We start from the raw sequence: 72,089 nt of genomic DNA on the forward strand, positions 1-72,089 counted from the left end.
GAACACATATATAGTAGGATCTGGGTGGGTCAGTTTGACCTGCGTATAAACATGAGATCCTTTTTGAAAAATAACTAAAGCTAAAAGGGATCAAGTGGTAGAGTACCTGCCTAGCAAGCGTGAGTCCTGAGTTCAAACCCTAGTATCACAGGACAGAGAGAGAAAAAGAAAGAAGGAAGAAGAAGGGGAAGAGGAAGGAGGAGGAGGAAGAGGAGGAGGAGGAGGAGGAGGAGGAGGAGGAGGAGGAGGAGGAGGAGGAGGAGGAGGAGGAGGAGGAGGAGGAGAGGAGGACAGCTACATTTAATCTTAAAAGAAACAATAATTATACTGATAAGCAAAAGTTGTTGAAAATTAAGTAATCCAGGCACAATGCCATTAGGGAGTCACTACCCAGTGTGAGGAAGACAACAACACAGCATAGCTTGAAAGTAATTCTTAGAAACAAACATAAAGCCATTTCATATTTATGCTCAACTAGTTGAGATTTCCCATAAGTCACTTACAAATTAAATTCATATCAGGAGGGAAATAAAGATGCAAAGAAAATAAAAGTAAAGGGAATAGAAAAACAAAATAAAATGTCAGGAAGAAAGAAGTCCAAATACCTCAGTACTCACAAGAAACCTATATGATTTAAGCTTGGTATTAAAGGAAGTGACATTTGACACAGTGACCATTTCTGCTTTCTTACAATGTGTGCTTTCTTGGCTTCCAGTCCTGTCTGGGCTTTCCTCTAACATCTCTGCTTATCCCACTCAGCCTCCTTTTCTGGATACCTCTGTTTTTCTCTAACCATGGTTCAATCCTCTCATCTCGTCTACCTTGTCAACTGTACCCTCTGAGGTGAGGTTTGAGGGAGTTCCTCAAGGTGGCTCATGTTGGAAATTCATTGCCATTGTGAATACTATGGAAGTGGAAATGTAATCTGACTTTGGTGTTGAGAGGCAGCATCTTTGGGAGGTGATTAGGGCTAGGTAAGTACGTTAGAGGAAATCTGACCCGATGGGAGTCTACTAGGAGTAAGGTCACTGTCATGTGCAGCTCTGGACATGGCATCTTCATGATTTCTAAACAAACAAATCTCTTTTCTTTATAACTCATTCAGTCTGAGTTATTAATTAGCAAAAGTAAAAGGACCCACAACCCCCTACCAATCCCACTTTAAACAGCTTTAAATAGTACCAGATAACCCCATACTCCTCAATTCAGCCTACATGTCTTCTTTGGCCTTCATATTTACTTATCCAATATCTTGCTTGACGTCTGCTCCTCATTTTCTAGTAAGCCTATCAAAATTGCGGAAAATAAACTTGAAATTTTGTAAGCTGTTCCCCAATCTTCCCAAGACTCTCCCATCCAGTAGGCAACACCACCCTCTTCTATTTCCTCAGACCAAAAGAAGATAATTATCCTTAATCTCTCTTTATGCTCACATGATCATGGCACAGGCCTATACCTAATCTCATGTCCTATTATTTTGCCTTTGCTCAATCTACTCCTGGAAGTTTGTCAACACATTAGGACCTTTGGCACATGTATTATTCACTCCTTTTCAACATCAGTTAAGTATTTGGTCTAATCTTCACACAGTCCTACTCTCATTTTGGACTCCTACCGAAATAGTTCTCAGGAGGCTCCTTCCTGACTCCCTTGAATAAAACAAAGCTTTTCCCTCATGTCACTCTTATTTCTTTACCCAATTTTATTTCTCTAACACTTTCCACTACTTCAAATTACATATCCCATGAATTTGTTTACCAGTTTTTCAGTCATCTTCTTAGTAATATAAGTTTTATAAAAGCAAGGATTTTCTTATTCACAGCCACATTTCTAGTCACTAGCACAGTGCTAAGGACATAACTTTATTTCATGATTTTCAGATGAGTGAATGAATAGATTAATGAATTAATGAGTGAAAACAGGCAGATCTATTACGAGTTAGGGGAAAAGTCCTGGTGAGAAAGACCCAGTGTAAAATAGTTAGGCTGGTGAATTTTTATGTGTCAACTTGGCTGGACGACCATGCTCAGAAGCAATGAACCATAAATCTGGATGTTCTTGCAAGGGGGGTTCTAGATGATATTTATATTTTTGTCAGTAGACATTAAGTAAAGCAAATACCCCATACAGTTTAGCAGATAACTCCTACAATTTGAATAGGCCTCATCTAACAAGTAGAAAACCCAAGGAGAGCAAGATTAACCTTCCCAAGAGGAAATTCTCCCAGCAGATGCCTTTGGACTTGAATTGAAATATCTCTACGTCTCTGCCCTATAGATTTTGGACCTGTCAGCTAGTATTGCAGTGTGAGTCAATTTTTAAATGACCCTTTTCCTCTTCCTCTGTATCTACTTGTCTATGCATATATTTATCATCTATATCCATATGTCCTATCATATCTGTTCTGTGTAATTATGTACAGGTTCCATTTCTCTGGAAAACTCTAATCTATGAGGCCTGTCCAGTAGGAATGGAGAAGTGAGAACAGATATAAAGAATTACATAAAGATCTGTACAGAAACATCCAATGAAGTTCTTAGAACAGTACGTAGCATGGGAGACTTAGGTGTGCTATTGGCAGTACATACCAAGACAGAAATGGGGGTACCCTAAGCAGCTGTCTCACAGGCAGGTGGATTCCTTCACCTGTTAATACCTTCATCTGGTCACACACCTGTTTCATGTATAAGGTACCCAAGGGCTGGAGAGAGGAGAGGATTTTCACGGGTTACACTGCAAGTTGTTTTAGACTGAAGGTTTGTTTATTTATATTTTCATTACATCTCTGCTAAAGAATTATTTTTTCTTGATTTTTTTTCTATCACAGCTCAAAATAAATGAGGAAGTTTTCATATGCCCAGGAGTCTCCCGTATTCCTAGTTATGGACTTCGTCATTTTTCAGAGACTTGGCTGTCCAGTGGAATTGAAGCCACCCTTTTTCTCCTCCAGGCTTCACCATTGCTGCCTAGACTCAGTTTCTTCCTCAGCAGGAAATGGGCTGAGGGACTTGAGAGTGTTATGATGATATCTCAGTAATGGCAGGCTGCACCTTGGGAAAGCAGAAGGAGGCTGAATTAGTATCATTAGCCTTCTTCAGAAGTACAAAGAAAGGGATCCTATCTCCTTGGAGAAGTGTGGGCTATGCCAGCTGGATTGTTGGTGATAATGACCCTCCCCAGGAGAGATCTTTAACATTCTACCATTTATCTACTATGCACCTTACTAAGTGTTTTAAAACCTATTGTGTTATGGGAAAACAGACTGACGAGAAACCAAGCAACACTTGAAGAAGAGAATTTGGTTTTATTCATACCAGCCAGCTCAGAGGAGTTTCTACTCCAAGCTCTGAGCCCTGACTGACAGTACAATCCTTTTCTTTTTTTTTATTAATTAAATTTTGTTGACAAGGTGTTGTGCAAAAGGGGTACAGTTACATAATAGGGCAGTGAGTACATATCTTGTGATATCTTACACCCTCATTTTTCTTTCCCTTCCCTAGATCAGGTAGGCATATATACAATACCCAGTGCACCAAAATCATATACAGTTGCCATGTGGCATACGCCAAAGGAAATTCACCTAGAACTTTAAATATAACATCAACAATAGAGTTTGCTTATCCTTGTCTTATATGATCATATATACATAGCTGTTGAGCTATTGTGATCCACTAATATGTCTATTTTAGACCTTTATTATGTTTAGTAGTTGTTGGGTTTTAGATACATAATGTAAGGTCGCTGACCCAAACCTGTGGAGTACAATCCTTTTCTCAGGAAGAGCATGGGGCTTGAGTTTTGGTTTACTCCAATGTCTACAGTTTCTCAGAAGTTATTTGCAAGCTAGTTCTTACATCAAGTTGAGTTTGTTCTGTTAATGGCAGGTTTTCCTTATCAATTAATTGTACTGGAGTCTGACAAACACACTTAGAAGCAGAGTTTTTTCTTTCTTTCTTCTTTTGGCCAGTCCTAGGGCTTGAACTCAGGGCCTGAGCACTGTCCCTAGCTTCTTTTTGCTCAAGGCTACCACTCTACCACTTGAGCCATAGCACCACTTCTGGGGGTTACTGTGTATGTAATGCTGAGGAATCGAATCCAGGACTTCATACATGCTAGGTGAACACTCTACCACTAAGCCACATTCCCAGCCCCTAGATTTTTATTTTATAAATCCACATTTACCAAAAGAGAGAGAGAGTGTGTGTGTGTGTGTGAATGATTTTCCCAAATTCAATACTTAGTAATTCACTAAACAGAATTCAAACCCATGTCATCCGGTTTCTAATCTCAGACACTTCTCTTTTGACCAACAGGTTCCAAATATCCGAACTGGGCTGGCCACATAGCAATGATTTGTGGAATTGGTATAAAATGCAGAGCTCACATAGATTAAGACTTGTGGTATTCATAAACTATTTGTTGAATGGCAAATCCTTTGTACAACTGCTTAAAGATAATAAAGGTGTTTTTTTTTAAAATGCTGAGTTCATCCACCACCTCTAAATGCCTCTGATTCAGTAGGTAGAAGTCCCCTATATATACATTTCTAATAAAAAATACCCTATGCAGCCAGGGTATTAATTATGCCCTGAGTATAATTAGTAAACCATGGTAGATATAAAAGCCACACCAAGGGATAAAATAGTAAAGAACAAAACTGATGTCATTTTAGCCCTTAATAAATATCTACTCTCTTAGGTCAAATAATATATACAATAATCATAAAAATGAGTATTTAAAAATAACATATAGGGAAGGATAAAAAGGGATGCATCTTGAATTACCCAATATAAATAGGGCAGCAAGGAAATGTGCTCTAAGAAAATAATATTGAAGCAGAGGCTAGAAAAGATAAGGGGTTGAGCTGAGCTGTGTCAGCTTCTCATCACGGTGACAAAATACCTGCAGAAACATCAGGGTAGAAGATTTTATTTTGGTTCACAGTTTCAATTTAATGTTTGTCTATTTGTCTTAATTATTCACTGAACTATAAGTTCTTCAAGTTGGGGGGAGGGGATGATGGTATTATAGCTCAAGTTTTCAACTGAATTTCACTGTCAATTTTTTCCCATGATTAATGTGAAATGTTCTCTCTCCTTTAAAATGGGGAATAAAGTAAAATTCATTGCATGGGAGTAGATCAGGCACAGTAAAAGCCCAGGTTCTCTATCACTTAACACATAAGCAGTAACAAGGAAATATCAGTAAACCATGAGTTGGTTCTGGAAGCCAGTTTTAATAATACGGTGATGTTAGTGTGGCCCTTTAAGAAGCAACTCACTATACTGGATGACTAAAGTGAACTATGCATCCTGGCAAAAAGCTTTAGATTCATTATATCTCTATGTGCACCATAATTAGAGTATTTTCCTTTTACAGAAGGGCAAACTTGTGCCCAGAGAAATCACATGATTTGAGCGAGCTCACATGGCTAGTAAATGGCAGGTTCACATCATTTAGAATCAAAGCCTATCAGATCTACACACATGGTCTTCAAAGTCCGGTGAACAAGAAAGCTTTTCCCATGCCTTGGATAAGTGTCTTTGGTGCTTTTTATTGAACAGAAAATTGCATTTGATAACATCCATTTTATCAGTCTTTATGGTATGATGTATGCGGTATACTGTTTAAGTGATCTTTCTCTACTTTGATGTCATAAAATATGATCTCATATTTTCTGCAAAAGTTATTAAAGACTTTTTTCCTTTTGTCCATCTAGAATGTAATTTTGTAAATGAGGTAAAACACTGAGCCAATTTTATTGTATTTATATATGTCTACATGTATAAAATATGAGTGCTTATATACATACATGCATATACATACATATGGGGGTGCAACAAACTGTCCCAGGACCATTTCCTAAAGGTTTTTCACCCCAACTAAGTTATAACATGATACATGATATTCATACCTATCTATTAAGAACCATTTTATGTCAGACACTGTTCAAATCACTGGGAGAAATGTTAAAATCCCAAAGGCCAAAGAGGCCCAGGCAGAGTTGCTGGATCTGATAGGATGTTAGCATACACAACAGCTATAAGCATTTTTAATGTATCTTAGAGTCACTTTGTAACAATATAGAAATAAATAAATATGCAAATTCATTTTTAGGATCAGTTTAGGGAGTACTGATTCTAGGAAGTCCTTATTCTAGGAAATTCTGATTCAAGAGTCATAAGCTAAGTTGTTACCCTCAGTTTTTTCTCTTCTTTTGATGCTCTTTATTTACTTATGAAAATTTTTCGTGTCATATTAATGGCATGATGTCATTGCTTATGTATGCATTTTCCCCAATGAAAAGAATAATAACCAAAGCATCTTGAGAACAGAGCCCCTGCCTTGGATGGGAGCTTAGTTTGGGTGCATATTTGTTACATGAATAAATTAATATATAACACTTTAATAATACTTGCTGGGCTTCAGAGGTGTGAAGAAGCAATATATAGAAGAAGAAATCTTACCAGTAGAAAACTGCAAACTCAAAGGGAATCCAGAGGATAATATAAAGAGAACACTTATAAACACACACATACAGACACACAGATAGAGAGACAGACAGACACACACCCCAAAATTACTTTTTAAAGCATTTGCTCAGGAAAAAAAATACAATGATGGTGAAACCTGAAATTCAAACAATAGAGGACTCCACCCAGGAGAGCAATGAGAGAATTCCCCAGCTGGGCAGTAGGCATGGAAAACAGGCAGGACTTGTGGAGATGTCTCCACGTTGAAATGAAAAAGAAGATGTCATGAGACAAAGGAACAAAACTGTTGTAAAACAATAATCGATGAAATAAAAGCTAAAGAAATTTATTCACACAGTTCTGATGTGAACCTTATTTCCAATCAAATTTAAACAATGACGTGTGACAGATGGGAAACAGAAGTATGGCAGAAAATGCTAAGTGATCAGATCAACATAGACAATGACTGGCATTTTTGTCAATGTGACAAAAAGGGAATGGTGATAGGAGCACGTTATTTAGAAGTCCAGAGATGGTTGGTGAAGTAGGTTGCCAGTAGACAGTGGAACCAAGGGATGGAGAAGGGCTAGGTGCGTTCCACGTAGGTAAGTTCCATGACACAAAAATGATGTGCATGAATTAATTTGATGAAAATGTTCAAAAACTACTGAGCCACTGATTTACAAAGAATTTTAACTGAATTGACTTTTTCTACCTATGAAAGAAAGCAGATAGCTTACTCATTTGGAGAGGTGATGCATTTTAGGCAGCAAAGCTATTCTCCCTATTCTTCACTCCTTGTGGAGAGGTACAGGGAAGGCCAAGTGAACACTCAGAGCAACGGAAGTGGTCCCTGAAAGTGTCTGCAACGATCATGCTAATCTTGTGACAGGAGCTCTTCAAAATAAATGTTTTGAATTCCATGTTGCAGGTGAAGAAGCTGGAAATCAGGCACTGCCTTCTTCAAGTTATTGACCTTGACTTTCCCAGTTGTTGCACTAACGGGCTGGTTAGTGATGGAGCAAGGATTTGAACCCAGGTTTGTTGACTCTAAAACAAAAGCAACTCTGGATAGAAAACGAGCTCTAAAAGGCATGGCTATCCCATCCAACCTTGCTTTTTACACTGCCACAATGCTTCTTCCAACTGAATGCAGTCCTTGCCTGCACATCTTGCTTGCACCTGAGCAGGGCGGTCCCAGGCCTGCCTCTGCTCTCCACTCACAGACAACACTGGATATACTCCTCCCATTGCTCTACCTGGATACAGATAGATCCCTTTAAAAAAATAAATAGAATCACAGGGTGCATCTGTGTTCTTTTTCCTTTTTCTCAGCTGAGTTGTCTCTGCTGATGAGTAGAGACAACAGAAATACAATTCTCAATTCTTTTTCTAGACCATAAGGTTAAAATATTTGGGAAAAATACAATTAGGCAATTGACTATCTCTCTAAAACCTGCTGCTAAAATATTGTTCCTTACTACTACGTAGATTCCATTAGCTGCATCTGTAACACTCAGTCCAGGAGACACACACACACACACACACACACACACACACACACACACACAAACTTCTGTATTCACTGAGACAGACCCTTTTACCCTAGCCACAGAAGCTCTCAAATGCCACTACCTACAACAGTAAGTGTAATTTGAAAAATCTGGGAGGTGAGAGAACTGTTTTTAAAGCCAGGTGATACAGAATTAAGAATATGAAAAGAAGCTTTGCTCTGAGCCCTGGTCATTCCATCTGATGGCTTTGTCATCTGGAACAGGCCTCCTTCCATCCACTCATCCATCCATCCATCCACCCAACGTTTAGCAGGCACTTCCTGTTTGACTGGTGCAATGATATGTTAGACCCTAAAGGTAGAGAGGAGCTATTTGAACTCTCAGCAATTACAGCCATTGGGAAAGAAAACAGAAGAATTTGGTATCTAAGTGATAGGCACTAATGTGAAGTACAACATGTTATGGAGTTAGTAATGTGTTGTGTTTTTGCATGCGTTTTGCATATGTTGACTTATTTATCCTTCCAACAACCTAAGTTAGGTAATATCAGTAAGTCCACTTAGGTAGGAAGAAACTGAGATACACAGTTTCCCAAGGTCACATACCTATCTAGTAGTGGAGGTAGATTATATCTGGACCTTTCAGACTAGATGTCACAGTATAATAATGGCTAGAAGGATTCTTTGTTATGTGTCCTATCTGTTTCTATCAGCAAACCTAGAAGTCTCTAGCTCCTCCCTACCTTTAACATTGAAAATCACTATTAGTCCCTAGTAGAGGACCAATAAGATTTGATCACTGAAAACACAATGTCATCATTCTGACTAATAGTTTCTTCTCAGAATCTGAATTGCAAAACTAGCTCAGCAAGCTCTAGATAGGACCTTCCCTAAACCAGGCCTGAGTTGGGAAAGAAGAAAATTTGTCTATTGACATTAGCCTTGTAAGGGCTCCAAGAAACTTACAGAGAGGGCAGCTCTGAGATTAACCATAGGCAATTCTGGAAGTTTGCTCATGTGAAATATTTTTATTTCTCTTACTCCTAGTCTACCACCACTCCATGGGGTAAGGATGATGTTGGCTATTTTATCTTCCTTCGTTGATCACATGTATGCCTGGGCAAAGCAGGAATTTTGTTTCTGGATGCATGATGTCTGGAGAAATTTGAAGGGATACATCAGAGAGGACTGGCAGCCACAACTGGGAGAGTTTTCAGCTTTGGCTTGGATTTTTTTGTTATTGTTGTTTTTGCCAGTCCTGGAGCATGAACTCAGGGCCTGAGCTCTGCCCCTGACTTCTTTTTGCTCAAGGCTAGCACTCTGCCATCTTGAGCCACAGCGCCACTTCTGGCCTTTTCTATATATGTGGTGCTGAGGCATCGAACCTAGGGCTTCATGTATACAAGGCAAGCACTCTTGCCACTAGACCACATTCCCAGCCCCTTGGCTTGGACTTAAGCCTTGGTAGAAGACCCCAGGGCAGAGAACAGCAGCTGTACAGTATGTGGGCAGGTATTGAATTGAAGTTTAAGATGGGTTCTTGTTCACAGAGAGCTGTAGGGTTGGGGAAGCATCTGTGATTGGCCCTGTATGCTAAACCTCATAGAGCTCACAATGCCATGTCCTACAAAAGAAGTAATCCCAGAATATGGGCAACAGCAGGTCTGGGGAGGAAGTATCAGGGAAAGTGTTAAGATGCAGAAGGCTTTGGGCTAGGGCCTTGGTGACAATACATAGCCCTTGGCCACTCTGGAGAATCTGTCTTTGCCCATGTGGCCTTTGGTCACATCTTGAAGATCAATTTCTTCTCCTAAGAATGAAGCAACACAAGATCTGGCTGGAACTCTTTGAGTTGTTTCTAGTATTTGACTCCACATTTCTATCTGTGGCAGAGTCAGGCCCATCTCTTGTCTGCCCTTCACACTTGTCTGCAGGAAGACTCCAGGGCCTTTAAAACATCAACCTCCAAAATTCTCTCTTTTTCATTGTTGTTGTTTATAAGATAATGTGTTCCTGGAGTCTGACTTAGCCCAGGGAAGGAGAGGCAGATCCTGTCACTGGGAAGTCAGGAAGGAACCTGCTTTATCAGGTTCAGCCCCAAAGTTGAGAGTTCTCAGTACTAGGGACTTCTGCAATTGGGGGTGAGAATGGGGTAAAATGATGGGCATTGTGGGAAGGAGGTCGGGGAAGCAATTTTCCCTCAGTGCTTTCCTGCTTCCTCGTCACTGTGAGAGGGGTGGCTCCTATTTAGTCTCTGGTGAAGGCCCAGCAGAACTGGAATGGGGGGAAACCAGAGAGGTAAGTGATAATTTAATGTTCCATTTCGAAGATCTCTTCTTCCTCTTGGCTCTCTAGGGCCCTGGGTACCAGGCTTAAACTGGTGCGAGATGGAAATAACAGTGGAACTTCACTCCTGCCAATGTTCCTTTCAACCTTTCTTGTCTCCTTCCCTCCTCTTTTACTCCTCCGCTCTTCCTTCTTTTCCTCCCTTCCTTCTCTTTATTTATTTTTTTTAAAGACAAGCTTCACTGTGTAGCCCAGGTTGGCCTCAAATCTAGTGATCCTCCTGCCTCAGCTCCCTGAGTGCTGGAATTAACAGGTCTGAGCCACCATCCCCAGACCTTTTATTTATTTATCTTTTATTTGTATTTTTGTCACCCATGGGGCTTGCCTGGATGCTGTACCTGAGTTTTTTGTGGTTTTCTAAATTTTTTCTTTTTTCTTTTTGGCCAGTCCTGGAGTTTGGACTCAGGGCCTGAGCACTGTCCACTGTCCCTGGCTTCTTTTTGCTCAAGGCTAGCACTCTGCCACTTGAGCCACAGCGCCACTTGTGGCCGTTTTCTATATATGTGGTGCTGGGGAATCGAACCCAGGGCTTCATGTATACGAGGCAAGCACTGTTGCCACTAGGCCATATTCCCAGCCCTCTAAATTTTTTCTTGCTCAAGGCTTTTGAGTCACTTTCGAGTCACAGTGCTACTTCCTATTATTATTTTTTTGAGATGTAATTCACATACCGCCAAAGTCACCAGTTTCAAGTATGTTTTAGTATGTTGTTCTGTGTTCTTGTAAGTATAGTCAAAAGGTTGTACAACATCACCATCACCACCACCAACTCCAGTGTATTTTCACCATCTCAAAAGGAAATCTCACCAGGTGCCAGTGGCTCGCACCTGTAATCCTAGCTACTCAGGAGGCTGAGATCTGAGGATCGTGGTTCAAAGCCAGCCCAGGCAGTAAAGTCCATGAGATTTTTAACTCCAATTAACCACTCAGAAAACTGGAAGTGGTGCTGTGGCTCAAAGGCATTAGCCTTGAGCTGAAGAGCTCAGGGGAAGCGCCCAGGCCCAGAGTTCAAGCCCCATGACCGATAAAAAAAAAAAAAAAAAAAAAAGTGGAAATTTCACATGGACTAGCACTCACTCCCATTCCCTCCTCCCTGCCAACTTGGAAACCATTCATGTACTTTCTTTTTCCATAGGTTTATTCCAAACGTTTCAGGTAAAAGGAATCATGCAATATATGGCATTTCATATCATGCTTCTTCACTGAACACCCAGCTTATCCATGTTGCAGCATGTACTATTACAACACTGCTTTTCGTGACTGAATTAGTATTCCATTGCCTGAATATACTACCTTTGTTTATCCATTCTCCCATTCAGAGCCAGTTGGGTAGTCTTATATACATAACTTTTATTCAAGATTTTCTTTAAACAAAGATCTCTGGCTAAGTAAAAGCCTGAACAGTAGTGGCACAGGTAGTCCTTTCCTTTTAGCATGTGAAGAGACAGGCTTCTGAATTCTGGAACCACTTTTCCCAAGGAACATAAATACTCTAAACTGCTATCAGACACCACTGAGTTCTGATCCCCATTCTGCAACTCATTCTGTGGCCCTAGACTCAGCCACACCCAGTGTGTACCACATCCTGGAGTGCTCTCCCTGGCTCTGCCAGTCCAAATCCTGCTCTCTCCTCTACTCAGAAAGTTTTCAGTCAGTGAGAGATCCAATGCACCTACTGCACAGCCTCATCACTCTGCAAAAACAAAAGAAACTGCGTACTGCATGAAAATGTGCCAGACAGGCGCCTGATGCCATGTCCAAGGCTCTTCCAGCAGGGCTGTGGTACATGGAAGACACAGGTGAGGACACAACAGGATCTGTTCCCCACCTCCACAGCAATGACAGGAAGCCCCCAGCCCTCCACCGCTTGTGTTTTGTCATTTTGTTGATGTCCTCCTTCCAAGGAGAAGGAACCCCATTTGGGGTCCAGGGAGCCAGGCCCGCCCATTTGATGGCTTACTGGCCCCCACTTGCCTCTGGTTAGAGAAGCCAGGTGGCCATGACTCCCTGGGTGAAAAAGAACTGTGGTTAGTTCAAGGGCATGCAGCTACCTATTCCCACTCAGCCAGGTCTGAGGCTGGTGCTCTCCCAGGCCTGTGATGCCTGATACAGAAACCACTTGTCCAAAATTCAGAGCCCATTTTACTGCCTAACTTCAAAACACCATGTACCTTTTTACATTGTTAAAAGGGATGTCACCTCGTTATCTAGTTTTCATTTTTGAATAATTTTCTCCATGTATAATGACCACAGAAAAGAACACAGGATGGTGATGAAGATGCTCGATCAGTTCCCCCCACATCCTCACTTACAGGAATAAAAATAACTTCAAATGTAAACAGGTAAGGCTGCTAGAACCTCACAATTGCACACATTATATTGCGATTAGAAAATGTAATTGCACTTGTAGTGCTCTACTCTCACCTGCCTTTCTGTCTTGAGGAAATTGCAAAGGAATGGATCTTTTGGAGCAAGATGCCCTTGCTAAATCACTTGATTCGTGTCTCCTGAAACTCTCATTGTATTTGAGTTACTAAAGAAACACATTTTTTCCCAGAGGTATTCCATCAGTCAGCCACCACTGCGATGAAATACCTGAAACAATAAATTTAGAGCAGAGGTTTATTTTTGGCTCATGGTTTCAGAAGTCTCAGTCCACGGTTGCTCAATTCTGTCATTCTGGGACTGTAGTAAAGCATCACGGTGATATGTGGCAAAGCAAGGTGCCCACCACAATGCAATCAGGAAGGGAGAGGGCAGAGGCTGGAATCCTAATATTCTCCTCCAGGGCATGACTCAGTGAGGTGATTCCCCTCTAAGAGACCCTTCCTCCCAATAGTGCCATGGGTTTGGCACAAGCCTTAAATACACAATCCTCTGAGGGACATTCAAGATCCAAACAATAGCACACACAATGAACATCCTCTATAAGGCTGATCTTCCAAAACATACCTTAATTCCTGTCTCCTTTTTGTACTCTAACATCCACCCCTTTCTGCTATCTATGGATCATACAGTCCAAGATCCTGACGGACTTTTCAAACTATGGCTAGTACTAAAACCTATTTTTTTAAATCCTTATACATTCATACCTATGATAAAGTTTGTGAATGTTGCAGAAAGAGATTAACAATAATACAAATGGAAAAATGTGATTTTAAAATGTTATTTAAAACTTATGAACTATTTCTGGAACTTCCCACTTAACATGCTTAGACCACAGAAATTGCAGATAAAGATACAATCAAATGTAGCATCTGTATATGATAGAGTTCATCCCCCAATCTCAAAGATGTTTTCATTCTTATTTTCTTCCACTCAGTTACTTGTTCATTCATTAAACTTTATAATCGACAGTATCATTTTAGGTACTTCAAGTACAGAGTTTAATGGGTAGATGCTACGATCTTCAGCTCATAGTTCCAGTGAAATGAAATTCTAGGAAATAAACAAGAGCTGGTGAGACTGGACTCAGAGAGATAACATCAGGGCGCTGGAGGGGTCTAGGTAAAAAGTCTTAACCCAATCTGAAGTAAAGGATGAAGAGCAAAGGTAGATTTCTAAGAGGAAATGATGCTTGAGTAGAAGTTTGAAGGTTGAATACATGCAAGAAAATGGTTGGACCAGGAACAGGAGCCAAGCATAAGAAGTGTGTACAAGCCTGTGGGGATGGGGCTGCACATGGGGTTTGCCAACTAGCTCAGGAAGATTGGAGCAAAAAGTGCAAGGGTGAGGGTGTGTGCCTGGGAAGTTGGGAGGGGCAAGACACAAAACTGGAGAGACAAATGGAACACGTCTGAGTCTGGTGTGCTTCCATGTAGGAAACAGCACAGAAATCTCCATGAAACCGTGAAGGTTTAAGCAGAGAAGTTACACAGATCCATTAAAAAATTCTTTTGGCTGCAGTGTTGAGATGAAAGCAAGATTTTTTTTTTCAGTGTAATATGCTCTTGTTATGAATTTACTTTTCCCAAGCATGGCCACATGAGGAAGGCAACCCATGTAGTATGGTTTCTGTCCATAGGCAAAGGTCCATTTCTTCTGTTGTCTGGACCCAAGTCATTCCCTGGCACATCATCTCTTCAGTTGTTAAGGGAAGGCAGGGATTACGACGAGGTAAAATATAAACACACTGGATAGGGAACCCATAGACTTCAACCACAAGGTAGCCTTTACTGTGCCTGTCAACAGGACAAGTCACTTACCATGGGTATTAGATTTCCTTTCTTAAGGTGTGCTTGATTGAACTAAATTATTCCTCAGGTTCCTTCCAGCTCTGACAGCAGTAAAATAGTTTAATGAGCTATTGGAATTCTGTCTCTGCCACTGTATGCTGTTATGTTACTTAGAGCCTTGAAAGTTAAGTTTAAAGTAGGAATAAGAAAACTCTTCTAGGGTTATTGCGGGGACTACATGTGATCCAATGATCACTTATTTATCCACACACAGATACATGGCAGTTATGAAAGAACCTGAAACAAAGATGGCTAACTTGGAGATACTATGGAACAAAGAAACTCACTTCTAGATCACAGCCCATCAAGGAATGAGACAAGTAAATGTATTACAGTGTTTATAAATTGGACACATATACCTTTGTAGTGTCAGGCTAACCAATATTACAGCTCTCCAGGCTTCTTTCACTGTGAGGGAGCTCCCCCTAGTGGCTGTAAAGATGAATATTTCATTACAATTGAAGAACAAATTGGCTTTGTGAACATGTGAGCAAACATGGATTATTTGGGGTTTCGTTAATCTTTGATAAAGCTAATCTTAAAGTCAGCAGACTATCATTAATTATGTCATTTTTAATAGTAATTCTTCAGTCAACTTTCCCATAAAAGTCATGTTCTGGGCATTTATAAGAAAGATCTTACAGTTCTGAAAGAGAAAATTACATTTTAAATTAAAACATAAATTATATTGAACATTGGAATTGCACATAAAACCTTTAGGGTATTTCTTTATGTCATGAAATTGAAAATTATTTAGCACCCCCCCCCAAAAAAAAAGGAATGTGCAATAGTTCTTGGGCTGAACAGTAAAACTCTTTTCAGACCCAACCCTGTTAGTAATTTGGTTGTGACTAGAGAAGTTGTTTCATTTCTGTGGACTTGTTCCCTCATCTTAAAATATAGTACTCTAACCTGAACATCTGTTAGTCTTTAGTTTTTTTTTGTTTTGTTTTGTTTTGGCCAGTCCTGGGCCTTGGACTCAGGGCCTGAGCACTGTCCCTGGCTTCTTTTTGCTCAAGGCTAGCACTCTGCCACTTGAGCCACAGCGCCGCTTCTGGCCGTTTTCTGTATATGTGGTGCTGGGGAATCGAACCTAGGGCCTCGTGTATCCGAGGCAGGCACTCTTGCCACTAGGCTATATCCCCAGCCCAAGTCTTTAGTTTTAATATTCTTTGCCTTGAGAGAGATATTATCAGTAGTCGTATTTGGCAGTAGTGAACTTGCTAGACAAGTCTCTTATCACTTGAGCTGTGCCTCGGGCCCTTTGCCTTCATTAGTTTTTGAAGTCTCACTTTTTGTTGGGCCACCCTGAATGAAGATCCTACTTATACTTCCTTAGTTGGTACAACAGGTGCATACCACCATGATTGTTTGGGTCTTTTTGCCTAAGCTTGGCTTAACCTATGATACTCCCAATTTCAACCTTCAGAGTAGCTAGAATTACAAGGTTGATTTTCATTACACTCAGTTTCAAGGAATGTTAATACATTAGGAAACTGCTCTCACTAAAATTTTCTTTAATGAACTTAGGGGCTCAAGCATAATGGTTTATAAGGACATTGTGTTTTAATTTTAGCCATCTGGAACAGAAACTGCTTCTCACTAATTTATGGTCCCTTATCTGGGGAGACTATGGTACAAGGAAGCTTGTTCAATAGGAGCTGCTCAAATGGGATTCTACTTAGCAATCTCTTCTGAATCTAGGCAGAATCTAGTTTTGTGCAAAAATGTATATACACCCAAAATAAAACAAGTAGGATTCTCCATTCTTTCCTCACTGTCTACACTAGAAGATGGAAGTAAAACAAATAGAAATACGCTTTAGGGAAGAGCCAACCACTCAGAATAGCATCGAATTAGGAATGACATGTGATAGCCATACCTGTACAGAGCAATTAATGTCCAGTAAAATAAATGCCTCTTGGAATAAGTATTCACATTTTCATTGTATGTTGTCACTTAAATTATTTTGACTTAGGGACCTGAGTTCAAATTTGCTACATGAACAAGAAGAACCATGCCTATGCTACTCTGAAGAAAATTAGCTTAAGAGACTTAGAAGTTTCTCCACAAATACTAACAAAATCTCAAAGATACAAAGTTCTTGACCTAGCAACTAATGTTCTACAAATCATTTCTCAAAGCATTGATAATGGGTAAAAAAGAAAAAAAAAATCCCTAACTAGGAAAATGGTATCCTAAAGCTCTACTGCAAGTGCATGAAGTGAAAAACTTCAGAAGGATACTACAGAACACTATGCTATGCACCTACTGCAAAGGATGACCAGCTCTTCACATGCTCACAAAAGTTGTCTGTTTCTTTCTCTTGCTGTTGGTGACCAACTGCAGAGCCTTATTATCTGACCAAGCCACTCAGAAAGATGTTCTGAGAGAAGTATAGAAGTCAAAGATATGACCTTATTTTTGAAATGTATAGGTTTCTTACTCACTAGAAAAGACAAAAATGTTAACAGTTAATGAGATTTCCACTTCCTTTATGCTATTACTTGATTTGGTTGGTTGAACATGGGCCGCTTTACAGTTAACATCTTCATATGCCTACTCATAGACAGAGCATTCTCAAGTGTTCTGAACTCAGGACTTTCACTGCTTGTCTCCAAACTTGCACTTAGTGTTCTCTGTCGGCATTTCAACTCCAGCTTGATTCCTAGGGTCTTAGCAAATTGTGATGGTCTTTTTCTCTCCTTACTTGGTAAATAATCACCTTATTTTTTATCAATAAATGTTTGCTGAATTAAAAGTAGCTTTTCTTTTTTGTAATTCAACATGTACATTGCTAATAATTTACAGACAAAATGATCACCCATTTTATTTTCAAAAATTTATTTTGTAGTCCTTAGGAAGTTTCTCTTTAATTTTTACAAGATAAAATCCCAAGGCTTAAAATCAGATATATAATGATATGTCACAAATAAGTATGGAAGAAAGACCATAATCATTTTGATGGAAGATATTTCTTAAGTCTATAAACACTGATATTCACCATATTTTTAATATTAATAGATATATACAACATGGCATACACAAATGTACAATGGTTGAAATCACTATTGTTATAGAATATTTCAAACTTCAGACTAAGGAAAAAATTCAATACTGGTAACATCTGGGAAAAATAATAGTAACCAGTTTATCAACAAATCATGTAAAGATAGCTAGTAAGCTTATATATATAAAACATCCTATACATGTCAAATCCCCAAGTTTAAAGATACTTACTTGACAGATCTACTTATAACATGCTGAAATCTAAACAGGCTGAAACCAATGTTTGTGGTCACCTATGAAACAGGAATCCAAAGTGTGAAAATATATTTAATAGCCTTCAAAAATCCCAAGACACTTTCCTGGGAAACCCCAAAGAAAACAAACCAGGCCCTCTTGAAATTAAAGCTCTTCTGAAACACCAAAGGAGGAAATGATTGACAACCTAGATACTGAGATTAATTTGTCTTCTGAAATTTAGATCGATAGCAATTATGCCTTTGGCATAATCATATATGTGACATACATATGGGATATATGTGATGTAGTGGGGACACCATGTCTGTAACCTCTTGATTCCAGAAAGACTTAATGTGGCTTAGAAGCTCAATTCATAAAATACCAGAAAGGTTAAATGGAAACAAACAAACAGAAAACAGAGTTTCAGGTTACATGACACATAAAATCTTTTTAAGAAAAGGACAGGAAATAATGAACTGAAGTATATTATATTATTCTCTAACAGTGATTTTCTGGACACATTGTAAAATATATTCATCTGTAAGAACACTATTAAAGTACTGGCAAGTTGTGGATTCAGATCAAATGTGATAATTTTTTTGTGAACCCTGATGGAGCATGATTATAAAATGTGCTCTTTTTTGTGCTTCTGCAAAAAAGTTTCTCTTGATGCCATAAGGTGTCGTGGTAGATTGAGTCTCTGCTTATTACTAGCAGAGGAAAGTGTAAGTGAAAAGAATGTGGGTGCCCTGACTCAATTCCCATGGAGAAACCCAGACTGAAGGCCTGTTGCTGCTGTCTTGTGAACAGGTAGCAACACATCAGGTGGTCAAGGTTCAGGTGGCTCTTTTGTTGGCAGAGGAGAGAGCACTGCTCCTAGGGATCCTGACTGCTCAGCTTCTCCAACTCTCCCTGTTAGGACTCAGCAAAATATATGAGAAATGAAAGACCAGGAGGCACCCTTGGGTTGGCACTTGTTAAAGCCTTGCCTCTTTCTGCCCAGAACTGCAGAGCCCCTGACGGTCTGCAGGTGATAGACCTCACCCTCTTCCTAGGGGTGGGGATGTGGAGCACAGTAGAGAAGGTGGGGGCAGCACTAAACCACCTGCAGAGAAGACCCCATCTCCAGAGTTCTGGTCAGAGTGTGAAGAAATGAAGTTTCAGCAGACAGACCTTTAACAGTGGGATGGCAGTGCACTTGCAGGGGATGGGTGGTAGTGGTGGTGGTGGCTGCTGACTTTCCAATAACACCCTTCAGAACACAGCAGGGACAGCTTACCCACGAAGCAGTGCCTCAGGCTTGTAATATAAAAAGCCCATAAAAATGTTTTAATTTAACTTCATGAGAGGAAAAATGGATCTTTAAGGGAAACACTTCAATTTAAAACATTAATGAATACCTTTTATATAAACTGAATCATAAGATATAATTTAAATTTTGTATAGAATGAGTTCAAGAAGGCACAAATTCTCAAGGCCCACAAAAATTCAGGCAGCTTTGAATTTATGGTCAAACCAACTATAGAAATGAAAACCACAGATTTAAAAAGACTTAAGAAGAAAGATTCAGGCTAGAATAGAGGGCACAGACAGTTTAATCCTGCTGGTTTGATCAGTGCTTGAGAGCCTATTTCCGAATGTTATTTGGAATTTGTTTTGAACTAAGCTAAATCTAATATTGGAGAAGTACTAGTATCAATTTTCATTAGCCAAGCTGGAATAAGAAACAAATTAAGCTCATTATTTTATAGTTGGGTGCAATAATAAAAGTCAAAGAACTAGGGTAGAGCTTGGGGATTTTAAAGCCCTTTCTCCACTGGAAAAAAGCCTGGAGTTCAGAAAAGCTCTGGATTGAATAGAGATCACACAGCAAAGTGGGTAATGCAATTACAATAGAGCTTAGGTTTCTTGATTTTTGGTCTAGACTCATATTCCCAGCCCTCAAAGTAATTTTATAAACTATGTTGTCATGGGAAAACTACTCATTTTCTTAAAAAAAAAATGTTAACATGGGAACTGCACAATCTCAAAATATAAAATTCCACTAACAAATAGAATGAATGGTAAAATTTTAGATCTGGAAGGACAGTAAAAGGTTAATTTAAACCTCAGGCACAAAAGAATGTATGCCCACAGAAAATAAACTATTACCTCTCAAAGTAACAAGGTTGAAACAGACCCAGGTCACCTAAAATTACAAAGCTACTTCTTCCCACAGTGCCTTATTCTTCTATGGCTACTGATTACAAACAAATAAAGCAGAAACAGAGAACCATTTCCAAATGAAATATACTGAAACTGTTAAAAAAATTCTTGGGTATAAATCAGCTTTTTGGTTAGTAGGAATAAACTGAAACCTACTGAAATTTAATAAAGGAGGCAGCATGCTTATTTTTATTGGAAAATGGACTTAATGTGGACTAAACTTATTAGTTCTATTGTCTCTTCACAATGATCTAGGACTACCTAGCCTCTCAGGCTCAAGAATGTACACTGTTCTAATGTTTTCAGTTCTCTAGATCAGTAATCTGTATTTTGTAAAGCATATCACATACAAATGTTCAAAAGCTACAAAACAATACAAAAAGTATATCAGGGGTTAGAGGTGTGGCTCAGTTGGTAAAGCACTAGCCCATGAGCAAAAGCAGCAGATACCAAATTTGAGTCCTGGTCTCAGACCAAAAAAAGAGAATATTTGATAGAGACCATCTATGGCGGAAAAGCTGAAATTGTCTAAAAGCTAAATTCTATAAAACAAGTTTTCTGTCCTCCATTTCCTATTCATAAAGCACAAAGCATTATGTTAATATGTAAGATATTAAAAATTAAATTTCTTTTTATTCTAACTTGATTGCAACTGACCTCTTTCCCCCTCATAGTAGATAGTATAGGGGCGAGCTATTTGAGGACTAGTTTCCAGGTCTAATTACCACAAACTACTCTGAGAGGATAGAGCTACTTCTTTCATGTGTGTAAAATCCATAAAAATGCTTTTTCAGTTTGCTGAGAAAAATGTCATAACTTATAGTAATGTTGCTATAAAAGAATATCCATGATTAAAAATTGGTAACTTAATTCTCTCCCTTGAGACCTTCCCCTGGCTATTTTTAAGGTTTTCTCCTGGCCCCCTATAGTATGTAATTAGATTTATAAGTTCGTATTACTGCAGTGACTACCCAACTATATCTCATTTGCAACCCCAAATAACAAACACAAATCTCATCAAAACATATGCAAAGAGTGAAAGTCTTTCTAATGAGATATGAGACCTCAAAATGGAAAATAATAAATGATTAGTTCAGGGAAGAAGTAAAAATTAGAGATTCTTCAGTGATCAATCTGTATACAACAGTACGGCAGACTATTTGCATAAATTTTCAGTCTACCAAGTTACTTAATAAAGGACAGAATACCACAGTGCACCCTAGTTTATATAGCACCTATAACCACTGTATAAAAACAAGTTTAATCCCTCCCTTTTCAAGTGATTAATGTGGCAAAGTTTACAATTCTGTGAATTAAGAGAAAAAAATGCCACTTGTGCCAGTCACATTACAATAATCTCAAGGTTATAAACTTTCAAAATAGGATCTATCATGTCAAAGTTAAATATTTTGTTTTAGTTACATTAACAATTCCTTTGTACAGTTCTCTTCTGTTATTCCATTTTCTTGCTTGCTTTTGTAATCAGAAAGGAACAAATTTTCTATCTGAGTCAAGAATTCCTCAGCAATGAAGCAATTGGTTACGTTGCTCAGCGTTTTCCTCAGACACTCCAAAAGCTAGTAGAGAATAAAAAGTTCATAATTAAATACTTAGAAAGTACAAGAAGAAGCTTTTTTAAAATCTCTTTCTAAACCACACATTGATGATTAAATAGGCACCAACTAAAGATGAACTTGTGTTCAATAGTTCTATGCTGGAACAATGAAAATTCTACTAAGGAACATAGAGTCTAGTACCCTTAAAATTTCACATAGGGAGACAAAAGTGAAACTCTTATGTGACATTCTCTATTCTGGACAAATCTGTGACTTTATCCATTCTACTTTTTGGGGGGATGAGGAGCAGTTACACTTACAGAGCAAAATAATCTTCAAAGATTAAGAAAAAAAAGACACAGGTCTTTTCTTGATGATAGAGCTCTACAGTCATGGTAAATATTCCTAAAACCCACTGGACTATCTGTAAGAAGTATGGCAACATCAACACTACAAAGTGACACTGGCTGGATGGCTGCTAAGAAATGCAAACATTTTGAACTGAGGAGATAAGAGAAAGGGCCTTGTGATCCAGGCCTAAGTCTCATCTTTTGTTAACAAAATCATGAGGTTATATTAAAAGAGGAAAAGAAATGATGGGGGCTATGGCTGAAGCAGTGAGCCTGGTCTGCATGTACAAGGCCCTGGGCTCCAGCCCCAGGACTCAAAAACTGAAAAATAATGAGCCAAACATATATTCAAACTGTTCTATTTCTAATTGCTATTAAAAAAATCAACAAAGACAAATGCTGTGATTCATTACAGAAGCAAAAGTAGAAGTGAAAAAAAGGAACTTAAAGCCTCTTAAAGCCTTTAGAAAGTTAAACGATCACTTAAATTTGTTAGATTTTTTACTATCATTCTTAAGAATGATTAATTTTTAAGGTTAACAAGGAAATATGGTGGTTTTCAGTTTAATAAAATCAGAAACTCTCCAATGCACACAATAATAATCGCTAAGAAATTTACCAGTCAACACTGACACATTTATTCTAAAAAAGTATTATTTTGATGTGTATGTAAGCTGGGGTAACAAAACACATTACTAATTATCTCCTAGAAATTAATTTTAGGAAGGAAAAAGCAATAAAGAACTACCCAGAAAATGTATCCACAAAGCATAAGGCATCATGGGAAAACACACTGAGATAAATAGCTTTGGATTCTATGAACAATGGAACCAATTAAAATGAAGGCAGCTTACTTTCTGCAAACAAGTTAGGTCAGAATCCCGGCGAAAGATTTTATCCATGGGGACACTGCTGTAAAAAGAAATATGAAAACAAACTGATGAAACAAATACTATAAAGTAATCAGTTGTGTAATAAACTATCACTGGTGCCATACATCACAATTTTATACTTAACTTGGGTTTTCTCTGAAACATAATTTAATGAGAAACACTGCAGATGTGCAGCCATCTCAAACCACAGCACATACCTGTGGGAGAGCCTGTATTTTTCTATTATCCATCTTGTCTTTTCAAACACTAATCCCCACCGAGGTTCTTCTAACATCTGTTGTACTTCAAACTTGTAAGGCAAACCTAGAAACACATACAGAAACACATTTTCATCAACTATTTCTTAAATCTCCACTCTTGTTTTAATTACTTAAAATTCCCCTCAGTGTTTTTACAACCACAGTTTCGCAGACCAGCTGAACAGCACTTAAAACACACTGGGCATTCTTTAAATATTTATTGCATGAATGTACTTGGTCCATTGAGCATTTTAATGCTAAGCTATTAATAATAATGAAGAAAAGAGTGCCACTTTCCTGACAGCTCTATGCAAGGCGCTATGAGAGGTAGGATGATCACATAATTTATCACCCAGACCAAGAGACTTTCTGAATGGAAGAGAACACTATTAATAACCATGCCAGAACCAAGAGCTACTGTCTTAGGCAATCCAAGACATATTGCCATTCTAGTGATAGCATAAGTTATTAAGCATGTAACATTGTTGTAACATGATAGGTAGCATTATTCCTATTTTACAAGTGAGAAAAACAAAGTTGAAACAGCTAATGCGTGGCAAGTGGCAGGGGTTAGGTTCTAAATCCTATCGAGTTGCCTGATTTCTGAGTCCATACTCTTTCAACCTTTGTATAAGCACCAATCTAAGTCCAGACAGTAGTACCCTGGAGAAGCAGAAACCACACCTAAGTCAAAGCTTTCAATCTAAACTCTAGAGCAAAGAATGCCCAAGGAGTGGACATCATACACGTAAGCTAGGAAGGGAAGAGTACCACACAGTGAGCCATCTTAACCAATTCCCACATATCCTTCACATTGCCCTATAAAGTTATATGCAGAACATTAAAGAAAAAGATTAAGGTGGGTGCTGATAGTTCATGACTATAATCCTAGCTACTCAGGAGGCTAAGATACAGAAGACTGAGGTTCAAAGCCAGTATAGGCAGAAAAGTATGAAACTCGATCTCTAACCAGCAAAAATAAAGGGTAGAGGCATGGCTCAAGTAGTAAAGTGTCAGGGGTTCAAACTCCAGTTCTGTCTGGGGGGGGGGAGGTGGTCTTAATTACTAATAATTACTAATGATTATATGATGCCTGCCAGTACCAGGCCTGACATGCTTTACATATGTGAAATCACTTAAAGGGCACAGCTACCATTTTCTCTCTCTCTCTCTCTCTCTCTCTCTCTCTCTCTCTCTCTCTCTCTCTCTCTCTCTCTCTCTCTCTCTCTCTCTCTCTCTCTCTCTTTTGGATAAGGATACAGAGCCATGGAAGGGTTATGAATCTGTTGAACATCTAGGCAGTCTGAATTAAACAATATATGTTCTTAACATCTACATTATACTGCCTCTCCAGTGTTGTTTTTGCTGCAGAACATTTCAAGTAAAGACATGAATGTGCTATAAAAGGGCTCCCTTCCTCTCCTTCCAGTAGTCCAGGAGAAAGCCTCTGATGATCATCTCCTCCTTCTATTTCTCACTTCTTCCCACCTGCTTTACTTTTCCCCTTCAGAAGGGGAAAAGACTTAAGACCCTGTGCTATACAGAATCATGAGTACAGGGATCTCATGATTCAACAAGGAGTACACTGTGGTAACTGCAGTGAGGTGTACAGAGGAAACCTCAACTCAAGAAGTAGCACTAAGCATATCCTAGAAGGGTCAATTCTCCATTCATGCTCCATTCCTTCTCCTACTCTGTCTAGTATGTTCCAAAACTGACTGCATCATGAGTAGATATAACCTAAGAGGAACCAAGTTGGATGATAAGCTATGCCAATCAAATTTATCCTTGAGTTAGAATGAGAATTAAGACACATAAAAACCGATCTTAGTGCTGGGCACCCGTAACTCACGCCTGTAACCCTAGCTACTCAGGAGGCTGAGCTCTGAGGAGAGCATTTCCAAGCCAGCTTGGGAAGGAAAGCCCATGTGATTAACTACCAAAAAAATATTAACTACCAAAACAAAAAAAGAAAAAAAGCTAGATGTGGAGGTGTGGCTCAAATGGTAGAGCACTAGCCTTGAGCACAAAAGCTCAAAGATAGTGCTCACCTCCTGGGTTCAAGCAACAGCACTGGCGCCAAAAAAAAAAAGTAGTCTCTAGTAAGCCTAATGTTACTGGGAGATGAAGGAAAGCTAGAGTCATTTATCTTTTTCATTTGTATGACATTACAGAGAAAGCCAGTCTACATTTACAAAAATATTTTCATTAGAACAAGAATTCAGCCTTGTTTTTACTGTAGTCTTTCCGTGTTCAGCACACATACTGCTTTTTGCATTCTTTTGCCAAGTGGTGTAATAACACCCGTGGCCATGATGACAGAGAAGAGGTGACTGCATTAGGTGTCACATCCAGTGTCACCTTTCCATCAAGCACTTTGGATAGTTGTTTCTGAGATTCAAAGAAATGAGGTTAGGATCAGTAAGAGGTTGTTACTGTTGGAAACTTACGATAGGAGCCATCTGGGCTCATTTCCTCACTTATTACCAGGCAGGTCATCTGGGAGTATGGTAAAGGATTGTTGCGATTATAGGGACTAACAATCATTCCAATGAATTTTGCACCTCCTCTGGAGAAATAACTCTATAATTAGAAGAAAAGTAGTTTTAGCCATACATACTTAAGTCAATTATTTATCCACACCAACATTCTAAAATATCAAATAGGAGAAAATAAAATAAAAGGTACAATAAGAACCTCATATCCCAACAACAACTAAATGAAATGTCTTATTATTCACTTCACACAGTAAAATATTCAGGTCTGAAGGTGTCAACTCAATCTAAATAGAACCTTAAAAAAGAAGAAAAAATCACATAGGTTAAACTATCTGTATTTGCCATATATATGCTTACTAATTATAGTAACTAACTCTAGCAATAATCTATATTAACATAGTAATGACTACAACCAGCAACCTACAGCAAAAACACACAAAACAAGTTGCAGAAAAAAGCTTTTTCCCCATAAGTACAAACTATTAATATTTCCATTATATTAATTATTCACTCAACCCCCATTCTTGTTCCCCATAACAGTTTTTAAAGGTCCTACAAGAATTTATCTGTTTTGCATTCATGGTTATTGTATAATAAATGAAACTGCTGACTTTCCAAATGCTTACATAAATATGTATCACACCAATTGGGAGGGGGGGGGAGGCAAGTTATATCAAAGTCCCTGCTGTAAAATACTGAAACTGTAAAGTTAAAAATAATAAAAGTATATTGAATAAAAAGCAACTGGAGGGGGGAATGTTTTGTTTTGTCTGTGCTTGTCCTGGAGTTTGAACTGGGTGCTGAGCTTTTATGCTCAAGGCTAGTGCTCTGCTACTTGAGTCACAGCTTCACTTCTGGCTTTTGGTGGTTAATTAGAGATAAAGAGTCTCATGGACTTTCCTGCCTAGGCTAGATTCAAACCACAATCCTCATATCTCAGCCTCCTGGGTAGCCAGAATTACAAGTGAAAGCTACCAATGCTCAGAAAGGGAGTGGATATATGTAATAATTTATAGAATAAAACGTATGAGCATACCTGGTATTTAGCTTGTGTGTCAATATCTCGTAAGGAAGGATTAGGGTCAAATGCAGGATGAGAATGGTACCATCCAATAACGCTGTAGCCTCTTACCGCTAAGGCTTCTGAGGCTTGGGTTTGCGATACAGGGTCCATTTCACACTGTAGTCCTGTACTCAGGCTGTTACATGGTTCTGCTGCACAAATCTACAACATATTGAACCTTATATGATTACAATGAAATCCTATTAGTTCTAATTGCAAATCAAATCATTCCTAAAATGTGATTGTGTGCTAGTATGCATATTCTATGCTAAGTGGGTAATAACAATAAGAGTTATTTTTTCAGATTGTAACATAAAATGGTAAGAAGGTATTCTTTTAATGAATGACTCATTAGTGACAATAATTTCAGTAGAATAATGCATACCAACTTCAACAACAAGAATTAGCATGTCTTTTGGGCCTCTTAGTTATAGCTTTATGTTGGTGAAGGTAGCCAAAAGCCAAGGCCTGGTAGTATTCTATTCTTGACAGGAAAAGCCAATAGATACTCAATATATAGAATATTAAGAAAATAAATTTAACTTCAGACTATTTTTACATTTGCTTATTTTCACATATATCATGGGTTATATCTATTTCAATTACATTCATGGAATTCTATAAAGTATTTGGTATAGCAGCAGAACTAAATAGTAACTAAACATTTTTAAAAAGAGAGAACTTACTTCAACAACTTTATTGGCTTCTAAGTATCTTCCTCCTAATAGACCAATTACTTCTGCCATGGAAACATGAGCATGCTAGAAGAAAATACAACAGACTTAAACCAAATGTACAAACCCATCTGAAAAAAAAAAAACCAGAATAATGATATCATCGGATAGACACTATAAGTAGGGCAACTATGTTTTTCTACAATAAAGTAGCATAGGAATGGAGCCAGTTGCTGGACTCAACATTAGGACTTAGATTTAAAGGTTATCTTTACTGATGACTGAGATAGTTTGAGTCAAACACTTATGACTCCATAGCACTACTCTTCACTTACAAAATGAAGACACTACTTGCATATTTAAGTAAAAATCTTCTACAGAAAAGTACCACAAACAAACACAACTGTTAGAGGTATTGATGGTTTAGTGCAAACAAAGAACCTCCAAATTACAAGTGTTGTGCTTTGCTTTCAGTAACCTAAAAGGTAGCAGACATGGGATATTAGGAAATAGAAACAGGGTTAATGATGGTAAACAGTCTGCAAAACTCACATTAATTTATTTTCTCTAAAATATGGAAACATGCAATTGTCTGGCTTTTCTTCAAAAGAAAAGACTTATTTTAGATTCCTTGTAAAAGAGGATAGTCTTCCATACTCTTATGCCTGTAATAAAAATACACAAGAATAGAAATCAGAATAACTAAGTAAACACAATAGATTATCCTTACCAAATCCATTATTAAAAGTGCTTCTGAAGCCACTTTCACCTGAAATGGCTCCTGAAATATAAAAAAAACAAAAACAAAACAAATGGGGAGCATAAAAACAGAGATTCTGTTCTCCTTAAGCAAAGTGTCCTCCACCCTTTCTCCTTCACTTATCCCAACAAGTTCTCACTAGCACTCAAGGAATAACAGAAGCTAGATTGTACTCTTTTGAGGTTGTTGTTAAGTTATTCTTCAAACCCCAACACAAAGAAATTCCTTCATATTTTCCCATCTCTATCATTATTACCTTGCCTTGTCTGATTTTTTTTTTTTTTTTGCACTGGGAACAGAATCTAGGGCTTTTTCCTTTTCCAAGCCCCCATCTTTACATAAACACATGGATTACACACCAAAAAAGAATAAGTATGTTCTGCCTGATGGAAGTATTACTTATGGTCATTCATTGATATATAAAGAGTACCTGCTTTTCTTCACTGAAAAAATTGCAAGGTATCAGTTGGAAGGGATCAAATGAGCTGAAAAAGGGGAAAAAATCATTTTTAATATAAGACTAGGAAGAAAACATTGATTTACAGGTCTGGAAATGTGTTATCAACAAAAAACTCAAATTTGGTATGAATAAGAAAATTATGAAATTAGAAGAATTTCTTAGGACATTATATACAACCCTTCTGAAAGAAGAACTGTTCAGATTTGACAAAAACAAAACAAACAAAAACCAAGAAAACGTGGGAAAGTAATTCTGTTGTCTTAATTTCTTTTAACATATTCCCAAAGAAACACAATAGTTAGACACGACTTATATAGAAAACAGACTTTAATTCTGAGACATGAGATCTGCAAGTTCAAAAGTACTTCTGTCAAGATAATAAGTGCCCCTTACAGAGCAAAGACTCATTAAATGCTAAATGAATAACAAAATGTTCTCCTACAGAAAGTAACACAAAGTCCTATGGCAAAACTCTGATTTTAAAATGTAAAGGGACAGAAAGTAAGGATCCTCAGCAAGGCTAGATATAAAACCATGTGTAAGCCCTGAAGAAACATTAGAAAGCTGTGATAAGGAAAGAACTGAGGTTTCCAAAAATATTACAAACAATACAAGGGTGTTTTTTTTTAATGCTATAATCATTGAAAGACAAATGAACATATTAACAGAATATAACACAAGAATATGTTATTTGGGTCCCATTCTACCAGATTTGTTAGTGCTCAAAGGACATGTTTGTTTTGCTTGACATTGTGTTCTAGAGACCAAAAACAGGGCCTGAAAAACAGTATACATTCAAAATGTATGTCAAGTGAAGCTGAACAATGTGTAAATTAAATGAATAAAAAGAAACTAAAGGCCAAGGCAGATGAGGAAAATACTACACAGCTTTGAAGAACATGGTTGGGCACTTCAGAAAAGCATGAATATGACCAACAACAATGTTTGTGAGGGCTGTAGACATGAGAAAGCAGACATGGATTTAAAAAAATTCTGACAAAGCCAGGTGCCAGTGGCACATGTCTGTAATCCTAGCCACTCCAGGAGGCTGAGATCTGCAGGACAGAAGTTTGAAGTCAGCCAGGGCACAAAAAGTCTACAAGATTCTATCTCCATTAACCACCAAACAGTGGGAAAATGGAGGTGTAGCAAAAATTTTTGACTATGAGCTTAAAAAAAAGCCAAGTAAAAGCATGAAACCTCCGCTTCAAAGCCCCAGGGCTGTCAGAAACAAGGAAGGGAATGAAGAAACGAGGAGGGAGGAGAGGTAAGAGGGAAGGAGGGAATGGAGGATAGAGAAAGGGAAAAGAAGAAAAGGAAAGAGAAAGAAAAGCCAAAGGAAGGATTAAGGAGGAAGGTAAGAAGGAAGGAAGGAAATAAAGAAGAGAAGAGAGGAGAGGAGAAGAGAGAAGAAGAGAGAAGCTTCTGACAAGCTGGAATGACTTGAAATATAAGCCTCACATACAGATTCAGAAAGTCAAGTGTGTAGAAAATCAAGTATGTGGGTACTGGATGAGAGGTCCTGACTTACAGAAAAACTATGTTTCTTATATATTCTATCTACTTCATACTTTCAGTGAAAGTTTTAGTTTGTTTTGGAGAGCTGTATATAAGGTATAAGATTATGTATTACCAGGAATAAGGATTTTAAAGCTTGCGTGGCTTAAACCACAGCTTCATCACTATGAGCACTAACACAAACAAGTTACTATGACCTCTCTTTGCTTCTCAATTTTCTCACTATGAGCCCTAACACAAACAAGTTACTATAACCTCTCTTTGGTTCTCAATTTTCTCACCTGTAATATGAGAGTGATAATATTAACTATCGGAGAGGATTAGAATTAAATGGATTACTGTAAGTGAAGTGTTTAAAACACAGCTAAAACTTACTTTATAAATGGCAAACCAAGGCTTACACAGAACACAGAACTGCTAACAAAATGATCTATTGGCACTCTTGGATATCTTGTTTTAAAAGAAGCAGTGCAAAATTGTAGTGTACTTAATAGGGCAACTGCAGGAAATGAGAGATCTAGAAAAGCAAGATGTTTAACCTACTTGATGATCCTTAATTGTAGACATTACATTTATAATATATACACACCAGAAAACAATAAGCCCTGTAACTACTGCGTATAATTAGCACAAAGAGAGAAGTCTAGAGGTGAATGGCTACTGGTCATAAACAAGATTTCTTTGTAACACATGCTGGTTGGATCCTATGTTCAGTGAAATTGACCTTTAAACTTTAGCTTGAAGGTTTCCCAAACTAGTAATCAGTGAAACAGAAACAAAATAAAAATATTTACCAGTTTTTACTCTTTTCTTACTAGAAAAATCTTGATATTTCTTAATGTGAACAATAATAAAGCTGTTGGATTATTTTCCCACACGTTTTCTAACCACAAGTTAAAAACAATTATACTTGGCCAGATGTTGGGTGGCTCACACCTGTAGCTACTGAGGAGGCTAAGATCTGAGGACCAAGGTTTAAAGCCAGCCCGGGAAGGAAAGTCTGTGAGGCTCTTAACTGCAGTCAACCACCAAAAAGCTGAAAGCAAAGGTGTGGTTCAAGTGGTAGAGCATTAGCCTTGAGCAAAAACGCTCAGAGACAGTGCTCAGGCCCTGAGTTTAACCCAAGGACCAGCACATACACACAAAACAACTCACAAAAAAATGAGTACCCTTATACAATGTAAAGCCATACCTTTTGGTTGGTCTTGACATTTTTGAAGATTTAGTAGACTTAGATTTTTCCTCTTCCCTTTGTTTTGCAAACTCCTCAGCAGAGAAATGCTAAAAAAAAAAAGTCAGTGAATTAAAAGGTCTATCAAATACTGAGAGTGGGAATAAAAAATGTGTCTTTAAAACCAAACTTAAGAGTATGTGAAAGTAAGAAAGATTAAATTGGTACAAAGGGTTTCCTTCTTTTGCTACTAACCAACAGTAAGAATTTACTGAAAATATGTATGTATATATGTGTACACACACATGCACACACGTATACACTGGTCTTGGGGCTTGAACCCAAGAGCCTGGGCTCTGTCTCTGGACCTTGGAAGGCTAGCTCTCTGCCTGTTTAGTTCTAGGTCTTCCTCTTAGCTCTCTGCCTGTTTAGCCATTTTTAGGTCGTCTTCTCATTCTCCTTCTCCTTCTCCTTTTTGGTGACTAATTGAATATATGAATCTCACAGACTTTTCTGCCTGGACTGGCTTTAAACCTTGATCCTTAGACCTCAGTCTCCTGAGTAGCTAGAATTATAGGTGTGAGCTTCCCAGAACCCGGCTGGATAATATATATTGTAATTATTAAACTACCCAGCCATTAAAAAACAACAACTGTGTTCCTGTTCTTGAGTTGTTCATGTCAAACAACAGGATCAGCCATCCAGGTTTGAAAACTCATAATCACTTAAATATTTTTTAAACCTATTTCAAGTTACTGAGATGTTGAATTTTCTTTCACAATGGATAAACAACAATGTAATGGTTAAGAACAAAATCCCACAGTAATAGAGATCTTGCCTAGCATGTATGAGTCACTGTGTTCAATCCCCAGCACCATGGGCAAAAAGGAAACACTAGGACCATACAGACTCTGGAACTAGAATGCCTGGCTCTGCTCCTTATTAGCTGATGACCACAGATAATATCTGAAACATTCACACTTCTCTTTCCTCATCTTTTTTTTTTTTTTTTTGGCCAGTCCTGGGCCTTGGACTCAGGGCCTGAGCACTGTCCCTGGCTTCTTTTTGCTCAAGGCTAGCACTCTGCCACTTGAGCCACAGCGCCACTTCTGGCCATTTTCTGTATATGTGGTGCTGGGGAAACGAACCCAGGGCCTCATGTATATGAGGCAGGCACTCTTGCCACTAGGCCATATCCCCAGCCCTCTTTCCTCATCTTTAAAATGAAAATACTACTAGTAATAACAATGATCTTTTTGCTGATCTCTTGAATTAGATACCCTGTCTTTTGTGAACCTTTCCTGATCACTGAGGGGATCTTTTCTGAACTCAGAGCCAAAGAGCCATTTCCACATTTTAGTACTTAACTGGATATAACTGTCACTGACTTTTCCTTCCTGGGCTGGCTATGAACCTTGATCCTCATATCTCAGCCTCCTTAGTAGGTAGGGTTACAGGTATGAGCCACCAATAGAGAACCTTTTAATTCTCGGTCCAATTTTCTGGAACTTACTATAGGTTTTGTCTTTCCTGTTAGAACTATAATATTATGAACAACACCATGCACTACTAACATGACTAGACAATTGCTCAAGTGTGAGAATAGGAAATGGGGAAGGAATTGACAGTAACTTTATTGAGAATCTGTGCATGCAGACTTATTGAATACCTAACAGTAGGGCCTTTATATACTTGGATCTCTTACTTCTTGTAAAATGTATTTATTTTAGGAGGTATTATCCACATTTCATAAATTAAAATATGAGGTTCAGTGAGGCCAAATAGTTATCCAATGTAATATGTTACAAAGTAACATATTCTTTCCTTTCTACTATGCTGATTACTACAACAAATTATATATTTAGGATTTATGTTTGTATACACACGAAAGCACATGTTGCTTGTTATACCTCCTCCTATGACTTCAGGCTTTAAATATTTTTGTAGTACTAGAGTCTGAACTCAAGGTCTCATGCTTCCTAGGCAAGTAAGTACTCTATCACATAAGCTATGTCTATATCCCAGGATTCCAGTTTTTATTAACAGAAAGAATACTTTAATAGTTATAGATCAGAATGTCAACTGTATAGGACAATATTTTAATTGTTGTATCAACATTATTCAATAAGCATATAATAAAATGAACTGGGTACACAAACTTCTTGGTCTGGCATATATTATAACAACAATCAAAGTTCAGAAAATGAGGCAAGCTCCTAGCTACCTGTGCCACCAAAGCCTTCCATTTTATTGTTTATTGGTAAATTCCAAACAGACAAATTGACATGGGAATACATATCACAGTAAAACATACAAATATTTTGCCAATAAATATTGACCAAATAAAGCAGTTTTCACTGATAAGCCATGAGAAAGGCCAAAATTACCTCAAATGTTTGTCCTTCTAAGTCCTTTGCATCACACCAGTTTCCCCAGGGGTCCCGAACCCTACGTCTTCTTGTACGCTATAATGAGTTTAAGAATAGAGCAAAAAGATTAACCTGGAGAAATAATAGTATATTAACACAACATTTAAAACAATGATTATCTAAAATGATTACTTTATGTAAACTTACAAATCTGTGTTCAGAATAACATTACTGATAGTAAGTTTAAGAAGAGGAGGACTACAGAAAAGGCAGGGTGCAAGCCTGGAAGTGATAGCTGGGTTCAGTTTTGTTTTTTAATCAGTGATGGTTTTCTGTACTTTACTTGTACTTCTTTAATTTTCAGTGCTATCTATAAAATACTACAGACCATCAGTAAAATGGGTTCCCTCCAACCTTCTCTAGTAAAAACTTGGAAAGAACACATAGGAATAATATGGAAAACTAGAAGCAAAATTACTTCTCAGCTTAGAAGGGAAACCAACAAGTTAACAAGAGACTTGTTAGCACAAATAATGAAAAACTATGAAATTCATGGATTATGTTACTAATGTCCAGTTTTATAAACGTCATTATTGAGTTGTTTGAAATGGACCAGATGTCAAAGGGCATTTACCCATACTGTCTCTACTTACTTATTTGAAAACATTCTTAGAAAGGCAGTAATGATTGGTACTTTAAATAATCAGAGAAAAATAGCTACTTAACCTTTATACTTTTATTCTATTTCGCTTAACCCCCCCCCCCCCACAAAACTAAGGAGATCCTACTCTAACTCATAAGAGACTGAATGGATAACTTTATTTTGAAAACACAATCCATCAATTTTTTTTTTTTTTTTGGCCAGTCCTGGGCCTTGGACTCAGGGCCTGAGCACTGTCCCTGGCTTCTTCCTGCTCAAGGCTAGCACTCTGCCACTTGAGCCACAGCGCCGCTTCTGGCCGTTTTCTGTATATGTGGTGCTGGGGAATCGAACCTAGGGCCTCGTGTATCCGAGGCAGGCACTCTTGCCACTAGGCTATATCCCCAGCCCTCAATTTTTAAACATTATAAAATTCACTGATGGTGCTGAGTGCCATCACTAGTGGCAAGAGTGCTTGCCTTGTATACATGAAGCCCTGGGTTCGATTCCCCAGCACCACATATATAGAAAATGGCCAGAAGTGGTGCTGTGGCTCAAGTGGCAGAGTGCTAGCTAGCATTGAGCAAAAAGAAGCTAGGGACAGTGCTCAGGCCCTGAGCCCAAGGCCCAGGACTGGCAAAAAATAAAAAATAGAAAAGAATGCTAGAATTGAATAAGAATGTGGCTTAGTGGTAGAGTGCTTGCCTAGCATGCATGAAGCCTTGGGTTTGTTTCCTCAGTACCACATACACAGAAAAAGCTGAAAGTGGAGAAAAAGCTCAAGTGGTAGAGTGCTAGCATTGAGCAAAATAAGCTCAGGGACAGTGCCTAGGGACTGAGAGCTCAAGTCCCAGTACTGGCCAAAAAAAAAAAAAAATTCAGATTTCAGCATATGAAACACAAAGAGCAGTGTTCCAAAACTAAAGAGAAAAAGAAAACTGAACCATATAGCTTTAAAAGACAAATTTATATAAACCAACCCAACAGCTGAAGGCCATGTCAGAAACAATGGCTCTGAATGGTTTGCAAGTGAATTTTGAAGGCTCTATAGCTTGTTTTGTATTCCAAATGAAATTGGAATTAACAATAAAAGTGAAGTGCAAGAGAAAACAGGTTCTTCCAACAAAGTCATTTGTAAGCAGATATAAAAAATAGCCATACCTTACTAAAGTAGAGTGAAGAGATTGTTAAACAACAAAGTTGACTGCTTACCATAGATTGCAGACGCTGGGCAAGTTGGTAAGCTTCTACTGTATCTTTTCTGTCTCTGATTCGTACTTTATCAACTGGTTGTGGCTTGTTATATATAGCTTGTTCTATTGGAATTTGGAAAAGATAAAACAAGCTATCATTTGTGTAACTTGTTCGTTAAGTAGGAAGACACACATCTATAGCTGAGCTCCTATGATTCTTATTTCACAATCATACATTTGGTGTGCTATTCTGCAGTTCCCAAATAAAGTATTGCTGTAAGTCTAAAAAAGTTTAGTAGTCTCAGTATTCAGGGCATTGGGCAAACCAGGCCACTGAAATGAAGGACAGACCTCAAGGCAGATGTGTATTCTCTATGTAATATGAAATAACTTTTGTCAGGTTTTGTAGTTATTGTTTCAAAACAAAGAATCTTTTTCTTTAACTATGAGTGGTAGGGTTCCATTTTCCTTATGACTATATAAAACTACAGCTATTAGTATTCTACAAGTTCTTGTCATGTTAATTCAATGAAAGGGTAGAATATATTTTGAAATTTGCATACTAATCGACTCCATTCTGTGAAAATATTATAGTGCTTTTATTACATGTAAGACTCCTACACTATTTCCTCTTATTTAATAATTGCTAGATACCATTTCTAGAGGGAATACCACACAGGTTGAATAACCATTATGAAAAACACTTGGGACAAGAAGCATTTCAAATTTCATAACTTTTTATGTTTCAGAATATTTGTATAAAAGGATCCCAATATCTGAATCTTTTAAGTGCTATACTGACCTTGAGCTGTATTTGCAAATGAAATAGGTTTTCATCACTTTTCATAAAATTATATTTTTACTTGATAAAGAACTATGTTCCCAAATTGTTTCTATTTAGATAAAATATTTGCCTTTTAAAATTACACTTTCAATGTTTACTGTAGATCAGAAAGAAACAGTTCAATCAAGAGAAATTTTACAGCAAAATCTTAATATAACACATCTATTCCAGAAAATATGGTATATTGTGAATTTTACAATCTTAAATCTACTTGAATTGCAACTGCCATAGAAATTAGGTGCTATCAGGATAAAAAATGTTGTTGGGTTTTTATTTTTACCACATCCAAAATTGATTGCTCCTATCAATTCGAGGTATGTATGAATCCGTCCAATACAATTAACATCCCCACAGTTCTTCAGGCCAGGACGTACTGAGGTCTTATTTAAGTATTTCGGTTTGCATATCTCCCTAATTAAGAGATGGAAGTAAAATTATTTTGGATGAATAAAAGCATGAAAAATTTCTGGGGAAAACTTTTAATATATAAGAAACCTTAAAAAGAAAACCTTATTTTACCCCTCTCAATGTGTAAATGTGTAATATAATACCTAGTACCCAAGTGTTCTTTTTTTCTGAAATAACTTATCTTTAAAATGACTCAATAACTTACAAGTACATGTACTGTGTGATTTTCTTTTACAATATCATTCTTTTCCCACTGCTAAAATTCATAGATTCCATTTTTCTTGGATTTTGAACTTAGAAGCTTCACAGATCTAAACTCAAGTGAAAATCTTTAGATAAAAGGGGTATTTGATAATATATAGAAAGAACGTAATACTAGACATTTCCAACTGTTTTTTCCCCTGTGGTGCCGGGAAACAGATGTTAGGCCTCACAAATGCTAGGCAAGTGTTGTTGAGCTATAGCCTCAGCTTCTAGACTTTACTAACTCTTAATATTACTACCTACATTTTACTCTACCTCTGCCAAACATTTAACTAGCTCATAAATGTTTGCATGATTCATATTCATTTTGAGTTAAGATACCAATAAATAAGTGTTCACTCTCACTGACAAACAGAAATAGGTATACAGGGGACTCCAGTGGAATCAAGAAACTCACAAAGACAATGAAAGAAATAAAGAGGCTCATTTACTAAAACATGTATTTACTGAATAAATGTAAGGAGTCATGCTAGGAAGCACAATTAAGGTTTAACAGTAATTAAAGAACTTAATAATAGAAACAAGTTTGTTAGTAACTTACTGCAAGTTACACAACTATCTTTACAAGTTATATTACTCTCATTTTAGAAGTGAAAGAACTAGTGGGTTCATGATTAAGGTATTTACTTAAGGAAGTGACAGAATCAGGATTCAAGAACAGATACTATTAAATAAGTACTGAGACATATTGTATTTTATTCTACATATATTTGTGCACTGTGTACCCAGCACTGTTCTAGAGAAGAGGGCCATGAAGATGAACAACATTAAGTTCCTGACTTTAGAGACCTGCTAATCCAGTGAAAAGACCATGGAATAATCAATGAATAATATATACTACATGGTCAGACTGAAATAGTGCTAAAATGAAAAGGTAAGAATAACAAGGGGCTAGAATGTAAAAAATAGGCACAGATTATTTTGCTTTAGATTAAGTGTGCAGGCCTCTCTAAACACAGACTAAATTTAAAATCATACATTTTGTGAAGTCCAGAGAAGATAGACACTTCCATAGAAAAGTTGAGATGTCAGGATGCCTTGAAAGAAAAGGAAACAAGCTATACAGATGACAACAGGAAAGGAAGAAAGAACATGTCTAGTAAAAAATATCACAGGAGAATACTAGATTTATCTAAAGATTACACAAATCAAAAGCCTTTAAACAGAACTCAGTAACCCACACAATGATGAATAAGTTATAAGTACTCTAAAAACTTCCATTCAAAGACAGATGATATATACATTCAATAATCTATTCTCCACAACAGAGGGCCATCTATATTTGAAGAACTGTCCTAAGCAGTAGAAAATTGCCAATAAACAAAACAGAAATCTATCCTCATGTAGACAAAGTAAGAAGACAATAATACATTTTCAGTGTAATAAGTTCTATGGAAAAGATGAAACATGGGTTACACAGACAGAAAACAAGAAGATATAATTTAGAGGCAATGAGCAGAATCTCTTATTTCTCTAAGTAGACCTGAATGAGTTAAGAAGGCAAAACTACCAAGATCTGGAAGGAAAGAAGATCCAAGGCAGAATCATCATAGCTCTGAATTGGAAGTGTAAAAACACAAAATCAAGACTGAAATACCAAATTAATGACTGCAGACTGAGTGGCTGTGGTGGTAGATGTCAGTATTCCTAGCACTTAGAAGACTCAGGCTGGAAAATCACAAGTTTGAGACCAGCCTGGATTATACAATAAATGTGAGGCCAACCAGATTGTACAGAGACCTTGTCTCAAAACAAAAAACAACAAAAAAGACTCTGAAATCACCTTCACCTAGGGTGACCCGGAACAAGTTCTTTATCCTCATATCCTGTGAATCTCATTTTCCTCATCTGTAAAATGAGGACAAAGTTGTCAAGAGGTCTAGAAAAAATTTAAATATAATGCATGGCATTTGGTAAGAATTCAATAACGGCATTGGTTACTGTTGTAATAAAAAAAAATTCCCCTAGACAAAGAGAGTACTTCATCTGCTTCTATGGAAGGATACTTTCATCTATAAACAAATCTGGCAGGCCTCTTTATTTTTAAAACCTTAATTCCCCACCATTTCTCCTCCTCTTTTTTAATCATCCCTCTCAGTCCTTATTTCTGAAGAGATAGATTTGAATACTGTTGAAGAATATTTCTTTTGGCTTTCACACTGTTCAACTAAATAAGCATGTTTAAATAACAATACTGAAATCATTTCATGAACTATGACTAATGACTTATAAAACCACTCCCATATAATTTATAGTACCTATGTAAATTACTTTGCCTGATTTAGAACTTAATTTTTTTTTTTTTTTTTTTTGCCAGTTCTGGGCCTTGGACTCAGGGCCTGAGCACTGTCCCTGGCTTCTTTTTTGCTCAAGGCTAACACTTTGCCACTTGAGCCACAGCGCCACTTCTGGCCATTTTCTGTATATGTGGTGCTGGGGAATCGAATCCAGGGCTTCAAGTATACGAGGCAAGCGCTCTTGCCACTAGGCCATATCCCCAGCCCTAGAACTTAAAATTTAAAGTAATAAATAATCATAACATTACACAGATTATATCTCAGAGGTCTCTAAGTAAACATCAGCAGTTACTCCTTAAATATTCTCTACTATGATGCCATCCTTAGCCAGAAATTACACTTTTTGCACTTTAACCAGTACAAGATGACCATGAATCATGATCAAGAACCAAAGTCCTTCTTTCAGCATATGGGCATCTTCAAAAGCCAAAGGTCTAAGTGATATTAACAGTGATTGAGTTAACAAGTTCTTTGCTTTCTTTTGGTAACAGTCTGAGGTTACAGCAGAAAGTTGCTGCAATAGAATAAGAAGAATCTTTTTTTTTTTTTTTTTTTTTGCTGGTCCTGGGGCATGAACTCACAGCCTGAGTGCTGTCCCTGAGCCTCTTTGTGCTCAAGGCTAGTGCTCCACCACTTGAGCCACAGTGCCACTTCCAGCTTTTCCTGAATAGTTTATTGGAGATAAGAGCCTCACAGACTTTTCTGCCAAGACTGGCTTCAAACCATGATCCTCAGATCTTAGCCTCCTGAGTAGCTAGGATCACAGGCATGCGCCACTGGTCCCAGCTAGGAAGATTCCTGATATAACAGAAGAAAAAAAACAAAACAACAAGAAACAAAGCAGAATCCCTACAAAGGAACTGGGAATCCTTATGTAAAGATGGCCTTATACAGTAATAATAATTGTGAATGTTTAATGATGGCTTAATAAATTATTAAGAAACATTCAAATTACTTTCGGATTATTTAGGCTAATAAGGTAAGAAGTGCCTTGATTTGCTCCCTCTCTCTCATATAGTTCTAGTAAAAATATAGTTCCAGGATAAATTTCATGCATCAAAAAATTCTTGTATCCTGATGAAGCTGATGAGTTCTGCAACCTAGCTGCACTTCATGACACCATACCTTCATCACCAAATGTTTCCTTCTCTGTAGTCAAGGCACATGAATAAACCCCAGGAAAGACACTGTCGCCCAGGACAGTAGTGTGATTATATATTTATAGTTTCCCAACACTGTCCTAGGAAATTGCTTCTTAAAGCAATCATCAGTCACTTTTTCTTTTAAGCTCAAATACTCTAAGATGGATTATGCTAACAAAAGCATTTTAAAAAGTCCACTATGACAAACTTTAAATCTTGACTTGAAGTGATAATATAGATGAAAGCTCCCTGGATCATTTGCAAAATTTTAAATTCTGAACAGACCCGATTAAAATGTTTGAGTGTAAGGTTTTTAAAACAGCATCTATATAAAATGTAATTCTTACCACTGATCCAAAATATAATTTCTAATTTTCAAGTAGCGTTCTGGTGTTTTAGCTTGACGCCCCTCAAAAAACTCAGGAATCGCTTGTTTTTCTTCTTCTTGAATGACATTTCTATCTATTTCTACTTCTTGCTCTGGTGGCTTAAGCTCTTCTTCCTCATGGTTTCCCTCCATCATTTGGCAAGGAGAATGAAAAGGAATTTCATTATCACTCACATCTTTCTGCCTTTCAAAAGGCTCTACAGAAAGCCACTGCCTGGCATCATTTAACATTCCATTTTCACCTTGCCCATCAAAGCTTTTAATCTGTTTATATTTCTCATCAATTAATTCAATTGAGCTTTTGTCAATGTTGCTCTGTTTTCCAGTCTGTAATGTAATTGCTGAGCCTGAAAACGGTTCCATTTCATCTTGCTTTATACTCTGAAGATATTCCTTGGAAGATTTAGAAAAGGGACCAGACTCTGTGTCTATGAATTCTCCACGACTGGTTTCATTCGTCTTACTATCAGCAATGTCTAATGAGAGACCACTGCTAGAACTTTGTTGTGGTGGTAGGGATGTCAATTCATCCACCTCATCTGTGATATCTACTTCTTCATCATCAGATAATGTTTCAATTTTTACAGCATTCAAGTTGGGGTCAGCACGCCCCCTTAGAGATGACTGTGTCCATGCCTTTGCCCCTTCATCTTCATTTTTAACTTCTAAATCAATGCCGCTCTTCTGAGTTGACAATTCTGTCTCCAGACCCAGTTTCACCTTAAGAATCAGAATAAAATCCCCATAATATTAAGACTTTGAAATTTAATGACCTGGTACACAAACATATTATTAGATATAAGACTTATATTAAACTGAGTACATGCTAATGGTACATCACACTTAATCTGACAAATATTTTCATTAATTTTAGAAGTATCTTTTAAATTCAGAAATAAAGCACATTTTTCAGGTTCACTGAGTGCAGTTTCAGTATAATAGTTTATATTTTAAGCCATAAAATCACCTTCAATATGTCCTACTATAGAAATATTTATCTTCTTATAGATAGAAATACCACTTTTCTACAGAAAAATATGAGAGACTTTGAGTAAGTATGACCTTTCCCCCTTGGTTTGTGAATGGGTTGGTGGGGGTTGAAACCAAGGGCTCATTATGTTAGATCTGTGCTCTATTATTGAGTTACATCCTTGCCCTTGAATGTTAACTTGAAATGAAAAATTTTGAGGTTGGAGGTGAGGCTCAGTTGGTAGAGTGCCACCAACCAATGAGCAAAACTATCAGGTGCCAAGTTTAATCCCACTCTTGCATCAAAAAAAAAAAAAAGAATCTACAATAAAGTTTTTGATAAGCCTGGTAAATGATACCAAGGGATATGGCATTTTTCAATAAGAAATTATAGATACTTTACTAAATCAAGTTCTGAGATCCTGTATTTGAAGTTAACTGGCCTACTATGTAGAGAATAAAAAGCAGAAAGTTAGCACATACAACTTAAACTAGGCTTTAACAACCTTCCTATTTATATGCAGTCTGCTGTTTACAAACTTAAAAATTTCAGATAAATTTTGCATTAGGTTTATAACTGTCTGTTATAATACTGAAGTACATCCTCTACCCCTACTCTTTGAGTACAACTGAGGACCATGTGGGTAAAAATAACTAAGTTAAGCATTTATTCTTTATTTAGTATCTCAACCTTGTTTAGCTACTTTGAAATTGCTTTTGGTAGTTGGAAATTGAGGTATATAATAAATCTATTCCAACACTTACCACTTATTCCTAGCTAACATTATGCCAGATCTGTCTTGTATGCAAAGTACAATACATTTACTTTAAAACACATTTCACTTAAGGTATTTCAAGTTTTACATAACTGTTCCTAGAACTCAAATACAATATGTCAAAAAAATCCATATACCAGCCAGGCACTAGTGGCTCATGCCTATAATCCTAGCTATTCAGGAGGCTAAGTTCTGAGGATCACAGTTCAAAGCCAGCATGAGCAGAAAAGTCCCCGTGAGACTCTTATCTCCAATTAACCACTCAAAAATCAGAAGTGGAGCTGTGGCTCAAAGTGGTAGAGCACTATCCTTGAGTTCAAGCCCCCAAAAAAACAAACAACCCCCCCCCCCAAAAAAAAATCCATATACCAAAAATCACACAGCTGAATATACCACAAATTACTTCAAAATTAAGGAATTAGAGCATAAGTATATCTTCCTAATCAATATAATTAGTTTTCAAATTTTCAAAAACAATTGAAAAACATCATTAAATAAACTCCATAGTCATATTAGCATTTATATTCTCTAAGCTCTAAAAAATTTATTCTGAAGTTTCAATAATACATACACTTAACACATTTTCCTGAGGAAACAGGAAGATAAGTTTCTCTTTGGAAGATTATTTGCTTTATAGGATGCTGTTGACCACTTATTTGTTTGGCTGGTAAAATTTTAACAATAGGATTTAAATGCTTACATTCATTAAATAGATACTTCTGCTCATCAGTCTATCTTAAGTATTATTATTGTGATTAACTATATTACTTATATCCTTCTTACCTTATTTTTAAAGTACTGTCTGGCATAACTCTTTACTTGTAAAACAGTACGGCTTCCAATTAGCTTCGCAATTTTGGTCCACCTTCGGCCAAATTTAGCCTGTAATATCAAAATGGAAAAATATTGCTTTCGATTAGCTTAATTATATTTCAAGCAACTGCCACATTTCAACAAACAACAAATGAAAACTTTATCTTATCTATTTTCTGAACAAAAACTGAAACACCATCTATAGACTCAGTTTTTAAAATCAAGGCTCACTTTCCCCATTGAACTTGAATTCCAAAATTGAACAAAGTGACTCACAATGTTTTACAGCTATCTAAAAGAAGATACATCACATATACTACCTCTGTATGAATTCATACTAAACATCATAAAGTTCCAAATCTAAGATATCTTTTTAAAAGAAACAAGTACCTAAAAGAGAAATAGATTACATTTTTCACTTGTAGGATCAACTGAATATGATGTGTACTAAATGCAATTGTTTTACTCAAATTCTATTCACATTTCAACATTTTCCACAGAATGTCTACAGCAAATACTCTTTTTTTTTTTTTTTTTTTTTTTTGGCCAGTCCTGGGCCTTGGACTCAGGGCCTGAGCACTGTCCCTGGCTTCTTCCCGCTCAAGGCTAGCACTCTGCCACTTGAGCCACAGCGCCGCTTCTGGCCGTTTTCTGTATATGTGGTGCTGGGGAATCGAACCTAGGGCCTCGTGTATCCGAGGCAGGCACTCTTGCCACTAGGCTATATCCCCAGCCCCTACAGCAAATACTCTTATTTACACTAATACTGCAGTGACTCACAGTTGGAGCAGAATTGTTATTAATATCTTCCTTTCATGTACCTCCTGACACCTGAAACCGCGATGGGAAGAACAGAGAACATGGCAGGGCTCCCTTATGGTTCTCAACTATAAAAATCACCTTTACAATTTCAGAGATGACTAACTTACTAAAGAATTAATTCCCTTTCTATGAGGTAAAAGTAAGTAAATAACAGCATGGAACACTGAGAAACGAGAGTAACTGGGTAAATGTCACCACATGGGATGATAAGGGCTTAGACAGAAAGAAAACGGGAGGGACAGAATAAAGAAAACCTTCCAAAATGCTTAACAGAGTAAAAAGATGGGGCTGGGAATATGGCCTAGTGGCAAGAGTGCTTGCCTCGTATACATGAAGCCCTAGGTTCGATTCCTCAGCACCACATATATACAAAAAGGCCAGAAGTGCCACTGTGGCTCAAGTGATAGAGTGCTAGCCTTGAGCAAAAAGGAAGCCAGGCACAGTGCTCAGGCCCTGAGTTCAAGGCCCAGGACTGGCAAAAAAAAAAAAAGAATATTGAATATTGAGTAAAAAGATGGTCTTGTGCCAAACAAAAAGAAGGAATTCCCTTCAGAGAGATTGTCTTTAAGCACACTTTATCAATGGGCTAAGGTAGAAGGACATATTACCAGTAATTCAGTGGGTTTTGTGTGTATAAAGAAACATTTTAAGCTTAAAATATCTTACTGTACATACGTTTCTACTTATCTCTATATAAATAAACTACCAATTGTTTATATATGGACAAAGTATTTCTGGAAGAATACAGGAAGAAGAGAGGACACTGTTTAGGGAGACTTAACATCTCGTAACTTTAGGTAGTCAGCTGAACTTTCAACATGTAAATTAAGTCCGTACAACTACCACCAATATCAACAACAACCAAAAAAGAAACCCTAAGTTCACAAGTCATTTTCATCAAGAACATACATATACCTAATGTCAAAACAGAGACTAGAGATCTCATGCAAAATTGTCAGAAACCTTAAATAAACGACTGGTTAGACTACAGTGCAATATATTAAAATGCTGATATAAAAACTGCCAAGAGTACAGAAAAATTATCTTGAACAGATTAAAAACTTGAAAAGACTCTTTCTATGAATATCATAGAGTATACATATCAGTCTTTAAAATGCATTTTATTTCTCATTCATAAAAATGCTGATATTTTGATTTGCATTCCAAATCTTCTACAACTATAAGCTCTCTACAAAAATACATAAATATAATCTCAAAATTAGCATAATACTGAGTAATATATAGCTTAAAATATATAATGCACACTTGATAGTTTAAAGATATTAATAATAGGTAAAAAAATATGAAACAAGGCATGATGGCTAATAACACTTATTCCACCTATTCAGGGAGAAAAATTTAGCAAGATCTCATTTCAACTAATAGGTGGCGTAGTGGCACACACTTGTAATCCAGTTACATAAAAAAAAAAAAAAAAAGGTCAAGGTGCAGGAAGGCAAAAATGTGAGACCCTATCTCAAAAATAACTAAAGCATTATGGGCAGAGCTACTGTGTAGCAAGTGCAAAGCCCTCAGTTAAAATCTCAGTACTACCCAAAAGGGGGGGAACCCTGAATATTTTGCTAAGGATTTCTTCATAGTTAGGAGTATTTTCAGAATTAGAACACCAGGTTTTTCCCCATTATATAACCTGTGTACATTTAAACAGATCTCAGTGAAAAAGCTCAGTGAAACACTTATACTATAAAGAAACGTTTCTGGTCTTCAAACATATGCAGTGAAACACATGGAATATACTATGCCAAACAGTTGAGAAAAAAGAACTCAGCTGACCACTCAGTTTCAAATAGACGTTATTACTTGTTTTTGTTTTGAGAGGTAACAACTAAATATTTAGCCTTTAATTCAAATAGTTTTAATTCAGGTACTTTTATTTCAGGTGTCATATACAGAAACAGCCAATTTCTCAGATTTTTACCACTATCAAAAATGTATAATTATCAAATATTGATCCAATTTTAGTGTCTTAGAAATAGATTAAAAAGAATTTTCTTGTACTTACACTATAAATATGAAAAATGAAAGGTAAGATTAATGTTAATTAAAACCTTGGTCTCTACAAATAAATTTAATCTTATATCAATATTTGCTTCTAGAATCATTTTACTATAAATTTAAAGTTGCTCTATTTACCAGCCCTTGTTCAAACAGCTCTTTTTCTTCTATCGTCCACTTTACTGAGTAACTGGCTGGTTTTGTAGGAGAGTGTACCCTGAGGGAAAAAAGAGGAATTGCAAAAAAAAAATTCTGAAATGGAACATTCCATATTTATGCACCTAAAGGTTACAGATAGCCATGGGCTAAAATCAATACTTTCTTGACTCCATGAATTAAAAATAAATAAATAAAAAAGAAGGCTCAAGTCTCTACTCAGGGGAATAGATTCACCCTGCTACATAATTCTACTCAAGATGTTAGGAGTCCCTAAAATATACGATGTGAGGATAACACTAAAAACCACCAAAGGAAATCAAGGGGTAACAAGGACATGTAAGCTTAAAATTGTTACAGAAATAACTCTTAGGTTCATCTGTGTAACTTCAAATACTGAGCCAGAAAGAAGTCACAACTACGGCATTACACTTATTTCTTTTATAAGTTTTATAAGAAATGAACAACCACAACAGAAAAACATCACCATTAACCTTTCCATTCAATTTATTGTCTATTCAGCAAAATATAAATGCCAACAGCTGCTCAGCTTTCAAACTCCTGAGCATTTAGTAACAGGTAAGTCTATCCATAAACCTGCAAGCCTACAAATGATAATGACAAATTTAATTCAATTATAGTATAAGGATATTTTAAAAAGTTAATTTCTGTAGATAATTTTATGCACGTGTGTGTGCTGGTCATGGGACTTGAATTCATGACCTGGACTCTGTCCCTGAGTTTTTTTGCTTAAGATTAGCACTCTACCACTTGAGCCACAGCTTTACTTCTGGATTTTGGGTGGTTAATTGGAGATAAGAGTCTCACAGACTCTCCTGCCCAGGCTGGCTTTGCACTGTGATCCTCAGATCTCAGCCTCCTGAGTGGCCAGGATTACAGGCATGAGCCAACCAGCACCCGGCAACTTTTATGGATAATTTTTGAAAGCCACAAATCAAAATTAATTTTGTTGAAAATTTAAAATTAGGTGACAGAACAATAGGAATCAAGCCAATTCATATTACATAGGTGCTTCTTATAATGTTCCCACATGTTTTTTCTGTAGTATGAATTCCCTATAAAAGGTCATTCTGCATTCCAACTTCTATATAAAACACTTCATCTTTATATTTGTTTTACAATCAAGAGAACTTCTAGCCAACTATAATTTTTTTAAAAATTATCTTATAAATTCTAACTAAGCAGAAAGGTTTAAAAATATAAAACAAATACATACATGATTTTAGCTGTTTTCTGCAGACTGCACGACATGCAAAAAGAAAATAAGGAAGCTTGTGAAGTTTCTAAAAAGGCAACTCAGATTTTTAATAGTATTATAAATTTATTTTACCTGTTTGTGTATTTTTTATCATCTTCCTTTTGATCAAGCCAGAATTTTCCTGGATGTGATTTGTTCGATAAATAATATCTTTGTAATTATTAAAGAATATTTTTAAATTGTTATTAGTGATATTATCTTTATGTGATTTACAAAATGGGCATTCTCAGACTCATAAAAGTCACACTTACATTCTAGTAAAACTGCTGGTAGGTCAGTAAGACCTAGATAAAATTGTATAAAGATAAAAAAGATAAAATTGTATACATATCTCAGTATTGGTAATGGGTTAATGACACATGAAATCACAGATTACTATGCCTACACAGAAGAGGTGCCACAATAATGCCAGTTTCTCTTATCTTACTTATTGAAAGTAGCTAACAGAATATTGTCAACACTTAGAATTTTTCTCTTCTAACATACAAAAAATACAGAAGGTGAATCTGATTGGTTTTCTGAGGTATCTTGGACAGCTGTTTTCACATTTGTAAATTAACTGAAAACAATGTCAGGGTTTTTCATTACCCTAAAAAAATAATATTTATCTACCAAGAAATTTTCTCTCAAAGTTCTTCAAAGGAGCCAACTATATAATACTGTCATATTAGTCTGAGACATTATTCATTTAGCAAATATTTACTGACTGTATATTATGCATTACAAGTAACTATAAGTATTTACTGACTGTATATTATGCATTATAAGTAACTATGTATTGAGGATAAAATTATGAAAAAAATCATTCCAGCCTTCTATGCTTATATTAACTGCTTATATACCTCTTATGCTTATATGTAGTTAAATGTTTATATAACTCTTACTCTATTTTTCTTCCACATCTGGAATGGAACAAGTGGCTAATAGCCAGCCACATATGTGACTTCTGAGCATTTGAAAATTGGCTAGCATGAACTGAGATGCACTATATGAATATAAAAGACACTGGATTTCAAATACATAGTATGAAACAAAGATGGTAAAACATTCCACTAATAAGGTTATCATTTGGACTAATACTTTAAATAAGCATCTTAAAATTTTTTAAATATGTATAAGATATATAACTAAATTAATTTTGCTTATTTTAAGTAAAGCTACTAGGAAAATTTATATTACTCATGCTTCTCAATGAAAAGCAATAATCTATAGATTATAACTGCAATGTTTGGGGAAAGCTAGTGAACAAGAAAACATACAAGGGGCAACTTATGATAATTAAAGTTACAGATTCTAAAATTAACAGCAACAAACAGGAATAGGAAAAACAGAAATTCTGGCTTAGTGAGTCAAAATCTATGAAATGCAGACAGAAGAGTTAAAAATAAACCACTATTTATTAGAGCAAGAATCTAATATATTATCTTCATAAGCTACAAAAATCCAGTTGTTTTGTTCAGTCCTTTCATCATACTTGTAAGAAAACCAAGTCCAAAGAGGTTAATTACCAACTGTAAGCACACACAGATGAAAGAAATCCTAAGCAGCAGCAAATGGCTGGATCTCAGGGAAGTAGTCACAAATTTGGAAGAAAAATGTTCATACTGCTAAAGATGTTTTATATTTTTTTTTTACATTTCTTCCCACATAAAAGTTATAAATTATAAAAATTGAGAATTAGTTGGGAATTTTGCAAATGCAAATTCTGTGTCTTAGGACAAACTGACTGACTTATTTGAGTTTTAGTTTATATAACTTTAGAAATGAAAGTGTGCACTTAGGTTCTAACTTAAATAAAAATATAATTTCCCCGTAGTTTTCTTATATCATAACGAGTTGGCTGACAACAAAAACTGAAAATAAGATGATTCAGATCTTGGTAGTAAAGCAGAACTTGAAGAATACAATGGTGTTTTCTGAATCAGGAGGTAATATGATAATAGCAGTATGTGGCTGAATAAAACTTATCTAGTAATTATAGTGACCTATTCTGAAACTTTTGTACTCATTTTTTTTAAACCTTGAAATTTTTACTTTTTCATAATCATTAAAGGATACTCTTCTTCCAACAACATTTTCTCAATCACTGCTCTGTTCTCTTCACTGATGGTGGTATCCAGAGTCCAAGGCTATTTTTTTAAAAAGTTGTATTAATTTTGCTTTAAGTAAAAATACATGATACAGTAATAAATAGTAACAGTTTATACCTTTTATTATCACAATAACATTATGAGACAGGCATTAACATCTCATACACATATCCAGCTCCCTGCTAGTATTTCCAATGGAAGAGATCTGACTAAGAGGCATGTCTTCTGGATTCCAGGGCTCATGCTCCTACCCCTACAGGGTAACAATGGCTGATAACATGTACAAAGGAACATGATAGCAGACATTTTGCTAAACACTCAACCTAGTTCCAAAACTCAATACTTGTTTCCCTCAGCAACAATCTCTATGGATCATCATATTTTCAATTCTCAAGATTACTTATTTTCAGCTCAAAGGGCTTTCTTCAGGCTCTTGACTATTTTATCAACTACTAATTTAAAATTTCCACTTAGATATCTAGCTGGCTTCTCAACGTTAACATATTCAAGATAGAACTTATCATTAGGTCTCAACTGACTTCTTCCCCAGCTTTTCCAACTTAGCAAAATATACTAATAGTCACTAAGTGAATCTATAAAGATAGGAATTGTGTTTTTCCTTTACCCTAAATTCTGATATCCATTCTAACATAAAGCTCTTCTTCTAAAGTGTAATTCAAATCCATTTTATCTTTTCTGCTACTACTCAAGACAAAGCCATAACCAAGTCTAATAGTTTAGATCACTGTTAATGTTTCCTAACTGGTCCTCATAATTTGGTTTTTGCTTCTTTCCTATCTAATCTTCATTTAGCAATTAAAATAAATGAGCCTACATCTCTTTAAAATCTTTATGAAATGTATCAATGCTTTAGTACACTTACTAAAAAATTTAAACACTGGCATGATCTAAACCACAAGCTGGATATGATAAAGTTCTTTTCAGCTTTGTCACTGTCCTTTTCCACTACATTCTAGATACAGAATAGAGTTCTTTCGACCACAACTGTTCCATTTGCTGTTTATTCTGCTTAGAATTTCATTTCTCATCCCTTCACATATCTATCCATCCTTCCCATGACTTTCAACTTAAATACTTCCTCGACATCTTCTTCATTGATAACTTTATCTCAATTATCTCCCTCCACTCAGTATTTTGTCAATATTTTGCCTAATATTTAACAAATATTAAATTTGTTAATATTTAGCAAAAATACTTACAATAAGGCCATTCTCACTTCTCCATGAATCAAGATAGTGATCGGCTTGTAAAACTGATGCTGTATTGCCATCATTTCTGTAATAATTAAGAAAAGGAGTAAAAATTGTATTAGTAAATGGCTTTAACTTATATAGCAAAGGAACTAGCCAGTTGCTCATGTTAAGTAAATAGTGCCCTCAGCAGATCTAACACAACAGAAACACCCACTTTACCTTTAGCCTGTGAGGAAAAAAATAACCCTAATGAACCAACAATCCAGATTTGGGTACGTGTGTGTGCGTGCACATAAGTTCATTAAACTCTGCTATTAAATTCTTTAGTTATATCTAAGCCACAACATCTATAGTTTCCAATTCCACCTCAAAATGAAGGAAAAAATGAAATTAGAAGAATCAAAATAGTAAGTAATAAAGGAAGTCTTAATGCCATCTGATAAAATTTTTAAATTAATTTGGGTTATTTGGAGGACTCCTCCAAATCAGATCAGTCTTAGTTATTTATTTTTTTATTTTTTTTATTTTTGGCCAGTCCTGGGCCTTGGACTCAGGGCCTGAGCACTGTCCCTGGCTTCTTCCCGCTCAAGGCTAGCACTCTGCCACTTGAGCCACAGCACCGCTTCTGGCCATTTTCTGTATATGTGGTGCTGGGGAATCGAACCTAGGGCCTCGTGTATATGAGGCAGGCACTCTTGCCACTAGGCTATATCCCCAGCCCCAGATCAGTCTTAGTTATTTCTCTCATTTATTTCACTGAACTAATACACAACAATGTGCACTTCATATAAAAAAAGTTGAAGAGTTAAGTTTTGGGGGTCCCTATCTATGATATAATTTAGCATTTTGCTTTTATCTGTTTGAAACTACGGTTTCTGAGTCAAAGTACTGATTATTTTTCCCTCAGTCCTAAGAATTTTGGAGTTCTAAGACAGCAAAAACTTATCAACAAACGTATATACTTGTACCTTTAAATTGGTCCTATAATGGTTACAACAGTCTGTGGGGCTAACAGGTATTCTACCATGAACTGAAAGCAGTAGTTTCTTTCAACTGTTGATAGCAAACAAGTTTTAACCCATGTCAAGTCTGACCTGGAAAAGTTAAATACAGGTTCTAAGACATATTAACAGAAGGAAAGCATTACAGAAATAAGTAAGTCTTCCAAAAGTATAGGAGGTAGAGCGCTTTCTATATCATATTCATTGCAGAAATCTTTTCTCTACTATTCCTTAGTAAGGATTAGAAACATCCATACTCTGGTATATGGACACCATGCTGAATCTCTACAGGTACCAGAAGTTAACGGGTTTAAACCTAAATCACCTTTCCTCCCAAATCTAGTATTTTTCCACTGTTATGAAAGTTGTCTTAGCCAATGACACTTCTATTTCTCATTGCCCTTGCCAGAAATATAAGCCTCCTTCATAACCCAGTCTGTTGCCAGTACTACTGCTACTTTTTCCAACTTAGTCTCTATGGTATATCCACACTTAGCAATAAGGTCCCATAATTTCAGGTCTTACTGTTTTCCTGGGTAAGTGTAAGAGATAAAGACAAGCCATTCATCTTCCTTCATCTTTCTCCATTTACCTCCATCTGACACACAGTTTATTGTGTTTTTCTCAACAAGAATATTAGTTCTGTGAGAGCAATGACATGGCTTTTTATAACTGTTACAGGCTCAGGGCTTGGAATATAGAAGGTACTCAATCAACATTTATTAAATGAAAGAGTGAGCAAGGAAGCTGGGCATGGATCACACAGGTCTACTGTAGGTAAGGAATGAAGATTTTATGACAAAACTAGTTAGGATTGAAGGGAATAACATGATCATATTTGCATGTAGGAAAGACTCACCCTCAGGAAAGAATAAAAGGGGCCAAGGAGTAATAAAGAGTGATTAAAGTAAGAAAGGTGGCAGTAACTGATACCTAAAGAATAATCTTTGCCATTAGCTGCTTTAAAAAAAGAAGTGTAACCAAGAGGAGTGAATACATGTAAGAAAATAGTTAGAATGAGCAAGCCCCTAATTATTGATAAAATTCAGGAAATAGAAGGGAGAAAGTTAGGGAAAAGACTGCAATTCAGGCTTATACTCTGGATGACTGAATGGATGCTGGTGCTACTCACTAAACGAGGAACATCAGAGAGGTTGGTATGGTTGGGAATGTTTGTAAAGTGAGACACAGGTGCTTGTGAGATACCTAAGTGCAGATAGGTTCAAAGAGTTAGGCAAATGAGTCTAAAGCTTAGGACAAAGATTTTGTTGATAAGATTTTGGAAGTATCAAGTGTTAGGTTGAACTCAGGTAAGTGATATTTTTGTAGGTCAGAATGGAATACAACACTGGCAACACTACAGTGTTGGTAAAATTCATATAGAAACTAAAGGTTAAGAGATGGTTTTCTCCAGATTATTCCACATGTAAGTAGATCTAGGACAAAACCTCTTCAATTTCATAACTTAAATAAGAAAAGATGAGACAAAATGGTAGGAGGACAAGTTAAAATGCCATATTTTAACTTTGGTACCTTACACTTAGCAAGACCTTACAAGTTGTATGTTCTGAATTAATTCTCAAGAGTTCCTCAAATGCTAACACACCTCAAGGGACAAAAATTAAACTAAATCACTTGTTGGAGCTCCAACACTATGAGGCACCATTTGCCAGAATATAATGTTAATGATGCTACTTGAAATTGAATAAAACAATGCTCCTGACCTGCAGGAACCAATAGCCTTTGTAATTTTACTTTATGGCATCAACACTACCTAATGCTCAATAGGAAAAAAGAAAAAAATAGTCAGAAAAATCACAATAAACTTATGGAAGCAGCAGATATTCAATGCCATCAGATGACAGTTAAGTGTTTCTAAGACAAACACTACTTTAGAGACTAAAATGATGTGTTCTTGCCTATTTATCTCACTGACTTGTAAAAAGTAAATCAAGCATTTAAAATACTTAATTAAGATTCAAAAGCTAATTTTAAAATACAAACAGTATTGTTATTATTAAAGGTTCCATACTGATCTGCATAGCTTTGGAGGACTTTGTCTAAAGATTCAAATGACTACAAATTATCCCACACTTTTAGATAGAGTTTTTTTTAACAGTTCACTTGAGCCATCTCTCCAGTTGACTTTTTGCTGATTAATTGGAGATAGAGTCACAAGGCCTTTTCTGCACAGGCATCAAACAATGACCCTCCAGGTCATAGTTCCCTGAGTAGCTAGGAATACAGGGATGAGCCACCAGACAGGGAAAGAAGTCATCGTTACTCCTTAATGAGTAGATCTGATACTCTTCTCAATTCAGAGTCCTTGATATGGAGGTGAATTATATGAAGTTCCCAAGTTACGGGTAAAAAAATAATCTAATATTAGGAATTTCGTAAGGTTCAACTAAATGTTATTGATATTTATAAATAACTTAGCACAACACTTAGAACTTAGGTCTTCTGATTCCTATCCAGTCTAGACCTCTTCCAAAAGGAGACATTTCTTACTCAAGAAAGTCAGTCCAAGGCGGTCCTATTTAAAATAACACAGGCCCCGGAAGGGAGAGCAAATGCAGTGATTATATTCAATATACATTATGTAAAAACTGAGCTAGTAACTTGAGGGCAAGGATGGTGGTGATGAAAAGATGATGGAAGGGGTGACATTGGTTAAGAAGTATTGTCACCCATAACCTGACTTATGGAACGGAAATCTTTGTACAAATATGTAATAGTTTTATTTTTTTAATGGCTCGTCTTGCAGGAATAGGTATTCAATCTTTATTAAACTGTCTTACGTAATTTCACTTGAGGTTGACAACATCCTTGAGAGATTCCTATGCTGTTTCTGTTTACACCGGAGCGATTTGAGACTCAGACAGGTATTCCTGCCTGTCACCCAGTTAAGCAATAGGACCAGCCAAGTCAGAAGGGGAACCTGAAACTGTTCAACTCTGAAGCAAGACCCGTTTCACGTCTGTCACAAATAGAAAGAACGAATAAAATGACTCCCCCGAGATGGCAGGAGCTTGCAAGTGATGGCATAAGGGTCCCTGCACTCAGGTTCCGTCTACAAGGCGCCTGGTTCTAGCTACTGTCGGGTGGACTCTCAGGGGATATCGAGATGGAGTGAACCAAAGGAACCGAATTGTTGAAATAACCAGCACCCTCACTGCAGGCGGTAAAACGCGTAAAGCCTCCACCGAGAGCAGCCCAAGGCCAGGCTCGCAGAGCTCCGGGAAGCCGGCAGCCGGGATCCACGGGGCGACTTCCGGGCCCTGCCCCGGGCCCCGCTGACAGTCCCGGGAATACCTCCGACCTTTCTAAGATCCTTGCCTAACACTGGCGACTCTCCCAGCCCTTAGCGTCCCTCCTCGCCCCAGCCAGACCCGGCTACTACGTCTCACCCGGGGTGTCCGGCTGCCACCACGTCCCCTTCGATATCCACATCCGCCTCTTCTGCCGCCATGATGGCACCTGACCCCGCCCGATCTCCCGAGAGATCTCGCGAGAAATGTGGAGGCTGGGAGCAGGACCGGATGTGTCTCGGAACGAGAATTTGAGCTTCCTTGGGCTCCAAGCGGGGAGGCGGGACATCCACCGGAAAATTTCCCCCGGAGGCCAGTCTTGGTTATTTTGAATTTGTTGGCCTGTGAAAACTTAGGAAAGTGACCCTGCCTGGATTTCTTAAGTGTATGTTCTTGAACAAACACTTTTCTCTTGTGTAAAATGCAGATAAACAGCGAATGTCTCTAGATGAAAAAGTCATGCCAGATCTACTTTGCGAACTGTGCAGGTGGTCATGAGGGACCCTTGAAATTCAGGGCCTCTGCCTCTGTCTCTAACTCTGTATCTCAATGTCTTTCAACAGTCTTTAACATTGATGTGAGTGTGGAAGGACTTTCATTTCAACATTCCACAGACATATCGAATTTAATTTGTGTAATTTTTATAGAGATCTTCAAAATTTAAAAATCACTTTAATAGCTGGGCTCTGGTGGCTCATGCCTGCAATCCTAGCTACTCAGAAGGCTGAGATCTGAGGATCCAGGTTCAAAGCCAGCCCAGGCAGGAAAGTTCTGGAGACTCTATCTCCATCCAATTAACTACCAGACAACCAGAAGTGGCAGTGTGGCTTGAAGTGGTAGAGTGCTACCCTTGAGCAAAAGAGCTCAGGGATAGTACTTAGGCCCTGAATTCAAGCTCCATGGCCAACAACAACAAAAATCATTTTCCCATGAGTCCTTAGAGTAATAAATACCTCAGTAAGGTAGATTATCAGTTGTTCTTCACAGGAAAAAAATCTGAGGCTCAAAAAGTTGACAGAGCTAGGAATGCAGGCCTTTTTGACTGTTGAGTAATACCATCATATCTGCCAAAGAGTTTGCACTTTTCAAGAAATTAGACATTGCCTATTCTACTTTAGAATCTGTCACTTGCCATTGGTCCACCTGTCTGCCTCCTCCATTGGATTGTAAATTCCTGAAAGACGAAGACTATCTGCTAGTTCTTACATAACCATTCAACATGGTGTCTAACAAATAATAAATTCTCAATAAACACCCAACAGGTAAGTTAATGCAACAATCAACAAAATTCACTTACTTCTCACAATTTCCTGTTTGTCCCAAGTAACCTGTGTTCCCAGGGCTGTACTGTGAATGTTCTGGCAGACGATGGAGAGCTAGATTTGAAAAGAGAATCAAATTCAGAAACCGAACCCAGTGTGAATCCCATTGTCAGATCACCTAGAGGAGCACACTTTCTGTTGTTAAAGGGTTTATCCAATGACAATTCCCAATAGTAACCCCAAACAGCACAAAGAAGGCATTTTAGGATACTTGTCAAATTTAATTTAGAGCAAGGGCTTATTTGTAGTGCATTGGCTAAACAGTTAAAAAGACGTGAAAAATGGATATGCCTTTGACTGATTTTATATAACAAATAAGGATTGGGACCATGGCAGGACTTTCTGAATATATATCATATTAAAGGAAAAAAGCACATCCTATGGCATCCGTAGACATTGAAATGCGTATGGAAGAAAGGAAAAGCCTGTGCCACTTTCAAAGGCTACCCTATGAGGTTTCTTAAAGTTAACAAGAGGAGTTATGGAGCTACCAATAAACATAAATCTAGCAGGCAGTAGAGCAGAAATTCAAACCAAAACTAACTTCAGAGGTGGTATTTTTCCCATGACATATTTTTCCAGTGTGTGTATCTGTCTTCAGAGTTAAAACAGACCATCTCATCAGAGCACAGATATTCAAGTAAATGTAAAATGGAAGGTCACACATGAATTCACAACTAAATTAGCACACCTAAATTCACAGTAATAAGTGCTGTCAGTTCCTTTACAAGCCAGGTCCAAGGAAAAGGCAACTGTATGGACAGTCACAGGTTTCTGGTTCTAGTATGAAGGAAAATTCTACTGTTCCATCTCATTAGCCAGACTACCTATGCTTTGATAGGACCCTATTTATACATTTATTTCTTTATTCCTATAACTTAGCAGAACTAACTTTATAGCAAGATCTCAATAAATATTTGTTGTATATGTGACCACAAATGTCTATGATTAATGGCCTAAAGCTACTATGTTGGGAACATATGCTGCTCTTTTTATTTTAACACAACACCTAGAGAAAAGCCAACCTTCAGATGTTGTGATTTTTCTTTCTACAAAAGAATGTTCCAGGCATAGTAGCTCCTGCCTATCATCCCAACTACTTAATATACAAAGATTGGGAAGCCTCCCAGGTATACTGGAGGCTAAATGCAGATAGATCATAGTCTGGGTGAGGCCCAGGTAAAAATTCAGCACCTTACCTGAAAAATAACTTAAACATAAAAGGATTGGGAATGTGGTACACATAGTAGAACTCCTGCCTAGCAAGTGCAAGGCCCTGAGTTCAAACCTCTGTACTGTCAATATCACACACACACACACACACACACACACACACACACACACACACACACACAGAGAGAGAGACCATACTTTGTATGTAGCCTCAAATGGCAGTTATAATTCTTGATGCAAGGAACAATTTGTCAGGCTAGTGGCCATACCATTCTTGACAAATCTTAAGGTCTAGCCACTCTGCACATTGAGGGGACCCACCAGACATCCCACACGTGCTTCTCACTGCTGTATGAGTACCATGCCCCTTCACTTCATTTTTTTTTTTTTTGGCCAGTCCTGGGCCTTGGACTCAGGGCCTGAGCACTGTCCCTGGCTTCTTCCCGCTCAAGGCTAGCACTCTGCCACTTGAGCCACAGCGCCGCCGCTTCTGGCCGTTTTCTGTATATGTGGTGCTGGGGAATCGAACCTAGGGCCTCGTGTATCCGAGGCAGGCACTCTTGCCACTAGGCTATATCCCCAGCCCCCTTCACTTCATTTTTGTACTAAAGACTGAGCACAAAAGGACCAAACATCTTTCTAACTCCATACCATGTTAAGCCTAGAAACTATCTGATGACTGTGTATTTAGCTTTTTCTCATTAAAATGAACTTTTATTTTCAGTGCCAACTCTCTTAAAGTGTGTGTGTATGTGTGTGTGTGTGTGTGTGTGTGTGTGTGTGTGTGTGTGTGTGTGTGTATTGATGATCAAACCCAGGGCCTATTTCATACTATGCTAGTATTCTACCATGGGGCTCTACCCCCAATTCTATAGCTATATATTTAAAAATGCATAACATATCAATAATACTCTAAAAAGGAGAGGATGGTGACTTATGGACAGACAGGGCATATCAGGGCCACTCTTGCCACTTACCAGATCTCTCAGATACACAAGGCATTATCTTCTTTGAACCTACCAAGAATCCTTCCAAGAAAGCATTATCACTCCCCATTTTAAAGGGAAGGAAACTAAAAATAAAAGAGTTAAGGTTTCATGGCTAAAGATCTGGGATTCACATGTGAGCCTTTCTGGCTCTCTGTTTACTCTGTTTTATTTTCATATTACAGTGGAAAAAGTAGGGGTTTTTTTTGCAATCCTTTGTGAGCTAGCATCCTTCTATTTGGTTTAAAAATAAATAATAAGAAAATGATTTTCTGGTTCTTTTGGGTTGTTGGAAGTCTAGCAATGAGTAGAAAGTATATTTTAAGGATGAGAGACTTGTTCCAAGAATTTACAAATTCCTTTATGTAGTTATCCTTTTGTCTTGCTCTTTTCCTTTTTTCTGATCCTAAAACAAAGTTAGCAGGAGGTGCTGTACCTTTAAACTCTCGCCTTTGTAAGGGAGCATTCAGTCAATAATGTGCATGTCTCATATTTCAAATACATTGGTCTTGAATCCTTTGGGAGACAGCTTATTCATTTATTGGGTCCCTTCCCCGGCCCCCATTTCTAGTAAAAAAAAATCAGTGATTTTTTATTGAAAAGACAAAGTATAATTGCAACATTAATCCATAAAAGCTGGCATGTTAGCATTCATGCTAATTAGTTCAGATTTGTAAAGTGCTTTAAAAGCAGGAAGTGTGGTACAACTGCTTCTAATGTTATTATTACTTTATGAGATGAAACTGTCAGCTAAATGACTGCCAGGGATTCAAATGAGTTTGCATTTTAAAAGTACAATAGCTAGTATGTTAGAGAGGAAAAACGCTTTATCTATACAGAGGTGAGAGAACTGATGAATGCAGACATAGATTCATGGGCTGTACTTGGCAGGCACTGGATATGGCTTGAATTGTTCCAGGAAATCAAGCTGCATTTTATTTGCCTTGCCCTCTCCAATTCCCTGAAATCACATAAGGTAGCTACTGAAAAAGCTGTTCTCAGTATTTTGTAAGGAAAGTCTGCCAATGCACTCATATTTTAATTACAGAAATGCTACATCCATCTGACATTATTTGGAAGAGCGAAAAAGGGTGCCAGCATTAATGAGCTCCTACTGTGTGCCCAGGCATTTTACATACATTATTTCCTTACAGCCAGGCATCAGGCCTTTGAGATGGGAATTGTTATGCTGTTTACAGTTGTGGTAACAGGCTCAGAATAGTCCAGTAGGCAGCTTGGAAATATGGCTTATCTATCATTATAGTATGCTGTCTTAGTTTGGGCACCAATAACATCATTCAGACTTCTCAGCTACCAGTGGAGGGTTTATAATTAATCCCCAATAGCTCCAAGTGGATTGGCATAGCTAAATGTGAATCACATGCCAATTTTGAAGTCAAGAGGACTCAGTTCTACCAGGGCTACATAGACTAAGAAGGAATGGTGCCTTTTAACCAAAGTAAGTGTATGGTTTCAGAAAGGAAGGAAAGGATGTTGGACAGACAAAACAACAATGCCCACTGTGCCATTCTATGTTCAAATTCCCCACTATTCCCCTAATCTATTAGCTGGTCATTTTGCATTTCTTTTAGTATTACATTGGGCAAGCTGCTCAACCACTGAAGATTCTCATTTCTTCATTTCTAAAAGGAAAATGGTCAAATGGCTTATAAAATAATCTTCCCCCCAAGACATGGGAAAAAAGAGGCTTTTCATTATTGTTGTTATTTTAATGTACTATGTGAAATTTAAAAATGAAATAATCTTTCCCAAGAGTAAAATTCTTGGATACCCCAGACATTTATTGAACAAACAGATTGGCATTTATTGAGCAAAACTGGGTTGAGCAGTGTTGGGGTTTGCACAGGTACATGGTTATTTAAGTTATTTAAGCATAGGTCACTGGTTATTTAAGTATGAACCACAGTGAAAATGCCTGGAGTCCCTACCTCTTCTCCCATTCCCAGCCCACCCACATTTTCAAGAGGCTCACTCACTATCTCTAATAGGCCACAGTTTCTGACTCAGCCCTGCCCTATTACTGGCCTTCAAGAACTCTAGCTCAAAGTTGTTCTGATTTTCCTTATAAGGAAAGCTAGAAATCTAGATTAATTGTGAAAACTAGCTCAAAACTTAAAAAAAAAACAACCCTATTGAATGAGACACTCGTGTGGGCTACATGTGACCCACAGTTTATCATTGTTGACCTTCATTCTCAGGTTCCACATGTTAGTTGTCATTGTTTTTATTGGCTGATATGCTGGTCTATCCCACTATTCTGAGGATGAGAAGTTTGGAAAATGTGCCTTGGCTTCTCTGCATCTATAGTATCTGGTACAATGCTTGCTATATAGTAGGCACCCAATTGATTTTTGTTGAAGGAATGAATCAATAGAGAATAATAAAACCAGAAAATTTTAAATTAAGAACAGAAAACTTATTTATAAGTATACAAGCAATAGCTACTTCAAATAACAAAATAATAGATTCTAAAAGCAATTGATAACCTTATCTCAGGATGGTCACAATAAAAAAATCAAAATAAATGCTGAACTGGATGTGGAACCATTGGAATCCTTGTACATTTTCAATAAGAATGTAAATTGATGCAGCCATGATGAAAAATAGCTCACCTTTCTTCAAAAATATTTAAAAATATGCAGCAACCCTTTATCTATGAAAAAAAGTAACATTCTTGTTGGTTCCTTTGGCCATTCTCCTCCTTCCTTTGTGGCTCTAAGCCCCCAAACATGTAGTGACTGGTGCTCATCACTCTAAGATGGTAATTGTTTGAGGCCTTGCATGTGTCTGCAAGGTTTAAGATAGTGAATCAATTCCATATCAGTATTTATTATCTGCTGATGAATAAGAAAGACAAAGTCCTATACCCTGATGCACCTTTCTAGAAGATGATTGAGACAATAAACAATAGGCACACTAGATTAATTATATATTTGGGCAAGGGCTTAAATACTAGGAAAAAGAAAATGCTATAGAATAAGGTGTCTAGAAAGTATATTCTGAGGATGAGAGCCTTGTCACAATTTCTTTACATAGCAATCAATAGCCCCTATGCTGATCCCTATGCTGATCCTAAAACAAAGTTATCAGGAGACACCATAAACTGCCTGTAAACCCTTGCAGATGTTATAAGGGAACATTCAGTCAATAAAGTTTATGTCTCATATTTCAACTGCATTGGTTTTGATTCATTTGGGAGATAGCTTATTTATTTCTTGGTGTGTTTTTTTTGTCCCCCTTTCTAGTGAAAAAGTCAGTAAGTCTAGTGTTCAGACAGTAGGGGCTTTAGTTATTAAATAGAGAACCCAGAAAACATTCGAGCCATCTTGAGAAAGGTGAGAGAATTTTACAAGATAATATTGGGAGAGCAAGTTCTAGGCAGAAGTAACAGCCTCATGCAAAGACGCCATGCTGAAGTGTGCCTAATAAAGGCCACCTAGATGGAGAGAAATGAGAAAGAGGAAGCTAAATAGGAAGCAAAGACACATTTGTAGGGCATAGGTGTCATAGAAAGGATATGAGCTTTCAGTTCTAAATGATTCGAGGAGTTACTGTAAAGAACTAGTGAGATTAAAGATAGATGTGTGTGTGTGTGTGTGTGTGTGTGTGTGTGTGTGTGTGTGTGCGCCAGTTACCCTGGTACCTGAACACAGGACCAGGGCACTGTCCCTAAGCTTTTAGTGTAAGACTAGTGCTCTACCATTTTACCCACAGCTCTACTTTCTGCCTTTCAGTGATCAATTGGAGATAAAAGTCTTAGAAATCTTCCAGCATAGGCTGGCTTTGAAACACTATCCTTAGATCTCGGCCTCCTGAGTAGGTAGGATTACAAATGTGAGCCTCTGGCTCCTGGCTAAAGATAGGCTTTAACAAGATGAGTTCATTGAACTTTCTTGTAATTATATATTTATTAATACTACATATAATTATTTATTCTTTTGTTAAGTTTCTTTGTAAAAAAAAAGTCTGCCAATTATAACTGACAATTTTGTTAAAATAATTATTTTCCCCCACGATTGTGGATGATCTTTTTCTATGCCAATTTTGTTTCCAATTCCTTCTTTTGCTCTACATTTCTTTATTTGTAAGATTTCCCTTGAACTGCTTGACAAATAGAGTAGCTGCCAGCAAGTGATCCATTCATTTTTAGTTTGTGGTTTCTCTCCATTGGTCCTAAGAATATTTGCTAGTGCTAGTAACTGTGTTCTGTACAGTAGCTACTAATGTAAACAGAATCCCATCATCATTGCTAAGGAGTTCATATCCAACATATAAATTACTGATGACTACAAAGCAACAGAATAGATAACCTGGGCACCATGGAGGTTTAACATGTCAAGTTAACTCTGGCCTCTTGTGCATGGCCTCTCACCTTTCAGTTGACCTTGTATTTAATTGCCATGACTACCAGCATCAAATAGGCAGATGTGACAGCACTAGTGCACTTCTCATTTTCTGTAGTAGGACTTCTCTGACCTATATACAACTTGGAAATGCAAGAGTGTTAACATCTCTGACCAGGAGGGAGCAGAAACTGATAAATCTCCTACCAGTAACAATTCTGAAGTGCATCTTTCACATATCTTCAAATGGTCCTAGTTTCCCCCCGAAGGGGACAATACAAAGATTTGCATTGACTTTCTTCCCATCACTATTTCACACTTCTCGCTCCTCCCTCATAATTCTTGAGCTTATTCCCAAAATAAATTACCAAATTTAAGGACTGTCTCTCAAGCTCTTCTTTGCTGCAGAGGTATAAGCAAAGACACTGGTGTTAGACATGGGTTTTTAGAAATTTAATGCGTGGAGAGATAAGAAAAGGGCTTTCTAGGCAATGGGGGAAAATAATGACAAGGAGGCATGGACAGCAAAAGATGTCATGTATCGGTGCATAAGATATATGTAAGGCTCAAACAGGAGAAAAATTACATTATTGCTGATAGAGAAAGCCTATCAGATACACTGAGCTGAGAATATTGGAAAAACTGTTCATCCAAAGTATTGCTTTTTCTTCCCTAGGAATCAGTGGTCCATGGACTAGGTAATGAGATTGAACTGGTCAATCAAGACATAATAGAATGTTTGGGAGAAAGTTCAGACGCTGGAAAGTTCTCATTGTCCTCATAGTGTGCATACTATCTGAAGGTGAATAAAATGCACTTATAACCATTTCATTATGACTGAAAGAGGAGGATTCTGTAAAGTTTAAAGGAAGTAAAGATAATAGAAATCAATTGGGTAACATCCGTAGTTATCAATTGAAGTTATAAAAAATAGTAGTGTAATTTTATCATTTTATTATTATGGACAAATTTTGCACAAGTGCTTTTGCAAAATTATTCCTTACTTTACTCTCTTATTTACACATCAGGATTTAAGTTCTTCAACTACAAATTCTCTTCTAGAGATAGGTTGTATTTTTAGCTTTGAAAGAGAGCATCAAACTTGTTTCAGCACTATGTTTTTCTATCTTATGTAATAGTACTCTTATTCATCCCACATAAACTTTATTGTAACAGATCATAAGTTACTCTATTATTTTTGTGCTACTAAAAAAGGAGAAGATTTGATAATTATGCTTTGACATGGTGTTAATTGTAAGATAAACTGATTTCAGAGATTTGAGATAAGTTGTAGATCAAAGCTTATTCTTGTAATTTCTCTTCCCCCAACTGACTGAGTTCTGCAAAGAAGAGATCTGACTGAGCTAATGACCCTAATATTTGGTGCAGGGTTTGATACATGTGCGGTTCCCATTCATACAGATTCAAACATTTATTGAATTAAGATGATCAGGTCAATTTTACCCACTTTGACAAAACTCCTGATAGCATACATCAGATAAAAGACATTTCATATGATGAAAATCTCATCATCCAGATCAGAACTCTGTATAGTGTGAAATATTCCTGGTAACTATCAGCACCAACAAATAAATCTCAAATTACCATCCTTTTGTTTATAAAAACTTGAGAGTTTCAAATATAGAGGATCCCCCCCCCCACAATGTGCTGTATGTATGTTTGTCTCTATGTCACGGATTATAACCTAGCACATTTACAAGAAAACTAAGGACATCGCAAGTCACTGTTTAGTTAAATGTGGTAGTAAGAATAACTTTTATGTAAATGTGTGTTTGGAAGGTCACATGCTGTTTTTAATGGCACTAATCCCTTTGAAAGGATTTACACTGGAAGAAAAAAATGGAACATCAAGGAATAATTCATATACATTTCTGTGGTTTTCATTTAGGATGGGAAGAGATCTTTTCAAAGCTTTCCATGCCTTTATTTTATTTAATTTCACGCTCACTGAAGCTCGTTTCCATCAGAGAAACTGACACCTTGAAATGTCTGTGTTTTCTTCTGGTAAGCAGCCCAGATGCTATTTGGTAAGATTCTTGGCTTCTAAGCTCCATGTCTTGGAAACAGACCTCACTGCTTTAGTGAAGCATCTGAGGCATTCTTCTAACTGATCCAACTAAGCCTTTGAAAATATACTATGACCACTAGGATTTTTCAGTCTTAGTCTGGGCCTAGCATAAAAGGAGCCAGAGAGTTGGAAGGCTCCAGTGCCTGTGGTGCAATGGTCACACTTCATTAGCGCCAGGGCAGTGGCTCCCTTCCTCCTTCCCCTTGGGCCTCTGCATCTTTCATCCTGGCCTCCAGCCAGGGCGGCCTGGGCCATGGGAAGGGGGCACTGAGCCATTTGAGGTGGCTCCCAGGGGAGGTTATAGATGTCTCTTCCCATAGTCCACAGCAGGAATTCATCCTTGAGTATGAGTTTCTCTTTCTTGTGAGATAGGGTCTTTCAAAGAAGCCAGGCTGGTCTTGAACTTACCATCCTAGGCCTCCCTCAGGCTCCTGAGTGCTGGGACTCCAGACATGTGCCATCATACCTACACTTTATCTTCATTTTTCTTTGTCTACTAATGGTTTGTTCTTATGTAAGCGTTTAGGCAGATTCTCAGAGTGAAAAAGGTAATGTTTGCTGGGGTGCACAGTGGGGTGGAGTAGAAGAGAATAGTCTGTAATTCTGGCTTTATTACTTATTTCTGGTGTGTCTTTGGAAATAGTAGTCCTCAATCAGTGGGATGTATCCTCAGTGGATGCTATAACTTATGGTTAGCACTGAACTCTAGACTAAACACACACACACACACACACACACACACACACACACAGAGACACACACCTTTGGTAAAGTTTCAGCTTTACTTTATGGCCTCTCTTTGACATATTCAAATTGCCATCTTCACTATACTTGTGCTCTGAATTATCATTAAGTAAAATAAGAGTTAAACAGTCAACCTGAACTAACACAGCTACTAAGTGACTTGTCAGGAAAGTCATATCTACAGCCTGGCCATGTTGGACAAAGGGAAGAATGAATGACCTTCTTGGCACAACGGAGCAGAAGGTACAAGATGTATCACACCACACAGCATTATATGCAATTTTAACCCAATGAATTATTTTCTGCATGTTTTTACCTCACATTTCAGGACCTCTATTGACTGCTGGAAAGTGAAACCACGGATAAGGGGGATTACTGTCCTTGGGCTCACTGGGACTCAGTTTCACCATCTGTAATGTCACAAGATTGTTGGAAGAGTGGAGTGATGAGATAAAATGAATGAAGATGCTGTTGAACGGAAAGGACTTGCACAGGCTTGGTGCTTAATGGAATCTCTTATATCAGAGACCATCTGACTCTGACTACATGCTGACTATAAAAGCAACAAAGTGGAGTAGGTGCTGGTGGCTCATACCTGTAATCCTAGGTACTCAGGAGGCTGAGATCTGAGGATCAAGGTTCAAAGGAAGCCCAGACAAGATAGTCCATGAGACTCTTATCATTAACCACCAACAAGCCAAAAGTAGAACTGTGGTTCAAATGGTAGAGTGCTAGATATGATTAAGAAAGCTCAAAGACAGGTCTCAGGGCCTGAGCTCAAGTTCAAGTTCACCAGGACACACACACACATACACACACACATACTACCTGGACTCTGAAAGCAGGGAAGTGACAATAATCAAACAAAACACAACTTTATCTAATACTTCTTCTAATATTGTGGGTAGCTGTCAAATTTAAAGCCATAGAAGTAGCATCTGATTGGAAACACCAAACATTTCTACTTCTAACAAACACAAACAGCTCATGCCTCACTGCTTTGGAATACAAAAGTATCTGTGAACCACAGAAAGTATTACTGTCAAGATTTTGCCTATGGTAAAAAGACTTGCAGCCAACTGGGGTTCAAGTGGCCAATGGCTCACATGCCTGATAGGCAGTGGATTCTGAGACCTGTACTATGGTGGCTCTGCTCCACCTAGAGGCAAGGAGGCCACGTGACATGTTTCCTTCTCTTCAAACCATATAATCCCAGGAAAATGGTAGGATGGATACTTACCACTGCTTTTCTCCTCTCCTTCTTTTCCCCTCCAGCATTATTTCCTTTTCCTCTGCCTTTTTCCTCTTCCTCCTCAGTCTTGGTAAAATGTGAAGCCTGCATGTCAAGTCAGAGGTTATAGATTTTCTTTTCTTTATCACTTTAGGGCTGTGGAATCTGGGCCAAGTCACTTAACTCTTTGGGCCTTTTAAAATTATTTTAATTTATTTTTTAAAAAGTTATTGTTAGGGGCTGGGGATATAGCCTAGTGGCGAGAGTGCCTGCCTCGGATACACGAGGCCCTAGGTTCGATTCCCCAGCACCACATATACAGAAAACGGCCAGAAGCGGCGCTGTGGCTCAAGTGGCAGAGTGCTAGCCTTGAGCGGGAAGAAGCCAGGGACAGTGCTCAGGCCCTGAGTCCAAGGCCCAGGACTGGCCAAAAAAAAAAAAAAGTTATTGTTAGTAAAAGGTGATGTACAGAGATGTTACAGTTATATAAGTCCGATAAAATGTACATTTCTTTAAAAAACAAAACAATGTCACCCTTTCCCTTGTTCTCTCCCAGACTTTCCTTCCCATCTGTACCCATAAGTTATGTAGTTCACTTTCAACATAGTGTCCAGTGACTCTTTTGACCTTTTAAATGAAGAACTACATTTTTTTTTTGCCAGTCTTGGGGCTTGAACTCACAGTCTGAGTACTGCCCCTGGCTTCTTTTTGCTCAAGGCTAGCACTCTACCACTTGAGCCACAGCACCACTTCTGGCTTTTCCTGTTTATGTGGTGCTGAGGAATCGAACCCAGGGTTTCATGCATGCTAGGCAAGCACTCTATTGCTAAGCCACATTCCCAGCCCAAGAACCAAATTTTCACTTACCCAAGTATTGGTTAACTCATTTATTAACCAAGTTACCCCTTGGAAAGGGATTCCAGAGCCTAAACTGAAGACAAAAGAGATATGGATGTGAAGATGATTGAAATATAGTCACTGCTCACTGGGAGGTCACAGGAGAGTAGAGAATAATATTTAGCTCATTAGTGTTGTTTCAAGAATTAAATATATTACAGTTACAAGTATTTTTGAACTATGAAATAGCATATTATGAAAAGTAAGCTGTAAATACTTAAGAGAAGGAGTAGAGAAAGTTGTGTTTTGTTTTTGTTTTATCACTTTTTAAGTATCTTCTCTATGGCTTAGTTTCTGCATCAACATGTTCCCCATTGGGTTGATACAGACCATTTGACTACGGGAATGCATGGGGTTGTCATCATATGTCCATTATTTGAGGTCTAATGCACATTTGACTTCTCTTACAGAAACCTCATCAGTGAAAAGTGGCCTAAATATGGTAGAAGTGTCTTTCTTATTGCTAAAAAAAAGTATTATCAGAGGACTAGTGAAGGAATTCCTTGTGAGTCACTAGAAGACTCCCTGAGGCATGATCCAAGATGGCTGAGTTACAGCAGAATGCCAGCCAGGAAAACAGTTGAAAAGGCAAATGGAAGGCCATTCCTCTTTCCTTGGAGAAGTTGCTTACCTGCTCCTGCTACTACCTCATGAGTCAAATTTTTGAGTTAAATGATGCCTCTGTGCTTTAGTGAATGCTAGGAGGTCTTCTTCCTGGGGATTCTGTCACAGTCATGGGCAATCTTTCAAAATGTGTCCAGAATCCATCTTCAGTGTCAATGATCGACCAAGCAGTTATCACTGTAGTCTAAATGACAGCACAAGCCATTTAGAATTTAAGCTAGATTGTTAAACTCCTTTGCTCAAAACTCCCCAATGGCTTATGAAGCTATGTAGGATTGGATTTTCATTACCTATGGCCTCTTTTCTTCCTTTTTACCTTCTTTCCTCACTTCTTCGAAGATTCTCCTCTCTCTCTCTCTCTCTCTCTCTCTCTCTCTCTCTCTCTCTCTCTCTCTCTCTTGCAAGTTCTCAGATGCCAGAACCACTCTGTGTAAGCCTTTTACAGGCCATTCCTTCAGCCTGGAAAACTATCCATCTCAGACACTCACTAAGATAACTTGACCACCTCATTCAGATCTTAGTTCAGGTCACCTCATAGTTCTACCATAATTACCTTATTTAAAATCTGTCACACCTAATTTGTCCTCATCTGGTTCTGTTTTAAAAATGTCAGATATATTTTCTAATATAGTTGCACCTCTGTACCCATGAAGAATCAGTTCTAGGACCCCACTACGATACCAACTGTAAATGTTCAAGTCCCTTATATACAGTGGTGTGGTATTTGCATATAACTTACTAATATACCCCTGAGCACTTTAAATCTTCTTTAGATTTATTTATAACAATACAGATTTGTGGAATATAAGATTCAGCAAACACATGTAACAACTCGGCTCTGACAATGTTGTCTGAATACCTTGTGCTGCAAGCAAGACTGATTCTAGACTTTTGAAAAAGTACCATGAATCAGTAAATTTGCTTTTGCTTATGTATTTGATTTTGACTAACCAAATCGATTGGAGTTGTGTTTTCTCATATCTCTAAGAAAAGGGCCCTGGCTTCCACAGGGAGCTGGTGCCATTTGGGAAGACACTGAAGACCTCGGTGAGGAAGTGACATTCAAGTTGACATTTGAAGTAAGACTAGAAAGTGGCCCCAGTAAGATGGCAGAGAGGAAAGACAGTGCAGAGGAATAATATTTCAAGATGGTAGATAATGGTATAGCAAGAGTTTGAGGCTAGAGACCCAACTCTAGGGGTTCCACATGCCAGACCCAGACCCTTACTCCTACATGTCAGATAAAAGGATGAACAGTGGGAAAGGACAGATCTATTATTAAAGTATTAAAGAACAAATAAAATTAATAAAATGTATAAATGTATTAAAGAACAGATAAAAGAGATTTATTATGTGACATGAGAACACCATGGGAAGAGTCAAAGTAAGTACTTCATCCATCTTTGAAATATAGATCTGAGATTTGGGTTTAAATAGAGGAAGAAGGGCAAAGTCCAAAAAGTATCCAAAATTAGATATGCCAGGTTACAAGTGCAGTCTGATTTCAAGATGGTTATTTCATTTCAAGATGATTAGGCAGCAATTTTACTTCAGAAAATTTTAAAAAAATTATCCTTTAAGTAGATGTTCAGAGGAGTTCCAGTTCACCCAATCAGTTTATGAGTACAATGCATCTTGATCAATGTCACTCTTTCCATTGTTCTCTCTCATCTCTCCCATCCCCACCCATTCCCGCAAGTTAAGTGATTTTATTTTCACATATGTGCATTGAATATAATAACTGTATTTGTCTACCCTTCCTCTTTCCATTCATCTACCTTCTTCTCGTTGACCACCCCCATGACAAAACATGTTTCATCTATCAGTGTGACTCTTGCTACAAGATGTTAGCTATGGCTTCCGTCTTTCATCAGTTTCAAGGTGACTGTAAGGTGACCTCAGAGAAAATGGGTCAGAGGAAAGACAGATGCGAAACAGTTTCTAAGTTGTCTATTATAATGGGAACCCCAGGGCAGGCAAGAAGTTGAAAGCTGGCTGTTGAGGCTGAAACAAAATTAATCTGCTGAAGGCAGACATCAGGAGCCTCTGAAAGCAACAGGGGGGACATCTAATGGCATTCTGTTAGGAAAAGAAAGCCATTTATTGGTTTTAGGCAAGAAGAGGGCGTGACCTAGTATAATATTCTAAAAGATCACTTTGGGTATTGTGTGGTCAATGAAATGGGGTGTGTGTGTGTGTGTGTGTGTGTGTCTGTCTGTCTGTCTGTGTGTGTATCTCTCTGTGTGTGTCTCTGTGTGTGTGTTTAGGGAAACTATTGTGTAAATGGGGGAGATCAGGGATCCAGATGGAGAACTAGAGTATTTGTATGACAGTGGAGAGAAGTAAATGAAATAGAGATGTATCTTGGAGACCTAATCAACAGGATTTGGTAACAGATTGGCTGTGGGGGTGAGAAAGAGGGAGGCAACAAGAATAACTTCTAGCTTTTTGGCTTGAGAAATGCGAGGGATGCAGGGGCTGTCTGCTGAGACGTGGAAGACTGGAATTAGAGCAGGTTGAAGAAGGCCCTGGTCAGAGCAGCCTAGCCTAAAGTAATTTGTTCTGCTGATTCTTGCTGACATTTTCTAGACACTGATAGATCTTGACTATGTTGAACAAGCAGTTTTATTTAACATGTTAAAATTCTCTTTTCATGAGGAGAAAGCAAGGGTAATATCCTATTTGCTCTATTTTTCTCTCAGGATAGTTTGGCTGTGTAAATTCTTACATTTTAAATCATAGCCCAGCTAAAAGTAAAGGCCTGCTGGGGTTGTGGTACTGAGAGATATTCATAGAATAGGCCATGGAGATCTACAATGGAGGGAATGTGGAAAGTAGCATTACATGGACATTTGGGGTACCTGGACTTTGTGGTCTTTCAACCTTGGGTTTCTATGTTTCAGTCAGTTGGAAGGTATGATGAAGAAGAAGTAAGAGCTAAGACGAACAAAAAAAACCTTTTGGATGATCTTTTTGGATGAATTTATTTATTCAGAGCTAGGTGCTGGTAGCTAAAACCTACAATTTTCGGTACTCAGAAGGTTAGGACACGGATCACTATTCAAAAGTATCCCAGGCAAAAAAAGTCTACTAAACTTCATCTTCAATTAACTAGAAAAAATGCTGAACCAGTGGTATGGCTCAAGTGGTCGAGAGCCAGCCATGAGCAAAAACCCCCAAATGAGTGGAAAGTCCTGAGTTCAAGCGCCAGTACCAGCATACATGCACATATGTGCGCGCGCATGCGCGCACGCGCACACACACACACACACACACACACACACACACAGATAATCTATTTTTCCAGGCAGCATGGACTTTTGAGGCATGTCAGTAGGCTTATTGTCCTTCCATTAATATATGTTGTGAATACTAAGATGAATTTTGTAGTAGTGCAATATTTTGTAGTAGTGGCATAATGTTTTGCATGTGTAACTGAGAGGTGAGGAAAAGAATATATAAAGTTG

General features: G+C 37.5%; 1 protein-coding gene across 5 annotated transcripts; it reads right to left on the reverse strand.

Moving 5' to 3' along the window:
* Positions 1-17,380: 17,380 nt before the first annotated feature.
* Positions 17,381-55,366, reverse strand: Mysm1 (Myb like, SWIRM and MPN domains 1). 5 transcript variants are annotated; one of them, XM_048351425.1, is made up of 21 exons: positions 55,292-55,354; positions 51,849-51,974; positions 50,887-50,962; positions 49,635-49,705; positions 47,649-47,726; positions 47,535-47,558; positions 46,280-46,358; positions 43,274-43,372; positions 40,705-41,465; positions 36,527-36,657; positions 35,422-35,525; positions 33,588-33,665; positions 31,222-31,310; positions 28,482-28,536; positions 28,022-28,072; positions 27,304-27,378; positions 26,591-26,779; positions 25,507-25,639; positions 23,015-23,120; positions 22,779-22,836; positions 17,382-21,595 (listed from the first exon to the last, which is right to left on the reverse strand). In XM_048351425.1, exons 4-21 carry the CDS (start codon positions 49,649-49,651, stop codon positions 21,437-21,439), a joined length of 2,286 nt encoding a protein of 761 aa, XP_048207382.1. In that variant the 5' UTR covers positions 49,652-49,705; positions 50,887-50,962; positions 51,849-51,974; positions 55,292-55,354; the 3' UTR covers positions 17,382-21,436. The 5 variants fall into 5 exon arrangements, with proteins under 5 accessions (XP_048207380.1, XP_048207379.1, XP_048207381.1 ...); XM_048351423.1 differs by lacking the exon at positions 51,849-51,974 and having other exon boundaries at positions 17,381-21,595; positions 22,779-22,833; positions 55,292-55,366; XM_048351422.1 differs by lacking the exon at positions 51,849-51,974 and having other exon boundaries at positions 17,381-21,595; positions 55,292-55,366.
* Between the last annotated feature and the right edge of the window lie 16,723 nt (positions 55,367-72,089).

Source organism: Perognathus longimembris, chromosome 7, assembly GCF_023159225.1.
Source record: "Perognathus longimembris pacificus isolate PPM17 chromosome 7, ASM2315922v1, whole genome shotgun sequence".
Classification (NCBI taxonomy): domain Eukaryota; kingdom Metazoa; phylum Chordata; class Mammalia; order Rodentia; family Heteromyidae; genus Perognathus; species Perognathus longimembris.

Coding starts and splice junctions, on each gene's coding strand:
- Mysm1 (XM_048351422.1), bottom strand. CDS start 55,353: ATGGCGGCAGAAGAGGCGGATGTGGATATCGAAGGGGACGTGGTGGCA. Junction 46,359..47,534: donor CAGAAAACAGCTAAAATCAT/GTATGTATTTGT, acceptor TTTTTCCCTCAG/GGTACACTCTCCTACAAAAC. Junction 27,379..28,021: donor CACTTTTAATAATGGATTTG/GTAAGGATAATC, acceptor ATTTTCTTCTAG/CATGCTCATGTTTCCATGGC.